Source organism: Pyrus communis, chromosome 14, assembly GCF_041283825.1.
Source record: "Pyrus communis isolate YQ-2024b chromosome 14, ASM4128382v1, whole genome shotgun sequence".
NCBI lineage: Eukaryota > Viridiplantae > Streptophyta > Magnoliopsida > Rosales > Rosaceae > Pyrus > Pyrus communis.
In genome coordinates, this window is record NC_142578.1 from 12,243,809 (window position 1) to 12,315,897 (window position 72,089).

A 72,089-nucleotide genomic window follows, 5' to 3' on the forward strand; every position below is an offset into this window, starting at 1 on the left:
ACTTCTCCATGGCGCAACCGAATTTTACATGAATTTCACTCCTCCCCCATGGCAAGACACTTTGGCTTCCTACGAACCTACAAACGGGTTCGTCGAAACTTTAATTGGCCAAGTTTAGAAAAGGTAGTTAAGTCCCTCGTCTCCACTTGCGATACTTGCCAAAGCACAAATTATGAAGCCATCAAACCACTGGGCCTACTCCAACCTCTGCCCATTCCTTCACAAATCTAGACAGACATCGCGATGGATTTCATTGACGGCCTCCCGTACTCTCACGGCCGCAATGCCATATTTGTCGTCGTCGACCGTCTCTCCAAGTATGCACACTTTATTTCCATCAAACACCCCTACTCTGCAGCTAAGGTGGTCAACATATTCCTCCAGGAAGTGTTTCGCTTACATGGCATGCCTTCCACAATTGTTAGCGACCAAGATCTCGTTTTCATCAGTTACTTTTGAGAGTCATTCTTCAAGCTCAACGACTTTCTGTTGTCGCAGCTCCACTTACTACCCCCAATCTGATGGCCAAACGGAGGTATTAAACCACACTTTAGAACACTTCTTGCTCAGCTTTGTAAGGGACAAACCCACCTCCTGGGTCGAATGGCTACCGTGGGCAGAATGGTTGTATAACACCGTAGCAGAATGGTTATATAACACCACATATCACTCGCCATTGCCCCAAATTGGGTCCCCGATTTTACGGCCCTTACAGGATCCTTGCTCGTGTCGGTAAAGTCGCCTACAGTTTGGACTTACCATCGGACTCCCGCATCCACCCCACCTTCCATTTCTTTCTCCTTAAACTAAAGTTTGGGTCTACTGCGGTTGCTTCTCCCTCTCTGGGATACCGATCTGGTGGAAAATACTGTAGCGTGGCATCTTCAAATGTGGCAACCATGCTATCACACGATGGCTTATACAATGGGCGGGCCTACCAGAACATGATGCTATGTGGGAGGACGCAGACACCATCCTCGACCGCTTCCCTGACTTCCACGCTTGAAGACAAGCTCTTTCTTAAGAGCAACTCCACCCCTATCCACTTTGCGCCAGCACCCAGCCCATTTATCCACTTAATTGAACAGTAATAGACCCAATAAACAGTAATAGGCCAAAGCATTTCCACCCCAAAAAAAATGTGCTGGCACCTAGTCTAAAAATGCGCTGGCACAAACGATTTCCACCCCTACAAAATGCGCTGGCACCCAGTCCATTTAAAATATTAAATAATTTTTTTTATAAAATAATAAATAAAAAAATAGTTTTAATTTCGGATAGGATTTTTAACCAATCTCGTCACGCCACGTGTCATTATCCGAACGTACTATTTTTTTAATAGTTTTCCGCTAAGATTTTCAACCAATCCCGACAACCCACGTGTCACTTCCTGTTTACAATAATTTAGGCAAGATTTCGATAAGATTTTTAACCAATCTCGTCACGCCACGTGTCATTATCCGAACGTACTATTTTTTTAATAGATTTCCGCTAAGATTTTCAACCAATCACGTAGTGCCACGTGGCATTGTCCAGAACCTCATCTTCTTTTTTTTTGTCCATATAAACCCTACATCCCTACATCCATCCTCACACTAAACTCAATCCTTTTTTTTAGCTCAGAATTATTCTTTATCATTTTCAAATCTTGAGTTCTTACAATGTCTTCTTCAAGGAGAGCGTATAAACAGTTGCAAGAGCAGCAGAAAAGGTTGTTGGCACAACAGGAAGAATTCGTCAATCTTGACCAAGGTGGAGGTGGAGATGAGGCCTTCGCAATGGAGGAGGATGAGGATGATCACCATAGAAGGCGGAGGGCCTCACATTCCCGCCGTATCATGGAAGCTATGGGTCAGATAGCCAAACCCGGACGTGCGGCAAACATCGATAGAAGAAGGGAAAGACGAGGTAAAGATCTCTTGGAAGATTATTTTATTCCCAACAGCGTTTACCCTGATCATATTTTTAGACGTCGGTTTAGAATGCAACAAAGTTTGTTCGCTAAAATCATAAGTGATGTTTGCAACCATGATCCATATTTTGTGCAAAAAGAGGATGTTTTTCATGTTCTAGGTCTTCTTCCTAAGCAAAAAATTACGGCTGCCTTGCGAATGCTTGCATATGGAGCATCTGCAGATCAAGTGGATGAGATCGCAAGGATGGGAAAAACAACAGTTCTGGAGTCCCTGATGCGGTTTTGCTCTGCAATTGAAGCCCTCTACACCAATGAGTACCTTCGGCAACCCACGACAAGGGACATGCGAAGGCTTCTGAGGAAGGGTGAGATGCGAGGCTTCCCTGGCATGATTGGAAGCATCGACTGCATGCACTGGACATGGAAAAACTGTCCAAGTGCATGGCAAGGAGCTTATGGCGACAGAAAAGGAGCCAAAAGCATCATTCTGGAAGCAGTGGCTTCTTTTGATACATGGATTTGGCATGCTTTTTTTGGTGTTCCAGGAGCTCAGAATGACCTAAACATCCTTGCCCAATCTCCAATGTTTGACGAACTGCTACAAGGGACCATACTACATTGCAGATGGTATTTACCCAAGGTGGTCAACATTTGTCAAAACAGTGCCACACCCGCAAAGTGAAAAAGAGAAACACTTCGCAAAGTGTCAAGAAGGGTGTAGGAAGGATGTCGAGCGTTGTTTTGGTATCTTGCAAGCTCGTTGGGCCATTGTTAGGGCTGCAGCTAGAATGTTTGATGTCGAGGCTCTTCGATCCATCATGATGACGTGTATTATTCTCCACAACATGATTGTTGAAGACGAGTATGATTATGATGCCGTCGATGAATACGAGCCGGATCCGATGAACAACTCAAGAACACAAATCTACTATGCTCATGACCGGACCGAAGATCCCGTGCAACACGAGCCGTTGGAACGGGATGGACATTACAATGAATTGATCGTTCAACGATACACTTCATTGCAAGAGCCATACTGGCACATAGCCCGCCAAAATGACTTGATTGACCATCAGTGGAGATTGCACGAAGGCGAAGATAATTAAAATAAGGCTTGTGGTTGAAGAATAAAGTGTATTGTTTTTTAAGTAATCTTCTTTAGTGTGTTTGCTTTTTTTTTTTTTTTTTTAAGTTTAAATGGTGAGGTTATGTAATTTTATTTGGTGTTTTAAGTTTAAATGGTGAGGTTTTGGTGTTTTAAGTTTAAATGGTGAGGTTATGTAATTTTAAGTTTAAATGGTGAGGTTATGTAATTTTAAGTTTAAATGGTGTTTTATGTAATTTTATTTGGTGTTTTAAGTTTACATAAGAAATTAAATAAAGTTCTAAAAGTAAATAAGAAATTAAATAAAGTTCTAAAAGTAAATAAGAAATTACATAAGAAATTAAATAAAGTCCTAAAAGTAAATAAGAAATTACATAAGAAATTAAATAAAGTTCTAAAAATAAATAAGAAAGTACATAAGAAATTAAATAAAGTTCTAAAAGTAAATAAGAAATTACATAAGAAATTAAATAAAGTTCTAAAAATAAATAAGAAAGTACATAAGAAATTAAATAAAGTTCTAAAAGTAAATAAGAAATTACATAAGAAATTAAATAAAGTCTGTGGAGTTAGGATATGTGGTGCTAGGATCTTGGTTGCTAGGATTTCTGTAGCTGGAACCCCCTTGACTTGTTTCGGCATCTCTTGCACGCCTCCTTCGCACGACATCTCTTTTTTCTGATGTCCAAAAATATTTTGAATTCGGAGACAGTCCTACTAGAGACTTGTTCATAGTGTCACGATCTGTTTGAGCCATCCTTTCTTCTCTAAGCATCTCATTCTCTCGATGAAGTGCTTCTCTAATCATCTCGTTCTCTCGATTAACTATTTCTCTTTGTCTCTCAGTCGCCGCATCACGAGCCTCAGTAGCTGCAATAATTGCTGCCATAGCAGCAGTTTTTTCCTCATCTCTAGTCTTTTCCCATGCCATGTTCAGTTCACCTTGACGAGTAAGTTCCTCCATATATTTAGTGTAGTCATTTTTGGAATAACTACCTTTTTTCTTTGATGCCTTTTTACCTTGAGGCCTGAGGGACTGACGAGTCGGTTGGGTCTCTACACTTGTTCAGGCATCCCTTCCGTGTCTTCAAATGTGTTGGCTTGTTGTTCGGCTGTGTCTACTTCTGGCGAACTGTGTAGACCCATACCGTGCATGACAACTTCTGGACCGGTTGCCACAATTTGGTATTTAGGGCAATCTTTGACAATTTGCCAACATTCCCATTTGTTGAATGATTTGTTATGGTTCTTTGCATTGTAGAATGCTTGTGCTTGTAGTGTCTATAAAAATTACATAAAAATTACATAAGAATTGTGGAATGCATAAAAATTATATAAAAATTACATAAAAATTACATAAGTATTGTGGAATGCATATTACATAAAAATTACATAAGAAATTAAATAAATTAAAATATTGATGTGGGTGGAATGCATATAAATAAATAAAAATATTGTTACCTCATCCGCTAAACTTGTCCCACTACGCAGATTACCAGAAGCATGAGAGAGGGCGTTTTTCCAACAAGTATAGGATGCGTTGAGTTTTTTCCAACGACCTTGAAGACCTTGACTAGATCTTGCATCTTTTCCATGTACATCGTTGAACGATTTCGTAATTTTACTCCACATTTCTCGCTTATCCATCTCATTACCCGTAATCGGGTCATGAGTAGTGCGAACCCAACATTCACACAACGTAACATCTTCACTGAGCTTCCACGAAGTCATTTTTTTCTCTCAAAGTGTACAAAATATTCAAATGTAGAAAGTGTAGAAAGTGTAGAAAATATTGAAATGTGGTGTAAGGTGGAAGATGAGGGTTAGGTATTTATAGAAAAAAAAAATTAATTTTTTAAAATTTTTCTGTATTTTTTAAAAACATTTTGACATTTTTTAATTAATTTTTAATAAATTTTAATGTTGTAATTAATCTGGACCGTTGGATTTGAAAAATAATCAAATCCAACAGCCAACACTCCGCCACGCGGCCAACGGTCAAATTTCTGACCGTTGGGCCTTTTTTTTTTTTTTAATTTTTGGTGAAAAAAACGTGGACCGTTGATCTGTGATCGTACGGTCCAATTTAAAAGTGAAATTTAAATTTTTTTTACCGTTGGAAATCCAACGGCCTACATAAACTAGCCGTTGGAAATCCAACGGCTCTGAGGAGGGCCACGTAGCCCTTTGACAGACTCAGCCCACTTGCCCTGCACCGCGGGCCCCACTGCTGCAGACGCTGTCGGCTACTCGCTGGTTCCACCGCGTGTGTTGCACGCGCCAGCACATGGACCGGCCTCTGGGTCTGTCCATTTTGGGCTGGCCTCTTGACTGGCACGGGCTGGATGCCAACCTATTTTCCGGGCTGGAGCTGATGGACACAGTGCCGGGCCATTTTCTTCACTTGGTGCCGGGCCATTGAAGAAGGGCTGGACTTGCTCTAAGGGGCAGGAATTGTTAGGACCCAGGCTGAGTGGACAGCTTTTAGTCCCTTTTTTGTGTTATTTTGTCCTTTCCTTGAAAATGTTGGTTGCATCCAACGGTAGAACAAGTAGTGATGTGTTTCCATCGTGAGCATTCCCACTTCTAGGGTTGTATATAAGCTCCCTTTCACTATTTGGGAAAGGCATGAAATGAAAATCAATATGTTTTAGTTATTTCCTTTCCTCTTTTCTTTACATTTTGCACTGTTACATTCCTAGTTCCTATCAAGTAGGGTCTAAGATAAATTTGTAGAACTTTGAAAGGAAGATGGGTTAAGCGTTTATGGTTTTTGCAATTCCAAATTCCAAATTTGTTTTACTCTATTTCTGAATATGTAGTTTTAACATTTTTGAGGGTACAATGCGTGTTAATTCTAAGAAGAGGAGATTTGAATCTGTAAAGTGTAGGTCTGCAATTGCTCCGCTCTGTTAGTGTAAGTACATCTCTGCATATCTTTATTTCCTCAATTATATTTGACTTTGTTATGTTGAGTTCCCAAATTAAAGATCTTATACTATCTTTTTGTAGCTTTCTAAAGTTTGGAATTTTCTTGATATGTGCTCACATGGTGCTTACATGGTTTGTGCTTACTTTCCATTGCAGGCCTGGGTATTATAAAAAGCTTTGCGCTTTCAGATTAATATAAGGTTTGATGATGTTTTACACTGCAGTGCCCATTACAGTTTAACTTTTTTGAAGCTTAGCTTGCTGTTATATGTCAAATAGACCAGAATTTTGTTCTTAGAAGTTTTGGCTTAGACTGGGACTTAGGCATACTGGGACATTATTCTTGATATATATATTCAGAAGTCCATTGGTTTATAGTCTAGATGAACTGATGATCCTTTCCAAATCTCTAGGAAGCCAGAAGTGATGAACCATGGACAAACAAAAACAACCTGATTAGAAATAATCAGTTGACTTTTAGTGAGATTTCATATGCAGGTCAATGCCATGTTTAGTTGCACATTTGTGAATACTCTATTTCTCAATTTTTTCCAACAATTAGAATCATTTTCTTCTTTCCATTTGCAGGTATATTGATGATGCATACTAGATATGTGATTAAAGTAAGCAACTCACTTTGACCCTAAATAATATGCATACTTACATATTTCATTGATTCAGGTGTTGAACTGAACTAATGTGTTATCTCATACCTAGAAGTTAATTTACAACCCGGAGTGAGGAATATGAATCTTTGATATGGCTGATCTGGAATTTGGGGGTATTGATTTTAATTGACTCTTTTTAGGTGTAATGGACTAATTGTGTTTTCAATTCGACTATATTTGCTTTGGCTTCTGATGACTATATAATCAGTGTGTATCTGATGATGAACGAATATTGTAGTCATTGTTAGCTGAGTGGGTAATATTACAATATATGTTTGTGAGATTGGGATTGTGCTGTAGGTATAAAACCGGCTCCCTGCACTGAATAATAAAAAATAAAAAATAAACTTGAGTGTATTTCAATTTTGTGACTCACGTGATTCCTCCCAAACTTAATTGTCTCTATGCCCCGAATTTTCATGTGCCTTACTAATTGACAATGATTTAGGAGTTCAAATTTGCATCGATGGGTGTTTATGTGTTTAGAACTGATGTCCTACTTAAGCTTTTAAGGTGGAGCTTCTTGCAATGATTTTGGCTCCGAGATTATTCCATCAGCTGTGAAGGAGCACAATGTCCAGGTGAGATAGCTCTTTCGATAATAGTTATCTTTTTTTCTTATAGTTCTGTTGACCCTAAAAATTACAAAACCTACGTGGCGCGCAGGCCAAGTAACTAATAAGCTAACTACGTCCTTCGGTCGAATGCGGGGCGTGCCAACTCGTCGGCCGAGCCTGGCCGAGGAGTAAAATTTGTTGATGTAGCTTTGAGCGCGTCGCTGACTTCTTTATCTTGCGATTGCAAACGAGGAAGGAACACTCTCGGTCTCTGGGTTCTACAGCCTGAAGACAAGGCTACTAATTCTGCGGAGTTCACAAATCGTCCGAGCCCGATTCGATCACTGTGATTGTATTCGTGAGAGTATAAGCACGTCGAATCGAGACCAAACTGTATGGGCACAGGTACTCGAACGTGATGTATGTTTTGATGGTAAACGTAGTACGGCCGTCGGAATGCCGAACCCTGAAACTCACTTGTGAGTATCCAATCATAAAACCACTCGGCGACCAGTACGCCGAGCAATGTAATTCGTAACACCCAACTATGCCGAGAAGGCTAGCAAGGTGACCTCTGCCAACAAAGGTTCGAAAACCTTTCTCGACCGAGACTTGGATAGATAATCGGTCGACCTCAACGCAGTGCTGTTTATCCAAACTGAAGATGCTTCTTGGTCGGCTGATTCTGCGGCAGCAGTGCTTTTATCCAAACTGAAGGTGCTCGTCGGGCGCTTCCACAGTGCTGTTTATCCAAACTGAAGGTGTGTCGGCAGGAAAAGAAAAGGAAAAATCTCAAGGTGTTGAGAGGTTTTGTGCAGGGCAATTGTATGCTGATCTGAAAGTCCTTTTCTGTTGCATGATTTCTTGTATTTATAGTGTTCCGTTCCTTGAAACCAATTCTGATTTGGATTGGGAGTCCTTGTCCCGTTTTGACTCTAACTCGAACAAACCTACTCCCTCTGGGATTCTGAATTTTCCTTCTTTTCGAGACTCCATTCCTTGCCGGTCAAGAATCCTGGTTGCACCAGGACTTCCTCGACATTTTCTATTCATCCGGACTACTTAGGATAGGGTTTGGCCGACCCTGCCAGCTGGCCCGGGATTTATTACTCGGCCCATAGTATTTGTTATTACCTTGGGCCGAGCACATCCTGCTGCTCGGCCCAACAATAATATTTTGGGCCCAAACATTGCCCCCTCGCTTCTGAGGTCGCCGACCGTTAACTCTTGGTCGGGCCTCGGCCTCGAAGAAGCGAAAACGTTTATTGCTTTTTTGGACTTTACTTCCTTAATGACCGTTATTCCTGCGCATTTATGAGACATGATTGCACCTTCCTCGTTGCCCTCAACGCGTGGCCACGTGTCGTTTCTCCGCTGCTGCTTTTAAAACTCACTCATGGGCCTCGAAACCGTGCACTAACTGAAACGCCTTATCCTCATTAATGCATTAAAACTGACGCCGCACGCAATCGTGCGTCCTGGATTTTCGACTCCTCGATCCCCTCTTCGCAGGTTCCCCAAAAATTCGAAATGATTGGAACTTTTCCCGGTTAAATTTTCCCCCAATTTGAACCAGTGCTTTTCGAATTCCAGATGTTTGATCTTCATTCTGAAAAGCCTATAAATACCCATATTTCTGCCATTCGCCTTTTACGCTTTCAGAAACTCCAAAATCCCCAATTTCATCATCCTTCGTTCAAATCAAACCTTCCAGTTCTTCCTTCTGCAATTATTTCTCCAGCTCTTCCAAATTCTCTCCTACCTTCTGTATTAATGGCCTCCTTCATCTCGAAACTCTCTGATGAAGTCAACAAGTGTAAAGATTTCATCGATCGGAGCACCGTCAAGACGCTGCGATTCGAAAATGACATGGCCACCACCCACCAGATTCTGGGTCCCCTTTTAAGAGACGCAGTGCCGTCGTCTGTCACTGACCTGCTCAAGGAGCAATGTTTAACACCCCTGCTGCAGGGGTTCGACTGGTCGAAGTGGGCTCTGGCGCGGCCTCAGGGAGCCTGGCCCTCGACCACCACAGCTTGGGCTGCCTGGGTCGACCGAATGCACATTCTTCTCCAAGGAGTGGAAGGCTCTTGGCATCTACGATGCCATTATTCTGTCAACCATGCTTATGGCGGCCTTGAGCTTATGGTGTTCGGCCACCAACACCATGGTCCTTCCCTTCGGCCCTCTTGGCCCCACCGTCCTCGACGTTTCGGCCATCCTTGGGACTTCCCCGACTGGCCTTCCCATTGACGCCGCCCTTTCCGGATACCCTTCTCCTCTCGACTTGAAGGCACTATTCGACGAAAGGGCCGTCAAAGCGCTAAGCCATGATCGGGAGCCCTCAAGGGAAGAAGTTCAGAAGCTCCACAAGAACTTCTTTAACTACAACACTCTCATCCTTCATTTCGCCGGCCGAGGCGAGGAAGGCCTTAGGAAGGGAGAGCACGAGGCCTTCCTCTTCTATTGGTACAACAAATTCATTTGTTGTACCAGGTCGAACAAATGCCTGGTGGAGAACATGCCGGTGGCCCAGGCACTGGCTAATGGTCGCTCGCTGGCGCTCAGTCCAGCCATACTCGCCAACCTCTACCGCTGTCTGGCTGAGGCGACCATTGGCAAGATCGACCCGCACCAGAATGGACCCCTCTGGGTGTTCCAAGTCTGGTTACAGGTTTACTTCTCTACTCTTCGACCGGAGGTTCCTTCCTTCCAGCGAACTGCCGCCCTCAGCCTTCAACTGGCTTCTCGACCGGCGCCACCTCACCGAGCCGACGAGGTTTTCAAACACTTTCTCGGCCTTGACGTCCTCTCGGATGACGAGTTCCTGGTATGCCGGCGCCAGGAGTACCCAAACTCGCTCAGGCTCCCTACGGCATGGGCCGAGTCCGAGGATGCGGGCATCCGCCAATGCTGGGGGTCATTTGTCCTGGCTCACGACCTTCCTCTTGGTTGCGATGCCCGCCGAGCTAGTTGGGAGGTCTACCATCCTCATTTTGTCGCTCGGCAGCTCGGCTATCTTCAAGGCTGCCCAGTCCCCCTGCTCGCTTCTCGGTCTCTCCTGAGTCGGGGGCGTTTTACCGGTTCCTCCGAAAGGGAATGTAAGACGTCGGACCAGGAGTTCCAGGAGAAGTGCAGGAAGTTTCGGCTTCGCCCGACGGTTCCTGAATCTCTGGGGACCGACACCTTCGGGGACTGGTGGGAGGAGTATACCGGCGACTTCTTTGGCGCCCCGGTCGAAGATCTGGTGAGGAAGATCTTCAGCGACCGTCCCAGGTCAACATTCTCGACTCAACCCAAGGAGTCGGCCCAAGGTAGTTTTTCCATTTTTCTTTTTTTTTTTTTTTTTTTTTTTTTTTTTTTTTATATATTGTTGTTACTAACTACCTTGCTCTTCAGGGGGTCGTGGGTCGAGGACGGTCGAAGTGGTCGCCGCGGTGGCACGGACGAAGAAGCTGGTGCCCAAGAAGAGGACCCTTGTCACCGAGCGGACGGTCCCTTCCAAACGCCCCCACCGAGAGGCCGAGCCGGCGGAGGAGGCCCATCACCCTTCTAAACGCGTCAAGAAATTGGCGAAGAAGGACGACCGGGAAATTCATGTCGTCCCCAATGACACTACTGGGACGCCTGCTCCCGCCGGCTCACCTTCTGTGCCGGCCGTCCCGGCATCTCCAATCCCGATTCCTCTAGCCGTCTCCCTGGCCGATCCAATCGTCGCACCCGCTCCAGCTTCGGAGCGCCTGAAATGGGGAAGTCGGCTGCGCCTGCCGAAGCACCCTCGACTCCAACGGTCGTTTTGGAGGTATAATTCGGCTTCCACTTGTTTTTTTAGGTTTCTGGTCGTAATGCTAACTTTTTCTCTTTTTTGTTCAGGATGTCGAGAGCGAGAGTGACGAAGTCCCGCTGCAACGCCGCCGTCGACCAGTCAACTCTCCTCCCGTCCATCCTCCTCCTGTAGTCGAGGCGACCGCTCGACCACGTCCTACTGCGGCGGATCGTGGCAAGAGACCCATGGTCGATCCTGAGGCCACGGCTGAGTCACCGATCCACCCGCAGGACGAAGACCCTCCCATTCTTCCACAGGAAGTCTCTTCGACCTTTGTAAGTCTCGCTTTTTGTTGTGTTGATTTTTTTTGTTACATGTTTTCCTTAAAAAACTATTAAATGTCAAGTGCCCGAACATTCATTTCACCGGCAATTTTATGCGCCGAGGGGCGTTGTCTATATTTCCTGGCCGTCGTCGTGGCCATCAAATGTAGATAACCTCCATCGGCCGCGTGAATTGCGTGGCGGTCTAAGGCACTGGGCTCGGCCATTAAGTTCCCTGGGTTCGAGCAATGACCCAGAGGGCATGGCCGAAGTCTCCTCTCGGCAGGTCTAAAACAATCCCCCTTTTTTCTTTATGCAATATCACGACGTCTTACTTTCCCCCACAAAGTTTCTTTTTTTTTTTTTTATGTGCAGCCATCGTGGGAAGTGGAGCTCGACGCTCTTATTCAGAGCACGACCGGTGAGGCCGGCTCTTCTGCTGCTTCCGCCGAACCAGCGGGCGCCGTGCCCGAGGCCGAAGTCTTCGTGAAGCTGCACGAAGTCCTATCTCTTAATGCCTCCCAAGCTCTCTGATGCAAGGGCCTTGACTCTGTTGGAGAGTGTCTCAACGACCTTGTCAGCGGTGGTCACCTGAGCACGGAGAATATCTCTTTCCTCACCGACCTCCTGGAGCGGACTCGGCAACACTTCTACATCTTCGAGCGAGCCCTTCAAGCCGAGGATGACTTGAAGGCTGCCAAGGTCGCGCAAGAGGCCGGCCGAGCTGAGATGGAGGCAATCAAAGTTAGGAAGGGGAAGCTGACCGAGTTTGATCGCCAGATTTTTGACCTCCAGCGTCAAATTTCTGACCTTCAACGGCAAAGATCTGCTGCTGCTGCCGAGCTTGAGAAGGACTTCGGGGCCAACAAGGCTCGGCTGATGATAAGAGCATATTCATGCGACTTAAATGGCTTGTTCTCGTGTATTTACGTTATGTTTCTCTCGTTATTTTAGTCCTTTTATGCTTCTTTTGTGTGTTTTCAGGTTCTAAGGGCCTAGGGAGCAAGTAAGTGCATTTTGAGGCCATTTGGAGCATTTTTGGGCATGGATTGGATAGCTTATCCATGGAGCCAAGAGGATGGACGAATTTGAAGGCCTTGTATGCACTTGAAGACACAAAACAATGGCCCTAACCCAATCACATAACACATTATGCCATACAAACCAACCTATTTTAGGCCCATTCTATGTACTTAAACCCTAGCCCTTTAAACTAGTTCATTTATCACTTATCAAACCATTCACTTATCACTCACCACATATCATTCACTTATCACTTAACATATTATTCATTTATTTCACTTCCATACTCCTCTTAATTCCACATGCATTCTCACACATGCACATCATTCACTCACATTTCCACCATTCATTCTTTATTCCTTTCCAAACATCTCACATGCATTTCTTCATTATTTCCTAACCCTACATGCATTATTTATTGCATCTTCACATGCATTCACACACACTTTACACATTCAAACCGTGAGCTCCCATTCCTATATGCCATTTTTAGATTTCCACCCACTAACCTAGTCATCAACACATGCACTTCCACCTTTCATCCACAATGATTCATGATTCATTCACTTTGCATCCTTTAATTCAATCACATACTTTCCCATTGTATAATACATCCACATGCATCTTTAACCAACAAACATTACAATCACATGCATTCACACACCATCTTCCCTTTTACAAAACACATTGCCGTGCCTTCCCTTCACAATTTCAGCTTTCCTCCTTTTAATTCCACATGCATTCACTTCATCATTACACCACCATTCATTCTTTAAATCCACATGCACATTCAATCATTCATTCAAGCCCCCTTGTGCCATGTTTCACCCTTTGTTCCCACCTATCACATGCATCATCATCAAACAAACTCTAATTGCCGTGGGTTCCCTTTGCTCCCCTTGTGCAATTCCAGTTTTCACATGTGTCCTAGCTGTTTTTCCATCATTCCTCCACACAAATGCTTAAACAAACAGCCATATGTTCCCTCCACTACCCCTATAAATACCCTAGCATTCATTCATTCACTCCCCATTCAATTCATATCTCATATTTCCATTCACAACACTTCATACAACACAAATACACATCCATTGCCGCAATTCCCCTTCCATTTTCTATGCAGTTTTTCTCCTTCATTGCAGCCACTATCCAACCACTTCCCATCCCTCCAAAACACTTCACATAATCCCCAAAGCTCACCTTAGACCTTGTGCTACAACAACGAGGAAGAAAAGAGTGCCTAAACGTTCATACAATTCAAGTTTGAGTTGTTGGAATGTTTAGGTGTTTCTTTGATTTCAAAGTTTAAATTTAATTCTCTTTGTTTTGTACGTATGAGAATGGAAGAGAAGAGTGCCTAAACGTTCGTACAATTCACGTTTGAGTTGTTGGAATGTTTAGGTGTTTCTTTGATTTCAAAGTTATGAGGAACTAAACCCCCTTTAGCTAGGGGGTGATTCAAAATACATGTTTTATGCTTGCAATTTGAATTGATTACTTTTGGTTGGAATTTTATAAGTTGTGGATTCAATTTGTTTAACCGTTTGAATGAATATGACGCTAGAATATAAGTGAGTTTCACCTAATAGTTACGAACTTATATTCACAAGTAGTGGAGGTTGCTTATAAACAATCGCGTTAAACGAATTCTTGGCATAAGTTTCATGCGTATTCCATAGTAACGAATGCCTCGTCAATGTTTATGATTTCCGTTGAACTTAATGATCTTTGTTGAATGTCTCTATCATGCGTATTCCATAGTTAGGGACTTTGATTAAGAATAAATTGGTTGTAATGCGTATTCCATTCAATCCAACGAATCTAGGGAAATCTGACAGTTAATGTAAGCGGACCTAATTAACTTGGAGCATTGAGTTTCATAACTTATCGAAAGACCAACTGAGAATCAATTTTGTTTTGCAAGTGTAACATGTGTGGAGAAGAACCCCTTGGCTATTCCATCATCCATATTTTTATCACATTCATATTTACATTTTGCCTTTAATTATATTCTGTCTTTTTAATTTAATATCGTCCAACCACAATTCCCCCCCTATTTTGTTAAGTCTTAATCATTCGTATTTGTTTTATTTTTGTATCTTTAAGCTTTTGGAGTCATAAACAATTGCAAATTCGTCTAAATCAAGTTCTAGCTTCTATTTGAGTCAATTTGATTGTTTTAGACAATTTGAGTTTTTCAAAGCCTTTCTGAGTCATAGTAGTCTTGTTAAGAGTATTTTAATTTAGTTTTTATGTTTTTATGTCAATTTAGAAGGTTTTAGCAAGCCCTCCTAATCCCCGGTCTAGAACGATCCCTCACTTATCCATTCTACTACAATTGTCAAACGAGGGTTTAATTTGAGTGTCAAGTAAATCTCGCATCAAATTTTGGCGCCGTTGCCGGGGATTAGCAACTTTGCTAATCCTTTGTCTTTATTTTTATATTTTGTTTTTCGTGCATTCTTATTTCAAATTCTTAGTTTGTTTGTTTCCTTGTTTTTTTTAGGTACTGTGTATGACTCGTAGCTCTCGGCCTATTATAGAGAACATCTCCGACTTTGACGGTGATTTTGAACGCACTTTGAGGAGAACGAGGAGTCAACAAGAGCCACCACAACCTTCACCACAACCTGGGCTTGAAGAAGACGAAGTAGGTGTAGAAGAAAAGCCCACGGAGCAGATTTTTGAAGAAGAACAAGCCATGGCAGCAGATAATAGAACCATCAAGGAGCTTTCGGCCTCGGGTTTGGATAATGCATTGCCTCTTTGTATCCAATACCCCACGGCTGCAGAGGGGAAGACTGAGGAATTTGAACTCAAATCCAGTTTGTTACACCATATTCCGAAGTTCCATGGCTTGTCTATGGAAGACCCCAACAAACACTTGAAGGAGTTCGAGGTGGTTTGTTCGAGCATGACCCCCGTCAATGTGGATGGGAGTATATTGAAGATGAAGGCCTTTCCATTTTCACTTATGGACAAGGCCAAAGATTGGCTCTACGAACTAGCCCCGGGAACTGTGACTTCGTGGGAGAGTATGAAGCGTGCTTTCTTGGAGAAATTCTTCCCTACTTCGAGAGTGATTCTCTTACGGAAGAAAATTAGTGGTATTCAACAGAATCATGGTGAGACATTCCCGGCTTATTATGAGCGCTTCAAGGGCCTTGTAGCTTCATGTCCTCAACATCAAATGAAGGAGGAACTTCTCCTTCAATATTTCTATGAGGGCCTCCTTCCTATCGAACGTCAAATGGTTGATGCATCAGCGGGATGAGCATTGGTGGACAAAACACCAAGGGATGCCAAGATTCTCATAGCCAACCGAGCGCTCAACGCTCAACAATATGAAGGAGTGGGCCAAAGGGAAGCCCCACGGCAACAAAGTGTAAATGAGGTGAGTGCTATTTCTGAAATTCAATCACAACTTGCTAATCTTACTTCTCTTGTTTCTCAGGTTGTGATTGGTCCAAAAGCACAAGAACACCAAGTTTGTGGCGTGTGCTCAATTCAAGGGCATCCATCCGACAAGTGCCCTCAACTAATCGAGAATGGTGGGTGGGAATCTGCCAATGCAATTGGTTTCCAAGGACAAAATCAAAACAACCCATACTCGAACACTTACAATGCCAGATGGAGGGACCATCCAAACTTCAAATGGAGGGAGCCACAACAAGCTGCCCAACAAGGAGGATTTAGGCCAAACCCCCCTGGTTTTTATTCCAAGCCGTATGCACCCCAACAACCTTCGACATCATCTCATTCAGGTACGTCCTTGGAAAGTGATCAAGCTATGCAATTACTAACCTCTATTTCGCAGGGGTTGCAAAATCAAAACAACCGGATAGCAAATAACGAGAAGGAGATGACGGATATGAAGAAACAAATAGGGCAGATTTCTGAGTTCCTTGGACAGATTAGAGAGCAAGGAAAGCTTCCTAGCTCAACCACAGTCAATCCAAAGGGAGGATTCGAATCCGCCAAGGCCATCACCCTAAGGGGTGGAAAAGAAGTTGGGACCGAGCCAAACAATCCCAAATCTGCCCAGAAAGTAGATGAAGAGACAACACAACCTGAGGTAGATCACCCTAACTCGGCCAAATCAGGTAATTTAAGTTCAAATTCATGTACTTCACGTCCTAATCTGCCCAATGTACCTTTTCCTCGCAGGTTCATGCAAGAAAAAAAGGAAGAAAGCGAGAAGGACATTCTTGAAACGTTCCGGAAAGTGCAAGTGAACATACCGCTTCTCGATGCAATCAAACAGGTTCCAAAGTATGCTAAATTCCTCAAGGACCTATGCAATACAAAGAGAAGAAGGGCAAACAAAGAGGTAGTGAAGGTAAGCGAGAATGTGTCCGCTGTTTTGCAACGTAAACTGCCTACCAAGTGCAAAGACCCCGGTAGTTTCACGATTCCTTGTGTAATTGGACATAATCGTTTTGAACATGCCATGCTTGATTTAGGTGCATCCATAAATGTCATGCCTTATCTATTTATGAATCTATGAATTTGGGTGAATTAAAACAAGATGGTGTAATTATACAATTGGCTGATCGTTCTAACGCGTATCCAAAAGGAGTCTTGGAGGATGTGCTTGTGCAGGTGAACCATTTAATTTTTCCAGCTGATTTCTACGTCCTAGACATGGAGGATTCAGCCCATTCTACATCTTTGCCGATTCTCCTTGGTAGGCCATTCATGAAGACGGCCCGAACGAAGATTGATGTATACAAAGGCACCTTGACAATGGAATTCGATGGGGAAGTGATTGATTTTAATATTTCTGAAACTATGAGATATCCCGTTGATGACCATTCTTGTTTTTCCATTGATGTTATCGATTCTTTAGCGCAGGTATACCTTGAAGAATTGAACGAGGACGCCCTGGAAACAACCATCACTAAGGCCATAGAGCGCAAAAATGAAGGATTTGGGCCAATGCAAGGCCACGGCAAGGAGGAGGAATTCTTTGCAATGGGTTCTAGTGAAGAAATAATTGAGGTTGTGGCAGCCCTTGAGTCATTGCCACAACAATATGGTAAGGTTCCACTCTCACTTTCAAATTCAGTTTCCACTAAGATGCTACCTTCTGTTGTTCAGGCACCATCGCTTGAACTTAAGCCGTTGCCGGACCATTTGAAGTATGTGTTTTTGGGAAAAGGCGAAACATTGCCCGTCATCATTTCATCAAGTCTCACGGCAATGGAGGAGGAGAAGCTTGTGAGGGTGCTGCGAGAGCACAAAACGGCCATAGGGTGGACTTTGGCCGACATTAAAGGAATAAGCCCTACCACATGCATGCACCGTATACTTCTTGAGGAGGGGGCTAAACCAACTCGAGAGGCTCAACGCCGTCTCAACCCTCCGATGATGGAAGTGGTGAAGAAGGAAATAATCAAGCTTTTGGATTGCGGAGTGATCTACCCTATCTCCGATAGCCGTTGGGTCTCTCCAGTTCAAGTCGTTCCCAAGAAGTCCGGAGTAACTGTTATCAAGAATGATGAGAATGAGCTCGTGCCTACACGCATTCAGACTGGATGGCGGGTATGTATCGATTACCGGAAGCTAAATGCCATGACTAGGAAAGATCACTTTCCTTTGCCATTCATCGACCAGATGCTCGAAAGGTTAGCCGGTCATGCTTTTTACTGTTTTCTTGATGGATACTCTGGATATAACCAAATTGTGATAGCCCCGGATGATCAAGAGAAGACCACATTCACATGTCCCTTTGGAACATTTGCTTATCGTCGCATGCCATTTGGCTTATGCAACGCACCGGCCACTTTCCAAAGGTGTATGGTAAGTATATTTTCCGATTTTGTTGAAAAGATCATTGAGGTTTTCATGGATGATTTCAGTGTATTTGGGAGTTCATTTGATAATTGCTTGGATAATCTGACCTTAATTTTGAAACGATGTGTTGAAACTAACCTTGTCTTGAATTGGGAGAAATGTCACTTTATGGTGAAACAAGGTATAGTTTTAGGACATATTGTTTCAGAAAAAGGAATTGCAGTAGATAAATCGAAAATAGACCTTGTACGTCACTTACCCTCTCCTACTTCGGTTAGAGAGGTACGTTCGTTTCTTGGCCATGCAGGGTTCTATAGGCGTTTTATCAAGGACTTCTCCAAGATGTCCAACCCTCTTTGCCGATTGCTTCAAAAAGATGTGCCATTCAAGTTTGATGAAGAGTGTAATTCGGCATTTAACCAACTCAAGGAGAAGCTAGTCTCGGCCCCCATTATTGTACCTCCAGATTGGAGCCTTCCGTTCGAGCTCATGTGCGATGCATCCGACTATGCATTAGGAGCTGTTCTAGGACAAAGAAGAGACAAGCGGCCGCATGTCATATACTATGCCTCTCGGACTCTCAATGATGCCCAATTGAACTACTCCACGACGGAAAAAGAACTTCTAGCTGTGGTTTTTGCTTTAGATAAATTCCGTTCATATTTAATTGGTACTAAAGTAATCGTTTATTCTGATCATGCAACTTTGAGGTACTTGCTCACGAAAAAGGAAGCAAAGCCGAGGCTTATCCGTTGGATTCTTCTTCTTCAAGAATTTGATATTGAAATCCAGGATAAGAAAGGAAGCGAGAATGTAGTGGCTGACCATTTAAGCCGAATGATCCACGAGGAGCATGAACATGCCGTACCTATCCCTGAAACTTTTCCCGATGAGCAGCTGCTATCCATTGAGGTAAGTGAACCATGGTATGCAGATTTAGTGAATTACTTGGTGGCTAAACAAATTCCAAATGAACTAAACAAGCACCAACGTGATAAGCTTAAAAATGATGCACGTTTCTATGTTTGGGATGACCCTTATTTGTGGAAGTATTGCTCAGATCAAATTGTACGTAGATGTGTGCATGATTCTGAATTTCACTCAATTCTAAGCTTTTGTCACACATATGCATGTGGTGGTCATTTTGGCACACAACGCACTGCCCTCAAGGTTTTAGAGTGTGGTTTTTATTGGCCGACTATATTTAGGGATGCTAGAACCTTTTGTATGTCTTGTGATCGTTGCCAACGAATGGGTAACATAGGAACCAAGGACCAAATGCCGCAAACCCCTGTCTTTAATGTTGAAATTTTTGATGTTTGGGGCATTGATTTCATGGGCCCTTTCCCTCCATCTTATGGTTTCACTTATATCTTGCTAGCCGTTGATTATGTTTCTAAATGGGTGGAAGCAAAAGCCACCCGTACTAACGATTCTAAGGTGGTTGCAGATTTCGTGAAAACTAACATTTTTGCTAGGTTTGGAATGCCGAGAGTAATCATAAGTGATGGAGGGTCTCACTTTTGCAATCGGACCATTGAGGCGTTGCTAAGAAAGTACCATGTCAACCATAAGGTCTCCACACCTTACCATCCTCAAACAAATGGCCAAGCCGAGGTGTCTAACCGAGAAATAAAACAAATTTTGGAGAAGACCGTTGGACCAACAAGGAGGGATTGGAGCTTACGTTTAGATGATGCACTGTGGGCATATCGTACGGCATACAAAACACCCATTGGGATGTCACCTTTTCGGCTCGTCTATGGTAAGCCATGTCATTTGCCCGTAGAATTAGAGCACAAGGCACATTGGGCCGTGAAGATTTTCAACATGGACATAGATGCAGCGGGAGTTCATAGGAAGCTCCAATTGAATGAACTTGAGGAGATTCGGAATGAAGCCTATGAGAATGCCCGGATGTACAAAGCCAAGACCAAAGCATTCCATGATAAAATGATTCGAACCAAGACCTTCACAGTTGGGCAGAAAGTGTTACTTTTCAACTCTCGCCTACGTTTGTTTCCTGGTAAGTTGCGTTCTAAATGGATTGGCCCGTTTGTTGTTACTAAAGTTTTCCCTCATGGTGCAGTGCAAATCAAAAGTTCAAGGACGCAGCAAGAATTCAAAGTGAATGGGCATCGATTGAAGCCCTATTACGAGATGTTTGAGGAGCATGTCGTGGAGGAGGTACCCCTCCATGCCGTGGAACCTAGTCAAGCTTAAATGGAGGTACCGTCCGGCTGCAAGACGTAAAAGAAAGCGCTTCGTGGGAGGCAACCCATGCATCCGAATAGAGAAGAACTTGGAAACCCCTTTAAGAGACTTATTTTTATTCTTTTCTTTTTCTTTACTGCCTTTACTTTGCTTTCTTTCTCGTATTTGTTTATTTGCTTGCTCTGTTGTGACTTTCTGCTTAAAACATTGAGGACAAAGTTTGATTTAAGTGTGGGGGGGGTAAACAATTTGTATTTGCATGAATTTCGTGGGATTTATTCGCCTTTCACTTAGAATGTTGTTTCTTGCTGTTTTAAGCGTTTTTAGAGTGTTTTAGTGTGTTTTATATTGTCTTGGTATAAAACTCCGAAAATTTGATAAAAAAAAAAAAAAAAAAAAAAAAAAAAATTTTGCATTCAACAAAGGAAGACTTAGAAAGCACTCCAGATCCAGATTTCTAAAAAAAAAAAAAAAAAAAAAAACTTTTCTCTTTGTTGCTATTTCGTTTCTGCCTTGTTAGGTTGTTTAGTTGTTATTGTTTGTTTGTTTATTAATTGTGTGAGTCTATGCTTAAAACATTGAGAAAATGTTTGATTTATTGATAGGCACTGCTAAACAAAGAAAGATGGTGCTTCACAAAGGTTATTTGCTTGAGGCCCCACTACGTGGCTTTACTCTTGAAGCGGAAGGCGTAGGAACAGAAGGCATCGGAGCGGGAGGCATCGAAGATAGAGCATTCCAGGCCTCAATACTTGGCCAAGCGCTGGATGAGCCAGGAAAAAGGTGCCTCTGGAGGAAAGACGAGAACCTTTGACGGTCACTGTGAATCCGACCTTCAGACTCTTGCAGCTCATCAAGCTTCCTCTTCATGCCCGTCGAATAGTTGTTTGCAAGCACGTGCAAACTTCTATTCTCATACTTCAGCTGCTGGATCTCCTGCTTGAGACTTTCCACCTCTGCCATCAATGATTCCACCCGACGGGAGCGGGCAAGCAGGCGTTGGCCCATGTTGGACACATAACTCGCACACTGAACACTAAGTGCGAGGGACTCTTGAACGGCCAACTCATCGGACCGTCCTGACAGCAGCCTACTATCTTTTGGAGTGAGGAGGTTCCTAGCTACTATTGTAGCTGTTGTGGCGTCCTGCATCACGGAGTCTTCACCTGTGAGAGGACCGTTAGAAGAAAAGAAAGAAGGGCGCCATACGTTACCTTGACGCGGCGCGCCCGTATCACTGCTAAGGCTCAATTCCAAGCTAAGGTTCGATGAGTTTGCCATTTTTTTAAAAAAAGTGTTCAAAGAGAAGGGATGGAGTTAAATTTCAAAGGGCCGGAGTCGATTTTCAAGAATGGGAAATCTGCAGAGTGTGTTTGTTGTGGTGATCGATAGCTCAATAAAAAAGCCAAGGCGACGCGTCCACCAATTCAAAAAAAAAAAAAAAAAAAAAAAAAAAAAAAAAAAGCCGGAATCTCCGGCGTAATTTAGGCGACGCTTTCTCGGCTTTTCAGAAGGCGCGTTCAACTTTGTCAAAAGATTTCTTCTTTTCAGACAACACGTGGAGGCCATCATCACAACTACACATCTTTAGCCGACAAGCGCAAAGTTCGGCGACGCTTTCTCTGCTTTTCGGAAGACGTGTGCAGCTTTGTCAAAAGGAGCCGCATCTGCACTACCACGTGTCGTTCAGAAAGCGAAGGGGCGCCTTCTCAGAAATCGAAGAGGCGTGTTCAGAAATCGAAGAGGCGTGTTCAGAGATCGAAGAGGCGCCACTATTTCAAAAAGCCAGATTTGCGGGATCAAAACGTTTGTCGACAAAGGTAAAAAGTACCACCACTTGATATTATCTCTATTTATGTCGACCTTCGTCTTTTATGGCAGGGCAAACCTGAAGAAAAATGCCCAACTCTCCCTCAACTCTGAGGGCGTACTCCCAGCAAAGCCTTTCGAAAGACTCAATTCTTTTTTCTTCCCCAAAGATGATACCAGATGCCTGGAGTACATATGACCCAGGAGGAAACAGCACAACAAATACATGTGCTGATTCATTCACCGCTTCTTCAAAAGCAAAGGTATCTCATATCATCAATGTCAAAAGCAAAAGTATCTCATATCATGCTCTTTCCCTGTCTTTTTCTTTGTCCTTGTTCTTACTCGCATGGCAAAGTAAAACAAGCAATCAGCCGGCACTTGGAGTCAGTCTTCCGTTCTGGAGCCAACTGCCTGGAATCTATTCCTGATTGCTTACCTAGCGTTGCTCTCGAGTAGTCATCTTCAACGGTTGATACACTTCTGGAGAAGGGACCACTTCTGCAAAGGGGAGCGAGTAAGGCAAGTGCAAATGATACATTGAAGCATGTGGAGACAAACATAGGCTGAGTTATCCTCCAACCCTTTTCAATACGAATTGGAAAGATTGAACAAAGAAACAGATAAAAGGGATAAGCTCAGACCTTCGGGGGAGACCAAAAGAACCATCCTGCTGCCCAGTTCAAGAAGTAGCACAAAGGAAAATCAACGATGGGCAGAAACCAGTTCAAGAGTAAGCCTGTGGAATCACAAAGATCAAAAGCCTCAATGCAATTACCAAGGAGAAGATGGAATTTACACTCTATAACCAGATTTGCGTCTCTAAACTCTTCTCTTTGTTAATTACATTATGCCATGTTTAGTATGTTTAAGTGCTTTTTGTGTATTTACTTATGCTTTGTGTGAATCTATGCTTAAAACATTGAGGACAATGTTTGATTTAAGTGTGGGGGGGTAACTAAGTATATTTGATGCAAATTCGTTGGATTTTATCACCTATCACTTCACATGTTGTTTCTCACTGTTTTAAAACTGTTTTAGTGTGTTTTGTCTTAAAAATTCGAAAATCCCATAAAAAATTTGAAAAATTGTTTTGAAAAACCCAAAAAGAGTTGTTTTAAAGTTGTTTTTGTGTGTGTGTTTGTGTCTTAGGATACCTTCCAACACAATGATAAGGATTTGGTTTGTAATTGCATGACTGTTAAAAAGAGTTATAAACATAGAGAAAAGTTTGATTTACTCTTGGTATATGCTTGGTTATGGTTATAATGTATGACTTCACATGCAATCATAAAAGAAAATTTAGTTTTTGTAACATGCCTGAAGGAAGGAACTCAAACAAATGCTACAACCCTGAGAGACTTGAGCCTATAACGTTCTTTGGAGAGTATAATCTGTGATTTCTTGTTTTCTAAAATCGTTGCATGATCTCATTATTCTTTGCTTGGTTACTGCTTAGAAGGCGTTTCATCATATAGTTCCAAATGCTAGAACTCATGCCCATTTCATTCAAAGCATGTTATTGATTTGCATAACATATATCAAGATGAAGTTGTGTAGTTGCCACCATAGCCAAATAGCCTCGCTTCCCATATTTCGTATATGTTGTAAGTTTTACCCCCGTTGAGCCATGTTAACCCATGTTCTTTGTTAACCCACTTTATCTTCACCTAACCTAGAATATGACCGTCCTTACCCTTGTTCTTAAAAGATAGTGAGCATGACTTAATTGAATTCCTTTTGAGTTACATTATGAAAGAAAATAAGTGTGGGGGAGAGAATGTTTAAGTGTTTTTGTTTTGAGATTCAAAAAAAAAAAAAAAAAAAAAAAAAAAAAAAAAAAAAAAAAAGAGAAAAGAATAAGTGATTGAAGAAAGGTTCCAAAACACCAATTCTGGGCGTAAATTGTCTAAATTCTCCCTTTTTGTTCAAAAGTTGAGTTTTCATTCAAAAGTGAATTCTAAGTTGATTCAAATGCTTGCTCACTATTTCTTTAAGAACCTTTGTTTTCCATATCCCTTCTTTGTTATCCACATACCCCAAGCCCCGTTACAACCCTTGACTTCTATCTTGAGTGTTGTGTATTTCAATTTGTGGAGTTTGAACTTGGTATGAGCTTATGGTGTCACTGGTTCTCGCGTCTAAGTAGTAGCATTCCATTCATGAGATCATATCTAAACTTGATTATTAACTCCAGAATTTGCGTTCTTTGTGATACATATATGTGAGTGTCGTTTTCATGTTTACATCAATCTTCTCACATATGACTAGATTAGGGTGTGTAGTTAGAAAATCTGAGTAAAAATTGAGTGCATATCTTGAAAGAAATTGAGCAAATTCTCTAAGGCATGTTACTACATTCAAAACATGGTTTTAAATGCTTAATTGTGAACTAGTATATGGTGACTATGATTAAGAATGTACTTAAGTGTGAAGATGACTAAAATCTGTGAGAATGATGATTTTTAACATGTCATGTGCATTGGAAATCCCTAAGACGGTTGTTGGAAGGTTTAGGTTGTGTTTTACGTGTTTAGTGTCGTTTTGTTTATTCGTTTTTATTCTGTTTTGCTCGAGGACTAGCAAAAGCTAAGTGTGGGGGTATTTGATAGGAGCATATTCATGCGACTTAAATGGCTTGTTCTCGTGTATTTACGTTATGTTTCTCTCGTTATTTTAGTCCTTTATGCTTCTTTTGTGTGTTTTCAGGTTCTAAGGGCCTAGGGAGCAAGTAAGTGCATTTTGAGGCCATTTGGAGCATTTTTGGGCATGGATTGGATAGCTTATCCATGGAGCCAAGAGGATGGACGAATTTGAAGGCCTTGTATGCACTTGAAGACACAAAACAATGGCCCTAACCCAATCACATAACACATTATGCCATACAAACCAACCTATTTTAGGCCCATTCTATGTACTTAAACCCTAGCCCTTTAAACTAGTTCATTTATCACTTATCAAACCATTCACTTATCACTCACCACATATCATTCACTTATCACTTAACATATCATTCATTTATTTCACTTCCATACTCCTCTTAATTCCACATGCATTCTCACACATGCACATCATTCACTCACATTTCCACCATTCATTCTTTATTCCTTTCCAAACATCTCACATGCATTTCTTCATTATTTCCTAACCCTACATGCATTATTTATTGCATCTTCACATGCATTCACACACACTTTACACATTCAAACCGTGAGCTCCCATTCCTATATGCCATTTTCAGATTTCCACCCACTAACCTAGTCATCAACACATGCACTTCCACCTTTCATCCACAATGATTCATGATTCATTCACTTTGCATCCTTTAATTCAATCACATACTTTCCCATTGTATAATACATCCACATGCATCTTTAACCAACAAACATTACAATCACATGCATTCACACACCATCTTCCCTTTTACAAAACACATTGCCGTGCCTTCCCTTCACAATTTCAGCTTTCCTCCTTTTAATTCCACATGCATTCACTTCATCATTACACCACCATTCATTCTTTAAATCCACATGCACATTCAATCATTCATTCAAGCCCCCTTGTGCCATGTTTCACCCTTTGTTCCCACCTATCACATGCATCATCATCAAACAAACTCTAATTGTCGTGGGTTCCCTTTGCTCCCCTTGTGCAATTCCAGTTTTCACATGTGTCCTAGCTGTTTTTCCATCATTCCTCCACACAAATGCTTAAACAAACAGCCATATGTTCCCTCGACTACCCCTATAAATACCCTAGCATTCATTCATTCACTCCCCATTCAATTCATATCTCATATTTCCATTCACAACACTTCATACAACACAAATACACATCCATTGCCGCAATTCCCCTTCCATTTTCTGTGCAGTTTTTCTCCTTCATTGCAGCCACTATCCAACCACTTCCCATCCCTCCAAAACACTTCACATAATCCCCAAAGCTCACCTTAGACCTTGTGCTACAACAACGAGGAAGAAAAGAGTGCCTAAACGTTCATACAATTCAAGTTTGAGTTGTTGGAATGTTTAGGTGTTTCTTTGATTTCAAAGTTTAAATTTAATTCTCTTTGTTTTGTACGTATGAGAATGGAAGAGAAGAGTGCCTAAACGTTCGTACAATTCACGTTTGAGTTGTTGGAATGTTTAGGTGTTTCTTTGATTTCAAAGTTATGAGGAACTAAACCCCCTTTAGCTAGGGGGTGATTCAAAATACATGTTTATGCTTGCAATTTGAATTGATTACTTTTGGTTGGAATTTTATAAGTTGTGGATTCAATTTGTTTAACCGTTTGAATGAATATGACGCTAGAATATAAGTGAGTTTCACCTAATAGTTACGAACTTATATTCACAAGTAGTGGAGGTTGCTTATAAACAATCGCGTTAAACGAATTCTTGGCATAAGTTTCATGCGTATTCCATAGTAACGAATGCCTCGTCAATGTTTATGATTTCCGTTGAACTTAATGATCTTTGTTGAATGTCTCTATCATGCGTATTCCATAGTTAGGGACTTTGATTAAGAATAAATTGGTTGTAATGCGTATTCCATTCAATCCAACGAATCTAGGGAAATCTGACAGTTAATGTAAGCGGACCTAATTAACTTGGAGCATTGAGTTTCATAACTTATCGAAAGACCAACTGAGAATCAATTTTGTTTTGCAAGTGTAACATGTGTGGAGAAGAACCCCTTAGCTATTCCATCATCCATATTTTTATCACATTCATATTTACATTTTGCCTTTAATTATATTCTGTCTTTTTAATTTAATATCGTCCAACCACAATTCCCCCCCTATTTTGTTAAGTCTTAATCATTCGTATTTGTTTTATTTTTGTATCTTTAAGCTTTTGGAGTCATAAACAATTGCAAATTCGTCTAAATCAAGTTCTAGCTTCTATTTGAGTCAATTTGATTGTTTTAGACAATTTGAGTTTTTCAAAGCCTTTCTGAGTCATAGTAGTCTTGTTAAGAGTATTTTAATTTAGTTTTTATGTTTTTAAGTCAATTTAGAAGGTTTTAGCAAACCCTCCTAATCCCCGGTCTAGAACGATCCCTCACTTATCCATTCTACTACAATTGTCAAACGAGGGTTTAATTTGAGTGTCAAGTAAATCTCGCATCAGCTGACGGCCTTCGCTGCTGGTGCACGGCATGTCCAGCAGCTGCAGAACAACAGGAAGACCAGGCAGGCTGAGATCATCCTAGGCGAAGCGAAGTGGCTGGAGCTAAAAGCCGCCCTTGAGACTTTCCTCCCCTCAACCCCTTAGGAATTCAACATTGTATTTGTATTTCTTGTAATGATTTCTTGTTATCAATACGACGGTCGTTTTGCTATTAATACGATGGTCTTACTCTTGCATTTCCCATGTAATTGGATAGTACTTCTTTAAAAACTTTCCATTAATCGGCAATTTGTGAACTGAACCCGTCCGATCTCTTAGATGATATGCCCCCTTGCCGAGGACCTTGTGAACAATGAATGGCCCTTCCCAATTTGGCGACCATTTACCAAATCTGGGGTCTTTAATCCTGACGGGCAACACAGTTTGCCAAACCAATTCTCCCTCGCCGAACGTTTTTTGTCTTACACACTGATTATACGCTCGCTCGGCAATTTTCTTTTGTGCTATTAACAAGTTAACTGCGTCGATTCTACTTTCTTCTAAGTCTTCTAACTCTTGTCGCATCGCTTGACTATATTCAATACTGTACAAATCACTCTGCTCGATTACTCGCAACGAACTTATACTCAATTCGACCGGTAACATGGCGTCGTGTCCATAAGTTAACGCGTAAGGAGTGGTTCCAGTGGCCGACCGAGGTGAAGTTCGGTATGCCCATAATGCTTCATTTAACTTCAAATGCCACAAACCAGGTTTCTCTTTTACCGTCTTTTCGAGGATGCCGATCAACACTTTATTGCTTGCCTCGACCTGCCCGTTGGCCTGTGGGTAGTATGGCGTAGATTGCTCGAGTCGGATATTCAAACTTGCCGCGTATTCCCTAAACCTATCGGCCGTAAATATAGTGCCATTATCAGTTATGATCGTTTCTGGCATGCCGAATCTGGTCACAATATTCTCCTCTACGAAGTTGCATACCTCTTTAGCCGTTAATTCGGCGTATGACCTTGCCTCGACCCACTTAGTGAAATAGTCAGTTGCGACAATTATCCATGCGTGTTTCGCTGCCCCCGATGATGGCGTGATTTTGCCAATTACATCCATTGCCCAACCCCTGAACTGCCACGGTTTAGTAACCGAGTGTAGCAATTCGGCCGGGGCTCTCTGCACGGGTCCATGAATCTGGCATGATACGCATCTCCGTGCATATTCGATGCAATCCTTTAATATATTGGGCCAAAAATAACCGTGTCGTCGGAGCAACCAGCGCATCTTTCGTCCAGATTGGTGTGCTCCGCAAATTCCTTCATGTACCTCGGCCATTACTTGGGCAGCCTCGTGTGGGCTGAGGCACAATAGTAGTAAACCATCCTCGCCCTTGCGATATAATTCATTTTGATACGACACGTAATTCGTCGCGAGTACCTTCGTTCTTCGGTCGTGTTTCCCATTGGGGTTATCGAGGTACCGTAACATCGTCTTTCTCCAATCATCCGGTTCTACTTCGACGGCACATACTTCTATGGGATCTCCTCGTTCTAATAGGGATGGGAGCGACATCACCCTTGTACGTATTACGTGTGCGCGTTGGAGAGTTTGCTGATTAATCAAAACGGGGTACGAGCGTTGACCCGTGTTTGCAATTTCCACAATTCGACTTAGTTTGTCCCCCATGAGTTGTGCTCCGGAGGCGATCTGGGCGAGTTCGTCGGCGTCAGTATTGTGGATACGTGAAATGTGTTCAAATGTGATTTGGTCGAACGACTCGGCCAAGTAGGTGGCGACCATGTGATAGGGAGCTAAAGTACAACTCATGCAACGAAACACGTCGTTCAGTTGGTTAATCACAAGTTCGGAATCACCAAGGACGAGAACGCGGGGGGCCCGCAGATCGTGTAAAACATGGAGGCCGATAATGAGGGCTTCATACTCGGCCTAATTATTGGTGCAGCTGAAATTTAACTTGAGAGAAAAATACCATCGGCAATGGTCAGGCGACTGAATTGCGATACCGACACCTGCCGAGGTCGAAGTACTGGAACCATCAAAATGCATAGTCCAATGGTTATCGCGTGTGGTGACGAAACCGATGTCGACGTCACCTCCCTCAAAACCATAAGGGGATGGGTGTTGTGCCAGGAAGTCGGCGAGGGCTTGCCCCTTGACGGCCTTTTGGGGTACATACTGAAGGCTGAACTCGGATAAGGCGAGTGTCCATTTCCCGATTCGGCCTTTGACAATAGGCCGAGTCAGCATGTAGCGAATTACGTCGGTTTGGGCGATGACCTGCGTAACTGTGGGGAGCATGTAATGCCGAAGCTTGGATGCAGCAAAAAAACAACGCTAAGCAAAGTTTTTCAACAGAGGAATAGTTAAGCTCTGGTGAATTCAGGTTTCGGCTAAGGTAAAAGATAGCTTGTTCGCGTTCAACGTTGTTATCTTGTGCAAGGAGGCATCCAATGGATTCAGCGGCTGCCGCAATGTACAATTTAAGGGGTTTGTTGCGATAAGGTGGAACGAGCACCGGTGGGGTGGAAAGGGCCACCTTGATTTGCATAAATGCAGCTTGATGCTCTTCGCGCCATTCGAATCGGTCGGTCTCCTTCAGTTTAAGGAGTGTAAAGAATGCTTTCATCTTACCAGCCGAATTGGCGATGAAACGACGGAGGAAATTTATCTGCCCGAGTAACGACTGGAGCTGTTTCTTTGTCGTCGGAGGTGGGGCGCTAATAATGACGCGGGCTTTATTTTCATTGACCTCGATGCCGCGATGGTGCACCAAAAATCCTAGGAAATTACCGGCCGAAACACCGAAAGCACACTTGGCAGGGTTCATCTTGAGGTTGTTCTTGTGCATGCGAAGGAACGCTTGCTTCAGGTCGTCCAGATGTGTTTGACGACGTTTGAATTTTACGACCACATCATCGATATAAACTTCGACGATTGTACCGATTAAGTCGTGGAAGATCATATTCATGGCTCGTTGGTATGTGGCGCCGGCATTCTTGAGGCCGAAAGGCATGACTACCCATTCGTAAGTACCAAGTGCCCCCGGGCAACGGAAAGCCGTCTTGTGGACGTCAGCTTCGGCGATGAAAATCTGGTTGTAACCCGCATGACCGTCCATAAAAGATAGTAGTTCATGATTAGCTGCGGCATCAATTAATAAATCTGAGATCGGCATCGTATATTCGTCTTTAGGAGTAGCCAGATTTAGATTACGGAAATCGATACAAATGCGAAGGGCACCGTTTTTCTTTAATACGGGGACGATATTGGCCAACCATTCGACATACCGAGCAGTCCTAATAAATCCGGCTTTTAGAAGCCGAACTAATTCTTCCTTAATGCCGAGTTGTACTTCGTTCGAAAATCGGCGAGGAGGCTGTCGAAAAGGCCGACACCCCTCCTTGATGCGTAGTTCATGCTCTACAAGGTTTCGGTCAAGGCCTGGCATTTCATGATAACTCCACGCAAAGCAATCTTTAAATTCGTGGAGTAGCGTACGGAGTTCGACCTTCATGGATGGTGGGAGTAACGCACTAATAAACAATGTGCGAGGATCCTCGGCCGTGCCTCTGTTAACTTCCTCTAACGGGTCCTTGACTTGAGGTCGATGGTCTTCGAGTTCGGCCGGCGCAGCCTGAACTTTATCGAAAGATAGAACGGGGCCGTTATCTGCTTCGGCCAGAAATTCGATTAAATTGATGCCAGAATGTGGTTGCTTGGTAATGGCGTACCAATGGGCCAGCAGACGTTCCATTGTAGATGAAACCGCGGCCTGACGCCGTTCTTGCGTGGTGTGCTCAATCATCGGCATTGATGACCAAGTTCGCCAAGCCAAGTCTCGCCGAATCCTGTTGGACATTCTCGGCGCCGACCTCAATCACTTTTTGTACTGAAATTCTCGTCGGCCGTCCATCCTCGTTAAGGCCTTGGAGGGTGATGTAGCCGACGTGATCATCATAATAGCGAGCCTGAATCATGTTGGTTTCAAATGGTTGGTTATCGGCTAGGTGAACTACGACCGATTTGCCATCCCAAAAGATGAGGACTTGGTATAATGATGAAGGAATGCAACTGGTTTGGTGGATCCAGTCGCGGCCAAGTAATGCGTTGTAATCCGTCTTGGAATCAATGACAAAGAATGCCGTCATGTGTTGACGACCGACAATGCTAACTTCCAACGGGAGCACCCCTTTGGTCTGAGATTTGTCACCAACAAAGCTGCTCATAGTGATCCCTGACGGAATGAGTTCATTATCAGAACGGCGTAAAGCCTTCATGACGGATATTGGCATAATGTTGACTGTGGCTCCACAGTCGACAAATACTTTAGAAATGGGAAATCCTTCGATGTGAGCCGTGACGTACAACGACTTCAGGTGTTGGAGATTAACCGAGGAGGAGCGGGGAAATAGCTCGGCCAAAGCTGCCTTAAGGTTATCTCCGCTTTGGTTTTCTCGGTCGTCGTCATTTGCGACGAAGTCTACTTGTGTGGCTTCCTCGGCAACGACGTCCCCGTCCAAGAAACTTGACTGGTGGGTACTCGGTTGGAATTCAGCTGGTAGAACGTGTACCATACTGATCTCCATATGTTCGAGGACCGAGGGGCCCATTGGGTCATGGTCGTCGTCTTCCGGAGAACTATCCTCTGTAGCAGTCGTCGGAAAATCCTCGATCAAACTTTTGAGTTCCTCGGTAAGAGCCGGTATCCGAGACGTGGGAACCAAATCGAGTGCGGGTGAGCCATTTCCTTCGACGATGTGGACTGCCGAAGATTTACGTTGGTCCTTTGTTACACGGGCTCGTTCTTCATATGCAATACGGGCGTTCCTCGTGTCTAGATAGGTATCCAAACGTGCTATCCGTTTTTCCTCGTCGGCCGTGAGGCCGAAGAGCGATACAGCCGAGAAGACTTCGAAATGATAGCGTAAATGCTGAAGGTCTTCGACCGAAAAGGGTAATTCGGTGGCGTCGATATCTGTATAAGGATCGACCTCAAAACCGAGGACCCGAGCCTCCCGTATATGTTGAAACCTAGCTTTAATGGCTGGATCAGAAGTTTTCTGGATAATTTGCTCGGCATCAGGACAAGTTAGCGCTAAGTCGAGGGCTTCCTGACATGCCTTGGGGAGTCCGTACAAGTCATTTGCGGAGTATTTCTTATGAAATTCTCGCATGTATTCCATGGATGCACCGAGGAATGGAGGGTGTAAGTTACGCCGTATTTTGATAAACGGCTCGCGCGGTGGTAATGAAGAAAGTTTCCTTTCGGCCTCTTGTGTAAAGTACTCTAGACGAGCTCTCGTTTCCCCAGGCCGGAGAAGGATCTTAATACGTTTCTCAGCCTCCTCAATGGTGGTTTGGAAATCAGCATCCGCTACTTTCTTCCCTTCGGCTAACTCGGTCATGATAGTCGGGGTTGGCCGTTCGCTAATATCTTCCACGGCCTTTTTTGGTTGCCATTGGTTGGCCGGGCTAGCCTGCGCTTCTCGTCGCCGAGCCATGCAATCTATCCATTGGCGGCGACGTTTTTGAGATTTAGATAGCACCGTATACAAGCCAGTTGCAGAGTTGTAACTGTACCAGCGTTAATCCGATGTCCTGGGTGGCTTGAAAGTTTTGCGATCAGCTGGCGAGCCCGAACTGTTGGTATTGCGCGAATAATAATCCTCATTATAGAATGGTGCGTCGAAGTCAAGATGCCGCCTGACCGAGGTCTGTTCTTTCGGCTTTACTTGTGGGCCGAGTCGATCGAACACTTGACGTCGTGGACCTAATCGCTTTGATGACGCCGTAGGGGCCGTTGGTGGTGTTGAAGATTTCTTCCCAGGTTCAACTGGTGTTTTACAATGGTCACATAAAACCTTCGATCCACAAGTTTCGTCGGAATTTGACCTCGTCATCGGCTCATCGGCGGGTCGCACCAATTGTTCCGTTGGTGGTGCATTTGAAAATATATCAAGCTTTAGTCTTGTTCGACCATTCTGTTGACGGATATGCTGCACCGGGACATATTCGGCCTTCCCTTTGTTTCTGGGAAGGTGAGCATCCACCATACCAATCGTTGTTGAAGGGAAAGGATTAACATCGACCGCCATCTTTTCCAGAAATTTCAACTTTCCTTTTTCGATCCAACTTTGAATTGTGTCCCGGAACACAACACAATTATTGGTTGCATGCTTATTAGAATTATGATACTTGCAGTATATCTTTCCTTTTAATTCATCGGCCTTAGGGATAGTATGTCCCGGCCGAAGCTTGATGATTTTTGCTGCCAATAATTGATCGAAAATTGCTGCAGCTTTGGTGATATCAAAAGTGTATACTTTTGATGACTTACTCGTTTCCTCGGCGGCCAAACGGGTTTTGGCGTCTTTGGTATTTACTTGCGCCAAATATAGGGTTTGTCTATTACTATCTCGGCCGCATCCACACTAGCATACTGAGGTTCTTCACTTTCGGCCGATGCATAGCTAACCGTGGGGTTCTTATACAACGTCCCTCGGGATGGTGACTTTGATATCTTTTCTTCTCGGAGCAGATAATCATATTGTTCGACATGTTGAGCAAGTTCGTACATATCTCGAATATTTGCCCCCAGGAACTTCTTTTTGTACTCCACGTCTAATCCGTTGAGGGCGATCCTGACGAATTCCACTTTGGGGAGTGGCACTCGGCACCAATTCCTGGCCGATTTAAACCTTGTTAGGTATTCCATTGGAGATTCGTCAGATGCTTGAGCCATCCTGGCCAACGATGATACGGACATCTCCATCCCTGGCCGATAGAATTGTTCATGGAACTTTTCGACCAACTCTTCCCAACTCTGCACGGAGTTGGGTGGAAGATTAATGTACCAGGCGAAAGCTGAGCCTGTCAGTGAAAAGTTAAACAGCCGTAGTTTGTAGAAATCGCTATTGATGTCCCCACACTGCGCTGTGAACCGAGCCATATGTTCTAGTGAGGATAAAGATGATTCCCCGGCGAAGAGGCTGAAATCGGGGATCTTAAATCCTCGTGGGTATTCAAACCTTTCCACATAAGCCGGGTATGGGTGAATGAATTTTGGAAACTTCGGCCCTTTTTTTAGGGCCGAATCAATCATTCTCTGGACTTCGGTGACGTTTATGGAAGCGACTTCTTCTCCCCGGCTTGGTCCCTCGGCTCTATTTCCTGGTCCTCTTCTTTCTAAGGGGACTGGTTGCGGCCGAGCGAACCCTCTCTCGGCTGGTATAGGCACATTCGTCGGGAGCTGCCGAGGTTGGCCGACCTGGCCATCTTCGAAGGCTTTACTAACCAGTAGTTCAAGCATTCTGGTCTGTGTATCGCTGTTACTACGTATTGTGTCTAGCAAATCATTCATCTTCTGACCAATCGACTGCTCGACCTGACGATATTGTTCATCCAGTCGTCTCCGAAGGAATATCCTTGTTGGTGGATCGGAACCTTCCCCACCATCGTCATCACAATCTTCCACAATCCCTTCCATGAACATTCCAGCTGTTTGATTCGGGACTGCGGGGTTGTAAGGTTGCCCGCCGAGACAGACTTCATTATCTCGGCGTGTTACACTTGTGGCCTCGGGCGGCGCAATTATGATCGGATTTTTTGTAGAGTGCAAATCCTGCCCAAGGCCTTGCACTAGCAAGTCAGTCCTTGACTTTCCCATGGTTGTTTTTTGCTTCGTAGATCGTGTCTCAATGGTCATGAACTTCGAAGGTTTAGCACAAATGGTCCCACTGGGCGTGCCAAAATGTTGACCCTAAAAATTACAAAACCTACGTGGCGCGCAGGCCGAGTAACTAATAAGCTAACTACGTCCTTCGGTCGAATGCGGGGCGTGCCAACTCGTCGGCCGAGCCTGGCCGAGGAGTAAAATTTGTTGATGTAGCTTTGAGCGCGTCGCTGACTTCTTTATCTTGCGATTGCGACCGAGGAAGGAACACTCTCGGTCTCTGGGTTTTACAGCCTGAAGACAAGGCTACTAATTCTGCAGAGTTCACAAATCGTCCGAGCTCGATTCGGTCACTGTGATTATATTCGTGAGAGTATAAGCACGTCGAATCGAGACCAAACTGTATGGGCACAGGTACTCGAACGTGATGTATGTCTTGATGGTAAACGTAGTTCGGCCGTCGGAATGCCGAACCCGGAAACTCACTTGTAAGTATCCAATCATAAAACCACTCGGCGACCAGTACGCCGAGCAATGTAATTCGCAACACCCAACTATGCCGAGAAGGCTAGCAAGGTGACCTCTGCCAACAAAGGTTCGAAAACCTTTCTCGACCGAGACTTGGATAGATAATCGGTCGACCTCGACGCAGTGCTGTTTATCCAAACTGAAGATGCTTCTCGGTCGGCTGATTCTGCGGCAGCAGTGCTGTTTATCCAAACTGAAGGTGCTCACCGGGCGCTTCCACAGTGCTGTTTATTCAAACTGAAGGTGTGTCGGCAGGAAAAGAAAAGGAAAAATCTCAAGGTGTTGAGAGGTTTTGCGCAGGGCAATTGTATGTTGATCTGAAGGTCCTTTTCTGTTGCATGATTTCTTGTATTTATAGTGCTCCGTTCCTTGAAACCAATTCTGATTTGGATTGGGAGTCCTTGTCCCGTTTTGACTCTAACTCGAACAAACCCACTCCCTCTGGGATTCTGAATTTTCCTTCTTTTCGAGACTCTATTCCTTGCCGGTCAAGAATCCTGGTTGCACCAGGACTTCCTCGACCTTTTCTATTCATCTGGACTACTTAGGATAGGGTTTGGCCGACCCTGTCAGCTGGCCCAGGATTTATTACTCGGCCCATAGTATTTGTTATTACCTTGGGCCGAGCACATCCTGCTGCTCGGCCCAACAATAATATTTTGGGCCCAAACAAGTTCATCTTCGAATATAAATATATAAGCAATTCCCCCAAGTTTGGTTTGGATATGGTAATTGAGTCACTGATTTACGAAATGCCCTTACATGATCAGGCATATCTATTCAATGACTACTGGGAGCATATTGGAACTGTAAAGTCTGTCTTCGATGCAAACTTGGCCCTCACAGAACAGGTTGGTAATACTTGCACTGAATCGTTCCTGCTCTTCGATTAGATTTTTTTTCCTATATGTGCATATGTGGCAACGGTTACTGATTACATCCTTTCTTTCGTGCAGCCTCCGAAGTTTGAATTCAACGATCCAAAGGCACATTTCTACACCTCTCCTAGATTCTTGCCACCTACAAAAGTTGAAAAATGCAGGGTATGATTGCAAGCTTACTATGCGACATCGGGTGTAATTTTCTGATCTCATGGCCAAATGAATTTCGCAGATTATGGATGCAATTATTTCTCATGGTTGCTTCTTGCGAGAATGTAGCGTTTAACACTCCATTGTGGGTGTGCGCTCATGTCTAGAGTCTGGAGTCAAACTTAAGGTGAGCTACCCTTTCTACGCATTGGTAAAAACAGGCTACCAGATTCCAATATGTCAATCATGAAATATTTCAACCGGCAGTTAGAATGCGCTTGAAAACATAAGCATGCTGGTGTTACGAGCTCTGATCACATTTGGTTATTTTAAATCGATTTTCAGGATACTATGAATTCTCAATGTTGATTGGATGTTTGGGTAGTTAAACATCACTGGAAATATGTGATCCTTTCCCTTTTTCATTTTTCCTTTGGTTTGGATTTCAGGAAGGTGATTGCATAATCCACCGAGCTGGGAAAAAGGGTAAAATCAGCTATGGGTGGCTATATGTAGGAATGCATGGATGCATTGATAGGAAAATCTCATTATTTTGTTGGTCTTTTATCTTGAACACTTGTAAACATGTTCTTTATGAGGAATATTTATGTAGTTTCACTATAGACATTCCATTTCTACTACTGGATTGCTTTTTACAGCCGAGGCTGCCATATTTGATTTTATGAAAAATTTTTGGTTTTATTTCAAAATTTTACATTTCTATTTTTTTGTTTTTTTTTTAAATAGAACCTACTAGGCACAATAACAAAAATAGTGCAAACATGGATGGAGAAGGTCATCTGACAAGTTTATCTAAACATAGACACAAAAAGGCCTTTATTTGTGTCTGCCTCTTTGAGCACCAAACATTCTATTGTGTCCTTTTAGCAAAGGTAACGCCTATAGAGGGCACAAATACAAATATAATTGATGCACTGTTGCTATTGGTCTATGGGCACATATGTTAGTGCTCTTTAGCCTCAAAAGACAGATAATTTATTGTATACAGTGCTCATGTTTTTTGTAGTGCTATTGGTTTTAATTTTTATCCCGTAACATGTCATCCCAATCTTGAGGAATTTGAAATCAAGTTAAAGTCTTCTACTGCAGTCTATTTATAGATGCATTAGGTTAGGGTTTCGTACTGCTGCCATATCACAACATATATATGCACTGAGAGCAGTCATTTATTAGCGAGAGCATGCGTTAGGGTTGTAGAAGTGATCATCATATCACATCCTAATCTTTGCTGCTGCAGAATGCATTAGAATAGAAGGTGGTTTTGGGATGCTGCCATTTGGTTTTGAAAGAAAGGCTGCTGCAGCTTTATGGTTTTAAAGAAAACAAAATGATGCGCCGCTTGTTTCATCGTTCTTACAACAAATATTTTTGGGTAAAATATAAAAAATTATTTTAATTATTGGTATCACGACACTTTCATATCTCATCTTTTAAAATTGACAATGTCATACCTCATCTTACGAATTTGTGACAATGTTATACCTTCTGTTAGCCTGCCGTGAATTTGTCAGTTAAATGCTGACGTGACTTGATCCAGACCTCATTTTCTATTAAAAAATTAAAAAAAAATTAAAAAAACTAAAAAAAATCATTTAATATTTTAAATATTAAAATAATAAAGAAAAGTTAAAAAAGAACAAAAAGAAAAAACCAAAACATTTCATCCCTTCCACCCCCTCCCTCCTTCTCTCTCTCCCCATCTTCATCTTCATCTTCATCTTCTTCCCTGCTTAATCTTCAACCAAAAAAAAAAAAAAACCTAACCCAGTTCATCCCCCCCTCCCCAAAAACAAATCCAACCCCTTGCGACCTAGAAAGAAGAAGAAGGAAGAGGAAGAAGAAGAAGAAAAAGAAAGAAAAAAAAAAAAGAAAAACCCAGGTCCCGTTCGCTAGGCCGATTCATCGGGTGAAGAACCTAGGCGCGGAGAAAATGGGGGTGGATTTAAGGAGTGAGGTGTGTAGAGGAGGGAAAAGAGTGGGTGCAGGGGAAGACAATAGGTTTTTTTTTTTTTTTTTTTTTTTTTTTTTTTTTTTTTTGGGGTTGCAGCAGATAGGGAGAAGAAGAGGAAAGAAGATGAAGATGGGGGAGAAGAGAGAGGGTGCGCGGGCTTGGGGGGGGGGGAAGGGACAAAGTTTTGTGTAATTTTTTTTCTTTCTTTTTCCTGGGTTGCAGCAAGTAGGAAGAACAAGAAAGGAGATGAAGATGGGGGAGAAGAGAGAGGGTGCTGGGGGGGGGGGGGGAAGGGACAAAGTTTTTTTTTTTTTTTTCCTGGGTTGCAGCATGTAGGAAGAAGAGGAAGGGATATGAAGATGGGGGAGAAGAGAGAGGGCGTGGGGTGGGGGGGAGGGGAAGGGACAAAGTTTTGTTTTGTTTTTTTCGTTTTTTTTGTTTTTTTTTTTTTTTTTTTTTTCTTTTTTCTGGGTTGCAGCATGTAGGAAGAAGAGGAAGGGAGATGAAGATGGGGGAGAAGAGAGAGGGTGCGGAGGGGAAGTTTTGTTTGGTTTTATTTTATTTTATTTTTAACTTTTTTTATTATTTTAAAAATATTAAATGATTTTTTTAGTTTTTAATAATTTTTTATTAATTTTTTAATCAAAAGTGGGTCCCGAGTCAAGCCGCATCAACATTTAACTGAGAAATTAATAGAAAAACTGATGGAGGTATGACATTGGAACAAATTCATAAGATGAGGTATGACATTGTCATTTTAAAAAGATGAGGTATGAAAGTGTCGTGAGACCAATAGTTGAGGTAGTTTTTTGTACTTTACCCAATATTTTTATAGTAAGCTTTTCTTATTGAGAAAATTGTCGGTTTGATTTTACAATGATAAAGAGTTATTTTTAAGAGAAAAATCTTATAGCAGCCCATGAGAGACAGAGAGTGGTTTTCATGAATTTTGGGAGAGAAAAATCAGTTTGCATTGTGTGGTTTCAAAATTATAATTTTTATTTTGGCACTAGCACAAAAACACACTTGTGCGACGGAAAATTGCGCGACGAAATTTCCAGATAACAAAAGTAGTTTGGGAGGCAGAAACTGCAAACCAAATTGCAACAGCTGCCTCCCTCCCTCATCTATCTTGGAGGATATTAAAATCTAGAATTCCCAATTATTTTATTTCCCTCGCACACTCGTGAAACTAAATGAAAACCTTAAAAAGAAAACCACTAGTGTAAACATTTTAAATTGAAGATAGAATTAGTTCATTGTTTTCTTGTAGGGTCGAGGAGTGTAATTGTAAAAAACATCAAAATCGAAGCTAAAATAGCCGTTAAATCATGATTTTTCATTTATAACCGTCGAAAAATTTCTTCTTGTTACCTAATCTCTAAATGTTTGTTTTGCAATTTTTGACGTATGCTAGCTCGGAGTATATACAAATAAATTTGACGATTGGATCATTGAAACCAGTTTTGTAGAATGTGTATCTCGCCAAAATGATAGATTCAACAAACACTTAAGAGTCTATTTTATATTTTCATTAATTATAACATAAGGTTTTGCGGTATCCACTAGTGTAAATATTTTAAATTAACGATCAAATTCATTCATGTATTCATATAGGGTCAAGGAGTGTAGCTGTAAAAAGTCATCAAAATTGGAGTTAAAATAACCATTAAATCTTGATGTTTCATTTAATTATGACAGTCGAAATTTTCATCCCGTTAGTTAATCTTTGAATATTTATTTTTTACGATTTTTGACATATGCGATCTCAAAGTATATACGAACAAGTTTACCAGTTGGATTGTTAAAACTAGTTTCGTAGAATGCGTATCCCATCAAAACGATTGATTCACTAACACTTGGAGTTTATTTTATACTAAGTCTAAAATAAAATTTTGTGGCATCCACTAGTGTAAATATTTTAAATTGAAGATCAAATACATTCATTGTATTCATATAGTGTCAAGGAGTGTAGCTAAAAAAAAAATCATCAAAATCGGAGTTAAAATAACCGTTAAATCATGATTTTTCGTTTATAACGTTGAAAAGTTTTGTCACTTACATAATCTCTGAATGTTTTTTTTTTCCGATTTTTGACGTATGCAATCTCGAATTATATACAAACAAGTTTGACGGTTGGATCATTGAAACTTGTTTCGTAGAATGTGTTCCCGTCAAAACGAAAGATTCACTAACACTAGGAGTTTATTTTATGCTTTCATTAAGTATCACATAAGATTTTGTGATATCCATTAGTGTAAATATTTTAAATTGAAGATCAAATTCATCCATTGTATTCATATAGGGTCAAGGAGTGTAGCTGTAAAAAATCATCAAAATTGAAGTTAAAATAATCGCTAAATCGTGATTTTTGGTTTATAACCATCGAAAAGTTTTGTCCCGTTACATAATCTTGGATGTTTGTTTTTTGCGGTTTTTTTAAAATGCAATATTAGAGCTTATACAAACAATTTTGGCAGTTGGATCGTTAAAATTACTTTCATAGAATATATATATATCCTATCCAAACAATAGATTTTAATAGTCATACATTTTGACAATAAAATAAAATAAAATAAAATCATACATAAATAAAAACATTTGTAGAGGTGGGAGATTAAAAATTTGGACTGCTGCCAAAATTTTGGCATGGCGCCCAAAATCTAAACTCCCTATTTCAAAAAAAAAATCCTTTTCATTTCTATCTCGCAGCTTCTCTACCTTTCCTCTTCAGAAATTTCCAAACGCCTCCACCTCTGAATACCCGAGCCCAATTCCACCTTTCCGAAATTAGAAACAAAACCATCTCTGATTGCAAACCTAGCAAGTCCTTCGCGAACTCGTCCTCCCTTCCGTTGATTGCGCACCCAAGTCTGCGGCTTCTTCTGTAAGGTAAAAATCCCAAGGCTTGTATTACTCTGTGATTTTGGAGCTAGCTCTTACTAGGGTTTTGGTGAATTTCTAATTGTTTTGACAAATTTTAATTTTTAGGGATTTGTTATTGGGTTATGTTCAAAATGCAATAAGCTTGGGAACCACTTTGAATTTAGCATGGATATCGAACTGTTACTTGTGTGTTTTGTGACAAAAAAGAAAATTCTTGATTGGACTTTGAGTTAAGATGTGTTTAACTTTGTATAAGAAATCAATTATGAAAATGTGCTTTGTGATTTTCGTAACTGGTTGGTTTTTATAAACCTTTTCATCATACATACATTCTGCATGATCAAGTTAGTATCTTGCAAAGTTCGAGAAGACAGTGATTGACGGCTGCGTCAGTGTTGTGCCACTTCTACTTGAAGGCTAAAGAGAGATCAAGTAGCAAAGCGTAGAGGCAAAACTGCCTACTAGCATGTGTGTCTAGTTGATAAGTTTTGTAAGTTTTTTTGTACTCATTTCTCTTAGTGTTTGTCCTGGCTTGGGAGGCCGAAGATTTTTCCAATGGTGGGCTTTGTCTCGTTAAATCCTACATCCTGAGTGCACCTTTTATTTATCTTTTTAACTGCATATGTGTAGGATAGTTTGATATGTGATATGAATGTGGAATTAATTTGAGAATTGAAAATTAAATTGAAATTTGAATTAGATTTTTAAATTGGAACCTATTTACCCCTAGGTTAAACTAGTACCCATCCTAGAATTTTCACAAATCTTCAACATGAAATATGAGGTTGATAGAAGCAATCAAGACTAGGGCTCGGGTCGAGATCCCGAACCGAAACCCTCAACCCGAATCCCAAACCAAAACATTTTGGGATGGAATTTTATATCTCGAAACCAAACCAAAACTATTCATTTCTCGAAATTCAGGATTCCTGATACTGTTTCGGGATTTTCGGGACACTTCGAGATTGGTCCTTAAAGCCAAAAAAATCCTGCACAGACAGATCAAAGTTTCACTGATTCATTCACATAAACATAAACATAAACATAATCAAACACAAACAGATCCTGCACAAACCCATAAACTTCCACCATTCGTTACAATTTCGTGCACCCGTGACCCACCTCCCAAGTCCCAAAGGCTTGCAATCCTGCACTGCACCCACCCTAATCTGAAACCCCCTGCAATTCGTGTACGTCCTATTTCCCCATCCCCTGTAATTTTATTCTACAAATTCATGCACCCACCCACCCTAATCTTAATCTGAATGAACCCACAAATTCATGCACCTACCCTTCCAAAAGCCTAATTCGAAATCAAATCCCAAAAGAGAGAGAAAACATGATTCAAGCAAAAAAAAATAAAAAATAAAAGGATGATTACGTTCCATTAATTAACCTCTTAGTCTCGCATCAATAGGCATAGATTTCAGAAATTCAGAAACCCTTACCTGGATTATTTTGGGACTCGATTGGTATCAGATTCGCGTCGTTGAATGAAGGGGACGAAGGGCGGGAGGAGCACCGTTGAAGTGGATGAAGGACAGGAGGAGCGGCGAGAGCATGAGAGCTGATTAGGAGATTGAGTGTGAGTGTGAGCATTCGGGAGATCAAAGGAAGGAGGATAGCAAAATGACCTAACTTAATGGACGGTTGGATTAGATCTTAACCAATCCAACGGTCCAAGTAATTTCTAATTATAAATTAAAAAAAAAAAAAAAAAATATATATATATATATATATGCGCACACACACATAACATTTGATTCGGTTTGGGATTACCGAACGCATTCAAACTTGTGGCCGAATAACTGAATCTTTCGGGATGGGTTCGGTTTTGGGTAACGAGTGTTTTGGGAAATTCGGTTTGGATATTTTTCGATCAAATTTCGGGATGAGTTTAAGACGGTTCAGGATTTTCGGGAAAAAATTCCACCCCTAATCAAGACAAAGAAAATTGTGTCAGGGTTGGTTGAAATTTGAATAGTATAAATGGGATCCTCTAGGTCATTTGCTATGGGTCATGCACCAACCACACTTTTGCATTCTATCACTCTAGCTTTCCATTCTACACTAGGTAGAATTTATCTATTTTGTTTATTGTTCTTCTGTTAGTTTCATGTCCATTCAGTACCCATCACAAGAACATTCGAATTCCCTCATCACTTCACAAAACTCATAGTTGAATCCTTGCACAAAAAAGGCATAGAGAACTTCAACTACGACACGTTCCTTCCTCGGTCTCAATCGTTTAAAAGAAGTTAGATAAAGTGCAACTCACATTTTTACTCACTCGGCCCCAAGGCTGCTAGTTCGCAGCCCCTCAAAGAAAAAAAAAAAAAAAAAAAAAAAACAAAAACAAAAATAAAAAGACAAATAGATCCCAAAATCCTTTGCTTACGATCGAGATCGATTTTTAGACTAACAAACTTGTATTTTTCTAAATTCGAATAATAGATCTTTTATTTATAAATATAAAAGAAAATCATTAACAGTAATACTAAGTGTCATAATATTTTATTTTAATATGTTAAATATATTGAGTTATAGTTCAATTGGTTAAAAAACTCACGATTGCGGCCGAAGTCCGAAATTTTGATTCCTCCATCACCAATTTCGTGTCCAAAAAAATCCTCACATGTTTAATTTTTTTTTTTTTTTTTTTTTTTTTAGTTTGCATGTGGTGAGAGTTCCAAACCTGTCATACTCATGCATAAGATGTTGCCATGGATGGTATTTAAAAAAGGGAATGTATATAGATATTGTAAATATTATGAATCTTTTATTAGGAAGGATATGTGTGTCCTTTATTGTTTCCTTATAGAACAAGGATTGTATCTTATATATATATATATATATATATATATATATATTTTCCTTTATGCAATACAATGAAGATTAAACCGTAAAATTCAATTTGGCATCAGAGCCAACTGTAACCCTAAGGCTCACACCGTATCGCTGCTACCGTGAAACCAGGAAAAAAAATACAAAAATATCCGGCAAGTCTATGGTCTCTGCCGCATCCTACAGCAAGCCAAGACTATTGCCCTTGTGTGCTGTATCATTACTGTCGAAGGGGAACAAAAGTCACAACAGGTCTTCAGTTGGTGTCGCTGCATCCCTGCAGCAAACCTGATTGCGTGTTGTGTACGTGTGTATTGTGTTGTGCCGAGAAGGGTAACTACTGGTATCATCATACCGTGCTTTGCTGCTTATTGCAGCGCTGTTAATTGTGCTATTTAGCACTATATTCGTGCCGTGTTGATCAAAAAAGAAAAAAAAGGGGAAAAAAAAAAAAAAAGGGATTGGCTGCTGCTTGAATTGCATTGTGCGGTCCAACTTTTTTGTCTTTGAAGTGCTGCTGCTTGTTTTTTCCTTGCAGCGTATGGTTCTGTAATTGGTGTGGTGCTGTGATTGCCGTGTATTAGTGTCTTGTGAGTTATTACAATGGTGAATATAGGTTGAATTTTGGATTCCGATGCAATAGATCATCTAACATATGATAAAACCTTATTTCAATCTATGTCACGTCCTCATAGAAAGCATGTGGCAACTGCCAATGGTTCTACTGCTGCTGTTGTTGGAGTGGGAACAGAATCTCTTACACCCTCTCTTCCCTTACATAATTGTTTATTGGTTCCATCATTGTCCCATCACATATTGTCTGTAACTTAAGTCCTTGAACAATTGGATTGTGTTGTATTAATGTATCCTTCATTTTGCTTGCTTCAGGACATTCAGATAAAGGAGATCATTGGGCGTGGCACCAAGAGATAAGGGCTATATTATGTGGATGATGTGGTTCCTGGAAGAGCTAATTTGGTTCATGCGTCACGTAATAGTAATCTATAGAAGGTATTGTTATTGCATCGTCGTTTGGGGCATGCATCGTTTGGTTATTTGAAACATATATTACCTGATTTCTTCAGTGGTGTTAAAGCCTCATAATTGAAATGTGAAGTATGCATTTTAGCCAAAAGTCGTCGTGCTTCATTCCCTCCAAGTATGAATAGAACATCTTCTCCATTTGTGCTAATACACTATGATGTGTGAGGGCCTTCCCCTATTAGTACTACTTCAGGAATTAAATGGTTTATTACGTTTGTTGATGATTGCACTCGTATAACATGGGCTTATCTGTTGAAACATAAAAGTGATGGTAGTATGATTATTCGGTCTTTCTCTTAGATGGTGGCTACACAATATTCCTCCGTTCTTAAGGTTCTTTGTACTGATAATGGGGGAGAATATGTTAACTCTAAGCTATCTACTTTTTTCCATGATCAAGGAATTCTTCATGAGACAACATGTTCGTATACCCCACAACAAAATGGGGTAGCTGAGAGAAAAAACCATCATATTTTGGAAACTGCTCGTGCATTGCTTATTGGTGGGTCCATGCCCAAGAGTTTTTGGCCAGACGCCATCACCTATGTCGTGTATATTATAAATCACATGCCATCTTGAGTTGTAGAATTTCGTACTCCACTCCAAGTGTTAACGGAACATGTTCCAACTGTTTCTACCAATACTCTCACTCCTCGTGTGTTTGGATGCATTGCTTATGTTCATATTCACAAAATTCGTCGTAGTAAATTGGATCATTGTGCTCTTCGGTGTGTCTTTGTGGGTTTTGCATCCCACCAGAAAGGTTACAAGTGTTACCACCCTGCAACTCGCACATGTATATAACCATGGATGTGACTTTCTCTAAGTCAAAATATTTTTATGCTCTTGTATCACCACCCTGAAATCACAAGGGGGAGAGTTCTAGTTGTGATCTTGATGGTGTTTTTTAATGGTTGGATGTACAAGAGATAACGGTTTCAAGGGGAGTGCATGGTACCGTGCCGAGTGATGCAGTTGATGCTCAGTCTCCTCCTGCCGAACCTGTTGTGAGTGGACAACAGGCTCTCATCGAACCTGCTCCAAGTATTCCACAGCTTCTTGTCGAGGAAGTGACTGCCAGTCCATGTGTTGGTGCTGTCGAAGGGGAGTGCACTAATGATCAGCCCACTATGGCCGAAGCCTCCCCCCCCCCCTCTCTCTAGTTCAACAGTGTCATTATTTTATTAAGGAAAAGCTTGAGAAAAAAATAGTATCAATACCGTTTGTGAACTCGGAAGAGCAACTTGTGAGTTCCAAACTTAATCATACTCGTGCATAAGATTCGTTAAATGACACTCTAACAAGTACAGCCATGCCCTAACGTGTAACATTCTCATCGTCCAACCATATAACTAGAGATAAGAACTCGTATATGATCAAAACATATAAACGTAATTAATTAAGTTCCGTACTTATTTTTATATAAATATGTTTTGTCGGTAAAATATATTGTGAGATGTCGCTGTTAGCTAGCCATGTGTCAACAACCCACCAAATGATGTTAAAGTTCCCTTTTATTCCCCAGAACACTACTGACCGCCTACATCAAGGTTATACAAGATAAATACACAATTCATTTTTAAGTGATAAAAATACAATTTAAATTCCATATGAAATTTCCATTTTTAATATGCACAATATTCGTAGCCACATATCACATATGTGGAGGTCTTTTGACGAGTCAATAGTCATGACCAATACTAAAATTTAAAACAAATTTGTAATAATTCTGTAGGGTATCTTCCCTTTTTAGTGATATAAATTTGAACAAGTCTCACACACACCAAGTACATCTCTTCTTCCACAATTAAACCAAAAGTTGAAGTTCCCTCTCTCATATCTGCTGCCATCAAATGGCCAAAGTTCATCCTTTCATAATAGCAAATGGTAATAGTAGGGTTGATGCTTCTTGCAGCTCTACTACTACTACTACTAGTAGTTTGTGTACTACCAAGTATCTGACGTCAAAGGGAGAAACGTTCACTATATGGATGAAATCGCTTGTGATGCAAGGAAACGGATGCACTGCGTTTGATGCAAATGGTGATGTTGTCTATCGAATCGATAATTACGACAACAAACACAGCAATGAAGTTTATCTCATGGATCTCCGGGGCAAGCTTCTGTTTACTGTCTGTGAGAAGAAAATGTGTGGTTTCCGAAGTTGGAAGGGCTATGAAAGCAATCATAACATTGGTGCCAATAAGCCAATGTTTCAAGTGAGAAAAAGTTGCAGATTTGTTCGTGGAAGTAAAGTGTCTTTATATAAAGTAACGATGCGATCTGTTAGCGATTGCTACAGTTTAGAGGGTTCGAATGGTAAATCATCATCAGCTTTCATAGTAAGAGACAACAATGGAGGAATTATAGCAGAAGCCAAGCAAAAGCAGTCAAGTTCAGGAGTAGTATTGGGAGATGATGTAATGACTTTGTTTGTGGAGGCTCATGTGGATCATTCCTTTATCATGGCTCTAGTCACTGTTTATGGCTTAATTAGGCGTCAAATATGAGTTTAGCATTTTTAATTAACATGGCAGCTTTGTTAGATATAGAAGCTTTTTGCAAATACTAGGACAGGTTGTTAGATATAGAAGCTTTTTGGTGAGCAGTGACGTTTCTCATTGGGGTTATTTCCTCTCTTTTCTTCTTTTTGTGGGAGTTTTACTTTTAACCAATATTGTACTGCAGAATGAGAAATCGATCAAGTCATTCATTTTCCATTTACTGTTATGAGTTTCAGCCTAATTCAGCAGGTTAAGCTTTCATGTATTAACGCACCCAACGAATGTGAGTTAAGCCAGTTGTCCAAAATAGTATGTCCATACCTTTCTAATCAAGTTTGAGATTTCCTTCTTGTAGATACGAGTAGTTCAGTATTTGTTTTAAAAATGTAAAAAAGAACACAACCCAACAATATGCTTTAAGCTTGAAACTTAATTAACCTAGCTTCTCATTTAACAAAAGCATCCAAAAGAATAAGTTTTTGAGCATTGTCCATTTTCCGCAGCAGACAAGCACGCATGGGTGGGACAAAAGTGAAAGCGATGTGTTGTTAGCAATTGCAGAAATGGCAAATTAGAAGCATCTGAAATTTTCTTTATAGGTAACTAGACTTCATTTGGAATCAACACTGGAGATTGAAGGCCACTCGATCAAAAGGCCAAATTAGTACAAATTCTATAAGAAAGTTACTTGAAGATGTTAAGATTTGAATAGCTCATAGCATTTCAGAAATGGTTTTGGATTTTAGTGAGCAAAACGAAGAAGAAAGCTGAAAAAGAACAAAGGAATAATCACAACTGCAACATTCTAACCATTACATAATGTGCACACTTCATTCATAGCACCATTCATTCTCTTACATCAGTCATCATGACCATTCAAATACATTAGCCACTGTGATTATGACACATGGCAATTACAAAGTATATGATCCGTTGACAATGAAAGATTGATCTAAGACCTTACACTTGGCATATGAGCACAAGTTTGTTGCAACCAAAATTTGTTAGACAAAATGATAAAAGAGAATTAAGTAAGTAAATCATTTACTAACAAGAAATTAGTAAGCAATTTACTTCTCAACACTCACTTCTAAATGACTAACTGGTTTCCATCCAAGAAGACCTCTCAAGTAATTGAACCGATCTTTAGAAAGAGCCTTTATGAAGATATCAGCAATCTGTTCTTCACTCATGTAAATATATCAGATCAATCACTCCTCCTTAAATTGCATCCTTGATGGAATGAAACTTCCTGCCAATATGTTTGGTTCTTTGGTGAAACACAGGATTTCTAGACATAGCTGTCACAAAAGTGTTAACACATAGTAAAGGAGTTGCATCTGCTTCCTCTCCAAAGTCTTCAAGCACAAACCTAAGCTAGATGGCTTGTGTGGCTGCTTCAGTTGCACTGACATACTCAGCTTCTGCAGTTGAAAGAGCCACACTGTGCTGTTTAACTGATGACCATGAAAATGCACCACTTCCAAAAGAGAATGCATATCCTGAAATACTTTTCATATCCTCCTCAGAGCCACTCCAGTCATTATCACAGTAACCAATTAACAAAGATTTACCAGACAAGTATTCACTTCCATAATCAATTGTTCCTTGGATATACATTAGAACCCTTTTAGCAACACCATAATGCTTCCTAGATGGCTGCTACATAAATCTTGCAAGCAAATTGGAAAAGAACATGATATCAGTTGCTGTTAAATATAGCAAACTCCCTACAATTTTTCTATTCAAGTTCTCATCTGCATATTCATAATTATCATCTCTTCTCAACTTATCAGTTGCAACCAATGGAGTGCTCACTGGTTTACAATCTTTGAGCACAAATTTTTCTAAGAGAGTCAAAGTATACTTCTTCCAATGGATAAACATGCTCCCTTCAATTTGAGTTACTCCCATTCCAAGGAAATGGCGAAGTAAGCCCAAATCAGGCATTTCATATTTACTCATCATCTCATACTTGAATTCATTCATCATTTCTGCACTACTTCCAGTGTATACTATGTCGTCTACATAGATTGACACACTTAAAGTGCCAACACCTTCCTAAGTCCTCACATATAATATTGCTTCACTTGAGCTTCTGTGAAAGCCACGATGAATCAAATAGGTATCGATTTCACCTACCAGGCTCTTTGAGGCTATTTCAACCCATAGAGAGCCTTCATTGATCTATATATATACATTATCTTCCAACATTTTCAATCACAAAACCATCTAGTTGGTCCACATAAACCTCCTCTTCAACAACCCTATTCAGAAAGGCTATTTTAACAATCAACTGCCATAATTTCTAACCTTTTTGAGCTACAAGAGTATTGAGAGTCCTAATTGTATATAACCTTGCCACAGAGGCAAAGGTTTCATTGAAATCCACTCCTAGTTTTTGTATGGAACCCTTTGCTACAAGACTTGCCTTGTGTTTTTTAATAGACCCATCCAAATTCAATTTTCTTTTGTATACCCATTTCACTCCTATAATAAGCTTATTGCTTGGCCTATCAACCAATTCCCAAGAAGAATTCTTCTCTATCATCTTCATTTCTTCATTCATTACCATCTTCCAAGCTTCATCCTTAACTGCTTCGTTGAAGTCTTTAGGCTCATTACTGCTCATTTTACATAATGCATACATTTCACTCAAACTCTTTCATTTCAGTGGAGTGTGATAATAAGCCCTTGAAGTTGAAGATGAGGAACCAAGAGTACTTGTTCTTTGAGATAGTTTCATTTCATTTGTTGTAGATGATCTTAGAGGAGTTTGCACCGAGTTGAATCAGCATAATCAAAATCAATTCAGTTATATTCGAATCTTCTTCAATATCCCAAGAAATGGATGGTTGCATTGCTTCACTATTTTCCCAATTCCACATTGCTTTCTCATCCAAGATCATCTTCTGAGTTCTCAAGTTGAAAACTCTATATCATTTTTCACAAATACCATATCCAACAGACACTTCTCATTAGTTTCCTCCAGTTTATGCCTTAGTTGTGACGGGATAACAATATAACATAAAGAACCAAATATTATTAAGTGTTTGATCCCTAGTTTTCTCCCACTAAAGGCTTCTAATGGAGTCTCATTGTTCAAAGCACTTTGATAGGAGCATATTTAGGCGACTTAACTAGCTTATTCTTGTGCATTTGTGCTATTATTTCTTAGTTAATATCGTATTACAACTCAATTTCGTGTGTTTGCAGGTCCTATGGGTTAAAGTATCAAGAAAGTGCATTTGGGTGCATTTTGGAGCTATTTTGGACACTAGGGGGAGAGCTTGCATGTGGGCTAACATGGATGGACGAATTTGGACTTCAAGAAGTTGGAAATGTGATAAGAAGAGGAAGGAAATAAGCTAAGGACAAAGTGGATAAGGAGGGAGCTCAAAAGAGGAAACATTATCCAAAACCTTATCTAACCTTATCCAACATTATCCAAAACATTATCCAAACCCTATCTCATCTTATCCTATCCAAACCTTATCATGTCTTAATCCTAATTGCAAGGGGACCTAAATGGATAATTCTAGAACCTATTTCTAGAAGCATCCTATTCTAGAAGGCCTAAATCTGCCACAAAACCTATTCTTTCTAGAAATCCTACAAAAGTGGCGCACCAACCTATTCTAGAAGGCCTTGCCTTGCCTTGCAAGCCAAGCAACCCTCTCCCCTAAATCTGCCGCACCTTCCTAGGCCCAATTCCTTTGGGATTCTGATTTCCAAGGCCTAATCCTTGTGGATTTGGGTATACAAATCCTTTTATAAAACTATGTGGGCCAAAACCTCCTCCTAAGTGGATTTGATTAACCATAGCCGAACCCTAGGGCCCTAGTCCACTAAATCTGTTAAGCCTAACCATAATCTACTTAACCCTAGGACTATATAAACTTAAATTCAGCCAAAAATTCGTACCCCCCTTATGCTATTCAGAAACCCTTGTGTCGCACCTCCATTCTCCATTCTAGACCTCCATACATCTCCCTACACATCCATACACATCTGCCGCACCCTTCCCACCATAATCAACCATCCTCCATCCTTCCAAACAAGGAAACACCATCCAAAACCCCCAATTCCACCACACACAACTTATGCCGCAGCAAGGAGGAGGAGGAAAAACCAAACCGTGCATCAAATCCATCTTGGAATTGCTGAGTGTTTAGGTGTAATCTTTCTTATGATTTCTATGTTTAATTTCAATACTTTTTGTTGTGCAAGCATGAGGAACTAATCCCCTTTTGGCTAGGGGGGAATTTCGAAACCATGGTTATATTTGCATGATGATTTGATTACTTTCAGTTGTGATTTCATGAATGATGAATTCAATTTACTTATCTGTTTTAATTAAAACTTGTTTATGTATATGAATTGAGAGTGCACACTTAATTTGCATGCATAAATATGATGCTAGGGTATAAGGAAACTTCACCTAATCGTTGGGAACTTATATTCATGAGTAGTTAAGATTGTTGGTCACAATTATGTTAAGTAAATTCTTGGCATAAGTATCATGCGCTTTCATAGTTACAAATGCCTCGTCAACACCTATGATTTCCATAGAACCTAATGATCTTTGATTGTCTTTCTTTTATGCGCTTTCATATAGAAAACTTTTAAGGAATAATTTGATTGCAATGCGCTAATTCCATTCAATTCAATGGCCTAAGGGAAATCTGAGAGTTAATTTAAGCGTACCTAATTAACTTGGGGTGTTGAGGTTCATAATTCAACGAATAAGCAACTGAAGATTGTGTTGTATGCAAGTATGCCATGTGTGGAGAAAAACCTCCTAGCCATCTCACCATCCACTTAATTCTATCAATTTCGCCCAAATCTGCCTAGTTTACATTATTGTTTTGTTTGTTTGATTTTTGTCCAAAACCAAATCCCCACTTGTCTTAGAGTGTCTAATTGGTCCAAATATGTTTTAGATTGTGTTTTTAAGAGTTTTGAGTCAAGTTAGAACCAATTTTCGTCCAAGTTTGTGTTTAGGCTCAAAACTGCCCAGTTTGTGTTTTTAAGGCAGTTTTGAGTGTTTTTAGCCAATTTTGAGTCTTGTGAACGTGTTTGAGTCTTTTTTAAGTGAGGTTAAGTTTTTTAAAGGTTAATTTTATTTATTTGAGTCAGTTGAAAGTGTTTAGCAATCCCTCCTAATCCCCAGTGTAAGAACGATCCCTACTTATTTATATGCTACAATTGTCAAAAGAATGTTAATTTGTGTGTTAAGTTAATTTTCACATCACACTTGTTGGACACCTATTATGTAGGTACACTGTTGTGTTCACAGCCTCAACCCAAAACTTCAATGGAATTTTCTTCTCGTACATCATAGTTCTAGCAATATCAACTACAGTTCTGTTCTTTCTCTTTGCAACACCATTCTATTATAGAGAGTAGGCTACAATTAGTTGCCTTTCCTGTCTCATGTCTTCACAGAACCTAGAAAATTCCATAGATGTATATTCACCACCCCTATCACTTCTGATCATTTTAATCTAATAGTCACTTTGCAGTTCTACAATAGCTTTAAATCTTTTGAAAATCTAGAATACTTGTGACTTATGCTGCAAGAAAAATACCCAACACATTCTTGTGTGATCATCAATGAAAGTGAGAAAGAATCTATTGCCCCCCCTAAGATTAGTGATTTGCATTGGACCATATATGTCAAAATGAATTAACTCAAGAGGTTTTGATGCTCTCCAAACCTTATCTTTGTCAAATGGTTCCCTGTGTCCCTTCCCTGTAGCACATCCAAAGTAAACATGCTCAGAGACTTAGAATCTAGGTAAACCATGCACCATTTCTTTGTCTTGCAGAAGCATCAAACTTGTGTAGTTTAGATGCCAAAACCTCCTATGCCACTTTTAGGATAATTCCTCAATTGTTGGTTTATTAACCATAGTTTGATTAATATATTGTAGAGATAAAGGAAAACATCTATTTCCCTTCATTAAAACACTTACAATCAATTCTTCCATCTGTCTATCTCCATAAATATCAACCATGAGATCACCAAATACAAGCCAATATCCATGATCTACCATTTTCCCTACACTCAATAGATTTTCATCTAAAACTAAGCAAATTCGTAACCTCTTTAATATATCTAGTTCCACCCTTCAGTTCTATAACTAGTTGCCAGTTGATTTTACCAGACCTCCAACACCAATTATAACTTTAGACTTCACAGTTTTATCAATATCAATAAGCAAGGATTCATGAGAAGTAGATTACTACAGGCACTATCAACATACCAAACATTCACATCTTTCCCAATAGTAGCAGAATGGCAAGCATAAAAACATTGTTGCTGATTTAGTTAACTGATTAGCAAAATTTGCTTGTTGTCTAGCCCTGTTAGATTGATCATAATCCTTAACAAGATGGCAAAATTGATTGCATCCATGGTTTTGGTTTCTCTTTAAACTAGCACTCACCATAGTGAAGTTTGTCATAGATCTTACATTTCCCTTTAGGTTGATCAGACTTGCCTCCTTGACCATTTTTGACACCTTGGTTCACAATATATTGAGGTTTAGAATCCCATTCCTTGCCCTTTGATTTCTAATTCTTCTTTGGCTTAGAGTTACCAAAAGAAGAGGTGAATTGAGATCCCTTTGGATTGACACTTATATTGGTAAATGCTCTTTCAGTAGCACCCTCAGCATGTCTATCAAGGCGTTGCTCAAGCCCTTTAAAGGCAGCCACAGCCTCTTGCAATTCAATGGTTTCAATATGCTTGGTTTGTTCAATTACATAACAAACAGGATCATAAGCTCCCGTTAGACTTATGAGAAATTTTTGAACCAACCTCTCTTTGGGTAAATCTTTACCAAAGCTTTTCATTTGATTTACTAATTCGAGAAGGCGAGTGAGATACACAAACAAAGTTTCATCATCCTTCATCCTTGTGAACTCAAAATCATGACATAAACCCTTCAGCTTAGTGGATCTTACTTGTTTATCGCCATGAAATTCTTGATGTAAAATATCCCAAGCACCCTTTGAGGCCTCCTCATTCGAGGTTATGGGGAAAATGTCTTTTGTAATAGCTCCCTAGATAATACCCAAAGAATTTGCATCATTCATTTGCTTATCATTGAGAGAAGATTTCTCCGCAGTAGTAGAGCCTTTGGCTTCCACCTTCTTGCCCTTCAATTTTGAAATTTCAAGTGCTTTCTCCACTAAATCCCAGATCCCATGAGATTTAAAGATGGTTCTCATATGAATCTCCCAAAATTCATAATCACCACACTTGATCTAGCCATTTGAGAATTGAATTTGAAGAATTGAGTTGAAAGTTTCAAGTTGGATTTCAAGCACAACGATCACAGATTTGACGCCCCGATTCTAGATAGAACCTAAGCTCTCGATACCATGTTAAAATTTGAATAGCTCAAACCATTTTAGCAATGGTTTTGGATTTTAGGGTCAAAACAAAGAAGAAAGCTAAAAGAGAGAGAGCTGACAAAGAAATAATCACAACCGCAACATTCTAACTGTTGCATAATGTGCACACTTCATTCATAGCACCATTCATTCTCTTACATTAGTCATCATGACCATTCAATTACATTAGTCATTGTGATTATGATACAAGGCAATTACAAAGCATATGAGCAATTGAAAATGAAAGACTGGTCTAAGACCTTACAGTTGGCATATGAGCACAAGTTTGTTTGTTACAACCAAAATCTGTTAGATAAAATGACAAAAGAGAATTAAGTAAATCATTTACTAACAAGAAATTAGTAAGCAATTTACTTCTCAACAGAAGAGAGATTCTACCATGTAATCAGCTTTTTATAAATTAACCCTCCTCTTAGGTGCCTAGCAAAGAACAATAATGCCAGCCACCACTAGTCATCCCAAATTTCCAGTACTTCGTACTTAATTTCGAAAAAATCAGGTACTTAATCAATGATGTTACAGAGCATTACTTGTCATGAGTCATAATTTTGATGTCTGTTTTTCTGTCTAAGGAACTCAACAAAGAAAAAATACAACTGAAAAAGGAAGAAATGCTAAACGCCGACCATAAGTCCACCCGCCAAAGGAATGCAGCATACAATTTTGATTGAAGCAAAACAAATTTGGTCCAAAAACTGTTGAACTCTTGTCAGAAGTGAAAACCCTCTATATGTGAGATTGTAAAATACTCTAGTTCTGCTAACATTGACAAGAGATGCTAATATGAAAAGGTCAAAAACAATAAAAAATATATATATATTAATTATATAAATTGTCATATATATTGGACATGGAAACATTGACAAGCTTTAAAAGAATTACAAAAAATAGGGGCAAGGACATGAAAGCTAGGTAAAATTGAGATGAAGGCAAATGGGCAGACACAATGAACTCAGGTCTGGACTTTCGATGTAAGCATACCCAGCTGTTTCAACTGTACAAGGTAATATGGTTCCAGTATATCGAAAAACAGTTATTAGCTCCTCTTGGAATTTTTGAGGATGCGTACTGTCATTACGAGCTGTTGTCTTTCACCTTCGACCTCTGCAAATTTGAGACTTATTTCTGAATATCTCTCTTGCATCTCTTTTAGTTCACTTTCCATTGATATATTCCTCTCTTTCAATGATGCTAATTCAGTCAATAAGTTGCTGTATCTGTTATCAGCAGTGAAATGTCTCGGTTCTTGTTCTGATGCAATTTTATCACTACCGGCATCTTCAGTTACCTGTATGACAAGATGATTGCACCAATCATTACACATATAATATGATAGCATTTATAGACAAAGACAAAGGCAAGATGCTCGGTTAGAGACTATCCAAACTGACATTTTGGGACTCCAATTTTCTTGTAACCATCATAATTGACTATAAGCATTGTATTAGATGCATTACATAATATGGAAGGTTTTCTTACCTTTTGAGATGCACTATTCTGATTTATTTCTTCCACCATGCTCTCTAACTCTTCGATTATGTTCTGGAAATCCTTTTCCTTCTCCAAAAATGAAGCAGTTGAGGTTCCCAAAGCAGCTTCTTTCGATTTTATTTGTCCCTGTAAAAGTTAAAAATAAAGGAGTTGAGACGTTATTCTCTGCCAAAATTGTTTCAATATACTGCTAGGAATTTGAAATTTTACCTTGAGCAATTTTATTCTCTCTTTCATACATGCAACTTCTTTCGAACCACGAGCAATTTGCAAAGACTTGATGCTTCTCTGAGTAGTTTTAATTCCATCAGAAACTATTGCGCACCCGTTGCTTTCCTTGAGTTTCTTTTCAGCGGTAGTGAGCGCATCTTCCTTCTTTTTCAGGTCAGCCTTAAGCTGGAATACCTGCTTTTTAAGTTTCTCTTTCTCAACTTCATCCTCGTATATAGCATGTTTAAAGTCTTTACACCGAGCTTTAAGCTCCTCTATCTCGGATTTTAGGAGTCCAACTGTCACGTCCTTTTCATCTTTGAGATGCCGCATTGTATTCAAATCCTCCAATGACTTCTCTGCTTCCTTCTTAAGAGTAGAAATTTTACTTACCAGCTCATTTCTTTCTGCATTTCCTCTTTGTGCCCACATCTCAGCTTCCTCGATTGATTTCTTCACTTGTTCCAAATCAGCTCTCAAATTTTTGCTTTCCTCCACTTGCTCAGAAAGGCTGTTATTCTCTGCTGTAAGCCTTTGAATCTGAGATTTGAGTTGTAAGATCATCTGGGAGAGATTTCCCTTAACTTCTTCCTCTTGTTTCTGCTGATGGTCGAGCTGCTTGTAATTGTTGTCCATTTCCAGTAAAATCTCTTCCATCTCTTTGGTTTTCTCGTCTAAGTGGTTCGAGAGCTTCTGCAATCTTGCCTCATAATCATTTCTAACTCCCTGGAGCTCGTCCTTCATTTTTTGGACTAGTTCTTCTAGGTGACTCTTCTGCCCACACAGTTCACTGGCTTCTGTCATTGCTTTCAGAGCTACCTTTTCATTTGCATCAAATGTCGAGGCCATTTGAACAGAGAGTCTTTGGAATTCTTCCTGAAGCCTCTCAGCTGTATTAGCATTTTTTGATCTAGTTTTTCGCAGTGTGTCCTCTGCTCGGATGGCTCTTTGCTCCTGCTCAACTTTGGCACATGTTACGGCCTCTAAATCAGCTTCAAATACTTGCACCTGTTTCTCCAGTTCTTCCTCCAAGCTTTTGAGATGGAATTCAAGTTCCTTTATGGTAGCCAACGAATTTGAAAAATCTTCAGACTGCTTCTTTAGTTCTGTTTCCAAACCCGCAACTTTGGCACATGTTACAGCCTCTAAATCAGCCTCATATACTTGTGCCTGCTTCTTTAGTTCTTCCTCCAAGCTTTTGATATGGGATTCAAGTTCCTTTATGGTAGCCAATGAATTTGAAAAATCTTCAGACTGCTTCTTCAATTCCGTTTCCAAATCCTCAACTTGGTATTCAAGTTCATTTATGATAGCAGAGGGAGACAAGCATTCGTACTGCATCTTAAGTTGTTCTTGCAGTTGGCTTTGCTCTAGTTTATATGAGATATCATGGTTTTCCTGTTTCAATATCTCATAGTCAAGTGCAAGCTGCTCCATTTGCATCTCGAGCTCATCTTTGTCTCGCCTATAGATTTCTATTTCACCATAAAGTTCGGCAATCTGTCTCTCGAGCAGGTGTGTTTCCGTCGCATTGCTGTGGTCCTTAACAAGATCCTCCAGCTCCATCTGCTCCTCATCCTCACTTGTCCCACCTTTCGAGATGGTTTCCTTCAACCCTGCAGCATAACCGCAGGATTCTGGTCTGTTGGAAGGATTTGCTATTTCACTATTCTTCTGCTCCAAAATTTCCTCCAGATCCCGTACAGCAAGGATTAAATCAGAATTTGATTCTTGCGTTTTCTGGAGCTGTAAGCGGAGATTGAAAGTCATGTCCTTCTCACAACTCAGTTCTTGTCTGATTTCATCAACAAGAGTCCGTAGATCACCACCTTCTAACTGGAACCTGTTTTTAACTTTTGCATCATCCACACGTTTCCAAAAGGACTTTAGTTTCTCACATTCTGCCTTGAAAGAATCTCGTTCATCTTTCAAGCTAATGACTTCTCTCGAAAGATCCTGCCCCCTTTTGGTCTCTTTTACTATCTGCTTCCTTAATGTTTGTAATTCTAGCTCTGACATATCGGCCTGTCTAGCTAGAACAACAAGCTCCGCCTTTAGCTTTTCAATGTCGTCATCTGAAGACTGTTGAGACCGTTCCCTTGGAAGGGTTTCATGAGAACTCTTTGTTGAACCATCAGTACTTGCTCCATGTTCTGAGTCTGCAGACCATGCCCATTGTAACCGCTGATGCTCGTCATAGATATTTGTTCGGGCATAAATATCAGGTTTATGTTGTACTGAGGTGTGACTCAGAGACGACGGAAAGTTGGAAGGATCTCTTGATCCAAGTTCTCGTGGAGTACCAAGTCCAGAGCCACTGTCAGAACTTGACAATGTAATGTCCGATCCGATAGATGCTCTGCGGTTGAGCTCAGCAATTTGGGTGGTTCTATTAATTCCCTCATCCTGTGAATTAACACGAAAATTTTCAAAACAATTGGAAGAATATCTTTGCATTGAAGAAAAATGAATTTTACTACCACCTATCAGCCCAACCTGCAACCATCTCAACAGAAAGAAGTAAACATTTTGAAACACAACAGCAACAAAATGAAAGCTTTTCAATACAAAAACGTATGAAATTTGAAGCTTTAAGTGAGAAACTCACAATTGAAACGCTTTCATCAGTGTCCTTATTGCTTAAGAGGTTCTTGAAGCTTCTATCTTCGGAGTTAACATTTGCCTCTTCACCGTATTCTACCTCTCTTCAAAATTTCTCCAACAAAACAGAATAAAAAATCAGAAACATAAAAAAGAGAACTCCAACAAATACAGAAAATAACAACATTTGTATATACCTCAGATCAACATTTGCTTGCAACCTTTGAATGGTAACCTATTCAACAACAAAAACAAGAGTTCGATGAGTCACAACAATCAAATTGTTGTCTTTATTTTTGTAAACCCCTTTCGGTAGAAGATCTCTAACATATCATAATTTGACAAAGTGGGAGAGACTAACATGCATAATTGCATTAGAATTTGAATTCTTAAGGGGAAGAGTGACGCAGGAAGATTTAGTAGCCTCGGCATAGTCAGTAAAATCGACAGAAACTTCCCCAAGAACACTACCCTTCGCTGATCCCTATGCAACACAAGAAGACCAAAATAAGATACTCATAAACAGAACAAAATGTTCACTACACAAAATCTAACAAAACAATTCATACACTTGAGACAACAAAGTTGTAGACACTCTTTTTGATCTTCCCAGTTATTGGCTCACGGACGAATTTAATTGTTTCATAGATCGGATTTTCCCATCGACAGCTCCCGTCTCGAACTGTAGCTTTCTCTGATTTCACAGTTGGCTTCCCCACATCCACGGGAATCACAGAAACCAGCAATGCGTCCCTACCCAACTGTGTCACCTGAAATCACAAAACCAAACACTATCTTACACATAATTCTCCGAAAACCTCAATCACATTCACACATTCACACTCTTCAAATTGCATATAACTTGTTGGTTCTTTCAGTACAATTCTCAAATGCACATAAATTTTCTAACTTTTTCTGTTTTCAGACACTCAATGAGCCAAAAATGATGATCAGGTAATATAAAATATTTTCCGTGTTCCATTTTCCTGCATTTTCTCAGCCACGAAACAAAACCCAATTGACATAAATAATCACAAAGCTTGAATTTCAATCGAGAATGAGTTTAGACCAACCTGAGTTGCATGGAACTGCAATTTGAAGACTTCCTTGATCGTGTTCTTGTTGGTTCTCCATCGCGCCGACTTGAACATTTTACACTAAACCAAAAACCCAACACAAACCTCACCGGAGTTCCGGCGCAATCCGCTGGAAAATCACCATTTCTGAAGTGGCCAATCCCAGATGATAACCAAGCTCTCTGCTTTTGAAGTTATAGCTCATTGGCTGAAGAAACAGAGTATGGAAACAGTGTGGACAGTTGAGTTGACTCGGTTGGATCAGTGTGAGTTCGACTCAGTGGTATGGATTTCAGAGAAGCTTGGACTGTAGATGTTGGGAAATGGATTGGAGAAACATGTAACAGAAGAGAACAAAATTAAGCAGATCTAGGGGAGCTTTCTCTTCTCTCTTTGTAACAGTCTTTTGGAAAGAGAAAGACACATGTATTCTAACTTTTTCAAAAGAAAATTTGGGAAGAAAATATATATTTATAATTTATGTTGTAATAAAATCGAAGGAGAAACTTATGTGAGATAATTTAATAATTTAATGCAATATAAAATTACTTTGGTAAATGTTTTTTTTTCCTTAATTAATTTTAGGGATCCTTCCATATAGGCACCTCAGTTTTGAATTTTCTAGATTAAACATCCGTGCTTTTTAGTGATTTGATTAATCTTTTTTTTTTTGTCATAATTTTGGTGCTATATGCACATTATATTGTAATAAATTTCCTATAATCTAACTTTTTTATTACACTCTTCTCATTTAGAGATAATTGTTAAAAGAAAAAAAATGTTAGTTAGATTCAAAATTATTTTCACAACAATGCTACAATTTAGCAATAATTATCTATAATTTAAGATATTTTCTTTCCAAAATAGTTTAAAATATTTTTAAATCCCACAAAATCAAACGTACCGAAATAAGTTTTATTTTTTTAGTACATTAAGAGAAAATAGGATTGAGAATAATATAAATGTACCAATACACAATGTGTACAAAATAAAACGTACCAAAATAAAAATAATGTACCAATATTAACACTATGTGTGACATCCCACATCGCCCAGGGGAGTAATCCTTAAATGTTTATTCTCATCCCTACCTAGCACGAGGCTTTTTGGGAACTCATGAGCAACTTCCCAGTGGGTCACCCATCATGGGATTGCTCTAGCCCCCTTCTCGCTTAACTTCGGGTTCATCCCGGCCCGGGGCGGATCACTTCCCGATCCCGCTCCACCACCGTAACACGAGATTGTCCGCTTTGGGCTTACCATTCCCTTATAGTTTTGTTTTTGGGAACTCACGAGCAACTTCCCAGTGGGTCACCCATCATGGGATTGCTCTAGCCCCCTTCTCGCTTAACTTCGGAGTTCCTACGGAACCCGAAACTAGTGAGCTCCCAAAAGGCCTTGTGCTTGGTAGGGATGGGAATAAACATTTAAGGATCACTCCTCTAGGCGATGTGGGATGTCACAATATGTATCAAATCAAACGTACCAAAATTGCAAATAAACGTACCAATTAATGCTTTTTGTAAATTCAAATGTATCCTCACATAATATATACGTAATGTATTGTACCTAATAATAATTTGTCAACAACTACACTTAAAAAAATAGCAAAAAAAAAAAAATATAATTTCACAAAAAATTTGAAAAAATTACACGGAGCTTTTATGTTGATCACCAACTATTTGAAAAAGAAAAAACCATTTGAAAAATGAAATAATATTAAATATTCGCATAAACAAATAAAAAAATAAAATAAAAATAAATAAAAATAAACTGTGGTCTAAAAAATATATTTGGAAAAAGAGAAAATTTAATTTAATTACTAATATTTTCACTAAATAAGAAAAAGGGCATCATGCAGATAAAATGGTAAATTCAAAATTTATTTTAATTTAAAAAAAATAGAGATGACTATAAAATGATAAATTCAAATTTTATTATAATTTAAAAAAAATAGAGATGATTATTGATCAAAACACTTTAATCAAATTTTAAAATGGCACAGATGTTTAATCTAATTGATATAGAAAAACTGTATGAGATTCTAATTTTCCTTAATTTTAATAATTGTTTTTGTATTGGGTTAGGGGAACAATTAATATGAAACTTTGGATTTTGACATACCTGCCCTTGTGCTTTTAGGGTGCGTTTGTTACACCAGACTATTTCGGACTGGGCTGGCTTGGCATGGACTAAATAGGATAATAATAGTGAAACGTTTGGTGTAGTGTCGGACAAAAAGTCACGGACTAAATTATTTTTAGAATTTAAATATTTTTTTACTACTTTTTAATTATTTTATTAATTTTTTATTACTTTCGATTCAGATATTTTCACTAACTCAATCTAGAGAGTTCCATAAACTGCATGATCTACAAATTGCTCCAAAAAAAAATCCCAGACCACCGATTTCGCAAGATTTTTTTTTTTGTCCATAAATGGCCTGCAACAAATTCAGGCCTTTTCGTTTTCTTTCTTCTTCCTCTGCAATTCTACCAAAATTTGCCAAGGATGCTTGCTTTCCTTGGATCTCGATAGAAACCAATTTCTCAGCTTTCCTACCAACCAAACAAAATTAACATCCCACAAAACAAAAAAAAAAACAGGAAATCAAAGAATTAACCTCCAGAAACTCAGAGGAATTGAATCAAGGAGTGCTAGAGCAAGATATTCCTCGGAGGTGAATCGGACAAACTGCTAGAGCAGGATGGACGACGGAGAAAGAGGGATTTTCCTTGTTTGAAATTATCGGTTCGAGGCGAGAGGGAGAGAGTGGTATTGGGCTAGCGGTGCATCTCGTTGAAGCTAGGAGTGGTGGTGTGATGGTGGTTGTCGGTGCTCAAGAAAATAGAGAGCAGAGAGTGGATGAGAGGAGATGAGGATAGACCAGATGAAGGACTTAGTAGTCCCATGGTCTTGGGCGACTCTTGCTAAGACCTCCTAGCGAGGGAGATGGTAGGAGCAAATCCCCTTTAGTCTCATTAACTTCAGTCTATGTAGGCAACAAACATGGGATTTCACTGATAGCTAATCCAGTCTAGTCTAGTGAAAGTATGTGAGGCCAAACAAACACACCGTATAGTGTTTTCATAAGGTATTTTAGTGTATTTGGGTCAAGTTGCAATAAAGCACAACACTTGAGATTTTCTTTGAATTTGGTTCAGATATTTAGATTTAACATTTTCTCTCATGTGTGTCCAGTTGTATGTGTGGTTAAATTTGCTAAATGTTTTTGGAGAGGGCCATTGGTCACGGAGTAGGAGAATACTTGTGTATCTATCTAGAGTAATATTACACATATTATATATTGGTACCATCTCTCGCAAGGTAATGCTTTTTTTTTTTTTTTCTCTCTCAACGGGTTTGAACCTACGCCATCATATAAGGGCTTAACATCTTTTTACCATTGTGGTAAAGGGCCAGTTGCCTCTATGGGTAATGCTAGAGAGGCCAAAACGTTTAAACCAAATGGTGTTGTGATTGATGATTGGATTATTAAGTGTTGATCAATGTGCTTATTTCTTGTTGGTGACACATCATTTGGTTTAACAATTTAGTCTACCTAATATTACTCTCTCTCTAATATACGTAGAGTCCACAAATACATGTGAGTCTCATCTTTATTAGGGAGATGGTACAAATATGTTGTAAGATTAACATTTTTTATCTATAAATTCTTTTTTTTTTTTTTTCCGAAATTTATCTTGAAATTTTTAATAATTGATAATTTTTACAAAGTTATCTCCTACTTTTACCAACTTCTCTATGTAAATTCTATAAATAAGTAATTGTCAACGTGGTATTCAGGGCCGACTTTGAGAATTTGGGGGCCCTAGGCGAGCCTTCAAAGTAGGGTCCTAAAGTTCTCGGACCTTTGACTCTTTGTATATTGGTATGTAGTAAAAGAATTCGCTAATTACATAAAAAGTCTATTTCTTCATCGAATATTATTAAAAATTAATATCAAAATGAAACAAATATACGAACATTACTTACATATTACATGTCACATGTCTTTAGACGCAAATGCACTAAGTGTTTGTAGTCAAGAGTCTAAAATTGAGAGTGAAGAGCAATAAAACTTGATGATCAAGAGAGTAAAAAAAACAATAAAATTTGATTGACAAATATAATAATTCAACAATGCCAAGTGGTTCTCTTGTGTTCTTTCTAAAATCAACATCACACTAGCGAATCAAATTTTAGAATAACCTAGTTTAACAATAAATTATTGGAAAAGAAAATTTAAATTCAAAGTTTTGGTTACCTCGAGTTACAATCTTCAGGACCAAGTGATAGGCTTACACATTCAATAGAAATGGAAAGACTAGGAAGTTAAAAGAAAAGGGATTACAAAGTTATGATTATTCTGGTTTTTGTTATTTTTTAGGTTATTTTCAAAAGCTAAAGAAAAGAAAAAATGCATTTGGACATGGGGCTATTAATTTCACTAGCCTCTTATCACACGTTTGTCACACGTGTAGGTGTGTGACAATTGGCCTTTGTAGGTTTTTTATTTAAGAAACTCAAGTTTTTTCTATTTAAACAATTTTTATTTAAAATATTTTTGAACATAAATAAGAAGTTAAACATAAACCACCCACTAATGTGAAGGTTTTTTTTTTTTTTCTTTTCTAAATTTGGAAATCTTAAATTCATTCAAAATTAATATTTGTTGAATTATTTTAACTCCTTTTAATTCTTGTAATTTTAATATTTTTAAGGGACAATTTATGATATTTTAAATGTTTCACTATTTTGGGGTGCTCCCTTTATATATATAGATATGAAGTAAATCTCACCCTTTCTATGATTTTTGTTTGTTAGCTTTTGGAGGTTATTTTCAAAAGCAAAAGGAAAAAAAAATTGATTTGGCCCATTGGGACCATTAATTTCATAGATTTGAGAAAAAAAAAAAAAAAAAAAAAAAAAAAAAGCAAAACCTAGTGCCCATAAGGTGTTTCAAAATGCCCACCCCAAAGAAAACGAAGTGGAATCGTTTCCACTACACCAACAAAGTAATTGTGATGTTTTTTTTTATGTTTTATGTATTTATATCTTATATACAGGATGTATAAAAAAAAATTGGGGCCCCGCGAACTTGGGGGCCCTAGGCGACCGCCTACCCCGGCTACCCTTAGGGCCAGCCCTGGTGGTATTTGTGAGTAAATGCATGGGTTTGACTGTTCTTATATGAAATGAACAATGTTTGAACCTTGACACTAGCACAACAATATGGAGAACGTTAAATTAACTAAACGAGTATAATATTGTTGTGGATGCAAATTTTCGCCTTTTTTTTATTGATGAATCTGCATCTGCAAAATAATAACACCTAAAATTAAGGCCAAAAACCTCACGCGCCCATGATGAATAAGGGCTTTGGTCCAAAAATCTCTGATGCCAAAGTTAGAATTCTGAAAAGAATGTGTTTGGAAGTTTGCAGGTAGCAAAAGCTTCCTGAATTTTGGAGACAAAGTAGGTATTTATAGGAGATGAGGGGAGTATAGGCCGCCCCTCTAGGGTTTAGGGGTGGCCTGCCCTAGGTGGTATTTAGGGTGAGAATATTCCAAGATATTTGTGTAAATAAATATCTTGGATTGATTAGATAAATATCTTAAATTAATGAGATTAGGATTACTTACTCGAAAAATGTCTTTTCTGATTAGGAATGTATTTATGATAAGAATAAGGAATTATTCTATCATAAATACCTTTGTACTTCTTGTTGAGCTGCCTTCTGATTTATCCTCCTCTATTTATATAGATTCAGAATTTGGCTTAATTCTCATAACTTCTCCAGATATGAAAAAGGTGCACATCTCCTTGGGGATCTTTGCTAAATATTGCGAGTGGCATTAGCTGCTCAGTGGAGCCCATTGCAAGTGCATGTGGGAGAAAGAGATGTTCGTCGTCTACTATAGAGCCATAAGTTGAGAAGAAGCTAAAAACTTCCTCTGCTGCTCACAAGGGTCCGTCTATTGCTGGGAGGCTCGTGAATCACTTAACTTCTTCCAAGGAGAAAAAGGCTACCAGATTTGAGCTTATGAAGCCTACTACTCTGAAGGTTGCTAGAACAGTTGCAGACAAGATTGTGCAGCGGATGAGTTCTGCAGTGCTCACGATGCCTGGTTTTATTCTAAGATAGCTTTCCGTGTCCAAGTCTGATCTGATTTTGGAGGTGCATGTAGTGGCGAAGAGCGAGGATGGTGATTCCATTGCCAAGGTAGTGCCAGGCCTGCCCCTCATCTTGAAAATGAAGCGCTTGCTCGCATAATCAATCATGAGTAGCCTGTTAAATCAGCCTTAGGGGAGTTTTACGAGATCCAAAAGCTGTTGTTGAAGCCCGATCTACTTAAGGACATCGAAGCATGTGCCAAGTTTGTTGATGGCATAAGTAAAGTTATCGACCCCAGTTTCTTCATAAAGTGTGAAGCTTAGTCGAGAAGAGGTTCCCTGCTTGTTATGATGTAAAAATCTGTAATCTTGGCAACCGAGTACATGCATATAGAGCAAGATAAAGCCAAGGCAGTTAGGGAGATAGAGGCAGCCATGGTAGTAAAAGCTTACTCGACTGTTAAGAAAATTAAATAGTTGGAGCTTAAACTTGCCTTTTTGAAAGGATCTGATGTCTCTGCCCCTATTGCTCTATAGCTTGAGATTGCTTGCTAAGAGATCATTGACTTGAAGCCTCGGGTTGACGTGATCCTATGGAAGTATGACGTTGTAGAGAAAAAGATTTAAGTCCAAGCATTGCTAGTGCAGGACCTTGAACGTGCCATTTCAGAAAGCCGTCACTAGAGCTGCTCGCAATGCATGATGACATTGTTCAACTTAAGGATGTAGAGCTACTTGCAATGCATGATGACATTGTTTAACTCAAGAAGGCTGTCACTAGACTTGAGTCGAAGAAAATGGAGTTGTAAGGAGCATTGTTTGTCAGCGAGAACCTAAAGAAGGAATTAGAAGAGTTGCAGAATGCACGTATTGATTTGATTGAGGAGAATAAACATAGATCATTTCATTGGCATGCCGTTTGACAACGTATTTTCTAGTAAGGAGCTCGAGGTTTTTGCTATTTCTTTTGAGGATCTATTTAAGTTTTCCTTCGATAACACCGTTGGTTGAGCAACTAAGGATCAGGCTACCGAGGTAAATGTGGTTGAAGGTTCTACTGCCAGGCAGGGATGGCTGGTGCAGTATTGCTCAGGATGAGGCAGTTGTAAATGAAGCACGGGAGGTTAATGTTGCTGGGAGCGATGCGGCTGCTAAAGATGTCCAAGCTATTGAGGAGTAGTCTTTTAGGATTAACTTTAGGATTTACTTTCTCCTTTCCTGCTTTGTGTTTTCCTTTGCTTGAACTCAATTGGCCTCTGTGCTAGCTTACCAATTTGCTATAAATTTTTTCTTCGTTTTATTTCATCCTTGTCTCTTTGCCTTACTTCAAGCTTTTGCCGTAGAATGAACAATCGAGTAGGCTGCCTTGAATAAAGTAGTCAAGCCTATCTCTATTGCTTTAGGGGCCAACTTCGGGTTGTCAGGTGCAAATCTTCGTTTGCTTGAGGCATCTTTTGAAACTTCTACTTGCAGGGCAGAATGACCTTCATAGTTGCATGTTTTGCATCGATGGTCCACTAAAGATTGCTGGGACACGAAATTTGCTACCTTTTAGCATAAAAAATGTGTGGTTTTATGGAATTTCATGTGCAGTGGTTCAAAAGAACATTTTGCACTTTATGTAACCAATTTCGTAAGCTGCGTAGCAAGTAGCACAACACTTTATGAATTAGTATGACCCAAAGGGTTGTTTTTCACTAGGTAGTGCATGTGCATGCTAACCTGTTAACCTTTCACAAGATTGTGTTGTTGTATAGGTTTATGCAGTTAACTGCTCAAAGGGTGTATCGTAGGTAGTTTTCCAGAAACTACGGTAGCGACTTTCAGTTCCTAAGGATCATCCAGAAACTATAGGCTACTCGTTAAATTAGCAGAGGCTTTAAGTTCCCAAGTATATTTTAGAAACCATAGGTTGCCCATTAAATAAGTAGCAGCTTTAGGTTCCCAGGGATCTTCCAGAAATCATAGGTTGTTCATTAAATCGGCAGTAGCTTTAGGTTTCTAGGGATACGCAGAGATCACTAGTTGGTCAAATACAAGATGCTCAGCTACTTACGCTAGCTAGTCACATCAAGGATGCTCAACCACGTGACCTCGTGTGTGTAGTCGGAGCTAGAATTCCTTATGCACTTATGTATTGCACTAGGGATGCTCAGTTACGAAAGCTAGCTAGTCATATCGTGGATAATCAAAAGAGATATCCCTCTAACTGGTAGAGGGAATACTATTCCGTAACACAAAGATCGTTAGTTAGTCACATACAGGATGCTCAGCTAAGGGTTGTCAGCAGCTGGTGACATCAAGGATGCTTAATTGCAGTTCATCTTCGTGGGCAGCCGTCCAAATGGTGAGCTGTGTAGTGTGCCTCATCTGTCTTTGAAGCCCAGGTCCCTGCAAATTAAGCCAAAGGCCTAAAATCCTTCAGTCTAGCTAAGCTTTGAAAAAGACCATTGTGGCTACTTCTAGGGATGTCGGCGCAGACCATCATGCTTTAGTTATACCAAGGCAGCCTGGCCCATCCACATCTAATATTTAGAGTGTGTAGTTTACCCTATCCTAGGGGAAAAGCATGGTCGGTCCCTAGGGGCGCACAATTCCTGCTATAGCTCCCTGATCAGGTGTGATCTTTAATAAGAGCAAGAGTAGACAGTTGTTATAGATACGCAATCAAGCCAAATGATGAATAACTTCAGAAATCTTCATTGAAAAATGAGAGGAAGGATATCAAACTTAGTTGAAAGCTATAAACTACGTAACAATTGGATAGTCCTCGACTTGCGAGGTAGTGCTCATCAAGCTGCTTATGTTTTCGAGCTTTATTTCGTCTGAGCAGAGTTAGGGATAAATGGAAAATCTTGCATAATACTTCCACAAGTTGTGACATTCCACTACTTGTCGATCTCTTTATCGTTCATGGTGGTGAGGGTGTAACTACCCTTACTGCTTGCTCTACCGACCTTGTAAGGGCATTCCCATATATAATGCATCTTTTTGGAGCCTTTGCTTCGGGCAGTGATGAATGTTTTTCTTAGGATTAGATCTCCAGGCTGAAATTACTGGATCTTTACCCATTTTTTGTAGCTAAAGAGGAGCTGTTGCTGGTAGGCTACAATGCAGGTGATAACCTTTTTGCGTTATTCCTTTGCCATATCTAGATTTATGGCCATCTCCTTTCTGTTTTGCTACAAAGTTGGCAGTATGGTGCTGATGCTCGGCACGTTGACATTGGAAGGGATGATTGCTTATGAACCAAAGCCAAGGAGAAAAGAGTTTCATCGGTTGCACGTCGTTTTGTTGTGCGATATGCCCATAGGAAACCGGGAAATTCATTTGGCTACTTTCCCTGCTTGTTTGTGAAAGATTTCTTGAGGCAGTTTGGGATTGTCTAGTTTAACGCCTTCGCCTGCCCGTTACCTTGGGGATATCTAGGCGTGGACATGTGCTGCTTAATGCCTTATTTTTGGAAGAACTTCGCCAAGTATTTGTTCACGAATTACGGGCCGTTGTCGGGTACGATAGATTGTCAAATGCTAAGTCAGCAAAGGATGTTCCTCCATATGAAGTGCTTTATGTTTGATTGAGTAGTGCTGGTCAAGGGCTCGGCTTCTACCCACTTGGTAAAGTAGTTGGTAGCCACGATCATCATGCCCCTACCCCTAATAATAGGTAGCATGGGTTCTACCAGGTTGATTGCTCATTGCATGAATGACCAAGAGCTTATATGCAGGTAGAGCTCACTGGCAGGCAGTGTGGGTACATGTTTGAATTGTTGGCAGCTGTCACACTTTTGAACAAATTCCTTAGTGTTTTGATGCACGGTGGGCCAGTAGTAGCTGACTTTGAAGACCTTTTGTGCTAAGGATCAACCGCTTAAGTGGTTTCCACAAACTCCTTTGTGGATCGAGCTCAAAATTTTCAAGTCGTTAGGAAGTGCTAAATAGCGGAGATGTGGGCCTGAAAAGGATCTTCGGACGAGAATGCCATTCCACATGCAATAGCGTGCTGCTTTTATTTAGAACTTTCTAGCTTCCAATCTTTCTAAATGGAATGTCCCATTGACTAAGTAATCGATTATGAGGTTTTGCCAACTTGGAGGTATAGTGTCATTCTTGGATGTTTTGCTGCATACTCCCTAGTAGTCTGGTTAGTGATGAGTTGAGAATCGGAATGGATTACGAGCTTTTTGACTGCCAAATCTTATGCCATTCAGAGGCCTGCCAATAAGGCCTTATATTTTGCTTTGTTGTTTGATGCCTTGAAGCTTAAATTGATTGTTTGCTCAAGCATTGAGCCGTATGGGTTGATAAGAACCAAGCATGCTTTAGAACCCTTGTAGATGGACGAGCTGTCGACGTGCAGGTGCCTTTGGGTTGTGTTGTTGCATTTTTCAGGCTGTGAGTAAACTCTGCTATGAAGTCTGCCAAGGCCTGAGTTTTTATTATCATGTTGGGTCAGTAAACCAAGCCGTATTGGTCGAGTTCCAACGCCCACTTCATCACTTGTTGAGAAATGTCTGGACTATATAGGATAGATCGTAGGGGATACTGAGTCATGACAACGACCATATACGCTTGAAAGTATGGTCTAAGATTTCAACCTACAACAATTAGTGCCAAAAGTAGGTTTTCAATCTTCGGGTGTCTTGTTTTTGCATCGATGAGAGCTTTAGAAGTGTAGAATATTGGCAGTTGGGCCCCGAACTCTTTTTGCATAAGAGCAAAGCTTACTGCTGCATCTGAGACTGCCAAGTAAATGTATAATTCCTTGGTTGCTTCCGGCTTGGATAATAGCGAATGGGATGTCAAATATCTCTTTTCCCATACTCGTTCCATTTGTCTCCTTACGTCTTCTTGTTGGCCTTGAAAAATGGCCTGCATCGATCGATTGAGAGAGAAAGGAAACGATTGAGCGTGGTTACTCGTTTGGTCAAACTTTGGATCTCCTTCAAAGTGGAAGAGGATTTCATCTCCAAGATTGCTTTGATCTACTTGAGATATGCCTCAATTTCTCTTTGGGTTACGAGGTGCCCTAAGAATTGGACTGAGGAAACTCCGAATATGCATTTGTCAAGATTAAACTTCATCTTATGCTCTTTAAGGATATTGAATGTCTCTGCCAAGTTTCTAAGGTGGTCTGACCGCTGCTTTCCTTTTACCATGATGTTGTCGACGTAGACCTCCATGGTAACCCTAATTTGCTTCTTGAATATTATATTTACTAACCTTTGATAGGCAACTCCAACGTTCTTGAGGCCAAAAGGCATAACCTTGTAGTAGTAAGTGCCCCGCTTGATCAAAACGCAGTTTTCTTATTGTCGGGCTCGAACATGGTGATCTGATTATAGCTGGAATATGCGTCCAAGGAGTTGAGCAGCTGGTTCCATGCTGTTGAGTCCACCAATAGGTCAATTCGAAGGATAGGGAATAAATCTTTTGGGCAA

General features: G+C 40.3%; 2 protein-coding genes, 2 long non-coding RNA genes and 1 pseudogene across 9 annotated transcripts; 2 read left to right on the forward strand and 3 right to left on the reverse strand.

The window, feature by feature from the left end:
* Positions 1-5,664: 5,664 nt before the first annotated feature.
* Positions 5,665-37,150, forward strand: LOC137711937 (uncharacterized). Of its 6 annotated transcripts, none has more exons than XR_015955588.1 (8): positions 5,665-5,937; positions 6,108-6,151; positions 6,540-6,732; positions 7,068-7,200; positions 36,219-36,299; positions 36,405-36,491; positions 36,562-36,666; positions 36,929-37,150. It is a non-coding gene; the product is annotated as an uncharacterized LOC137711937 (long non-coding RNA). The 6 variants fall into 6 exon arrangements; XR_015955591.1 differs by having other exon boundaries at positions 6,540-6,574; XR_015955590.1 differs by having other exon boundaries at positions 6,633-6,732.
* A 4,953-nt stretch (positions 37,151-42,103) lies between these two features.
* LOC148691247 (uncharacterized) lies at positions 42,104-42,962 on the reverse strand. The gene is made up of 2 exons (XR_015955622.1): positions 42,786-42,962; positions 42,104-42,326 (listed from the first exon to the last, which is right to left on the reverse strand). It is a non-coding gene; the product is annotated as an uncharacterized LOC148691247 (long non-coding RNA).
* Positions 42,963-47,040: 4,078 nt separating this feature from the next.
* Positions 47,041-47,963, forward strand: LOC137712040 (protein LURP-one-related 3 pseudogene; annotated as a pseudogene).
* Positions 47,964-49,106: 1,143 nt separating this feature from the next.
* On the reverse strand, positions 49,107-50,361 carry LOC148691248 (secreted RxLR effector protein 161-like). The gene is made up of 2 exons (XM_088683960.1): positions 50,209-50,361; positions 49,107-49,391 (listed from the first exon to the last, which is right to left on the reverse strand). The coding sequence occupies exons 1-2, from the start codon at positions 50,359-50,361 to the stop codon at positions 49,107-49,109; spliced, it is 438 nt and encodes a 145-aa protein (XP_088540086.1).
* Positions 50,362-55,949: 5,588 nt separating this feature from the next.
* On the reverse strand, positions 55,950-60,974 carry LOC137713170 (uncharacterized). The gene is made up of 8 exons (XM_068452436.2): positions 60,530-60,974; positions 60,026-60,226; positions 59,818-59,940; positions 59,654-59,691; positions 59,464-59,560; positions 56,856-59,261; positions 56,634-56,771; positions 55,950-56,442 (listed from the first exon to the last, which is right to left on the reverse strand). The coding sequence occupies exons 1-8, from the start codon at positions 60,605-60,607 to the stop codon at positions 56,191-56,193; spliced, it is 3,333 nt and encodes a 1,110-aa protein (XP_068308537.2). The 5' UTR covers positions 60,608-60,974; the 3' UTR covers positions 55,950-56,190.
* Between the last annotated feature and the right edge of the window lie 11,115 nt (positions 60,975-72,089).

Bases quoted from the DNA above. Each gene is read 5' to 3' on its own strand.
- LOC148691248 (XM_088683960.1), bottom strand. From the start codon at position 50,361: ATGAGCAGTAATGAGCCTAAAGACTTCAACGAAGCAGTTAAGGATGAA. The intron at 49,392-50,208 runs GTATACAAAAGA...AGATTTATGTAG, and splicing joins TTATTATAGGAGTGAAATGG to CAGCCATCTAGGAAGCATTA.
- LOC137713170 (XM_068452436.2), bottom strand. From the start codon at position 60,607: ATGTTCAAGTCGGCGCGATGGAGAACCAACAAGAACACGATCAAGGAA. The intron at 59,941-60,025 runs GTATGAATTGTT...TGTGTTGCATAG, and splicing joins ACAACTTTGTTGTCTCAAGT to GGATCAGCGAAGGGTAGTGT. The intron at 56,443-56,633 runs GTAAGAAAACCT...CTTGTCATACAG, and splicing joins AGAATAGTGCATCTCAAAAG to GTAACTGAAGATGCCGGTAG.